The sequence below is a fragment of the Prinia subflava genome, chromosome 17 (genome assembly GCF_021018805.1).
Source record: "Prinia subflava isolate CZ2003 ecotype Zambia chromosome 17, Cam_Psub_1.2, whole genome shotgun sequence".
Lineage (NCBI taxonomy): Eukaryota > Metazoa > Chordata > Aves > Passeriformes > Cisticolidae > Prinia > Prinia subflava.
The window spans coordinates 11,329,254-11,390,786 of record NC_086263.1 but is presented as its reverse complement, the minus strand read 5'-3'; the positions used below and the strand labels follow the sequence as shown (position 1 = coordinate 11,390,786).

At 49.9% G+C, this 61,533-nt stretch overlaps 1 protein-coding gene across 3 annotated transcripts; it reads left to right on the top strand.

Annotated features, from left to right (window-relative positions):
- The first annotated feature begins 5,763 nt into the window (after positions 1–5,763).
- On the top strand, positions 5,764–30,221 carry MICALL2 (MICAL like 2). 3 transcript variants are annotated; one of them, XM_063414403.1, is made up of 17 exons: positions 5,764–6,152; positions 12,694–12,742; positions 16,220–16,361; positions 18,795–18,964; positions 19,588–19,709; positions 20,066–20,737; positions 20,948–21,117; positions 21,983–22,058; positions 22,200–22,315; positions 22,860–23,009; positions 25,715–25,770; positions 26,232–26,355; positions 26,806–26,896; positions 27,259–27,332; positions 27,616–27,730; positions 28,608–28,654; positions 28,746–30,221. In XM_063414403.1, exons 1-17 carry the CDS (start codon positions 6,010–6,012, stop codon positions 28,829–28,831), a joined length of 2,403 nt encoding a protein of 800 aa, XP_063270473.1. In that variant the 5' UTR covers positions 5,764–6,009; the 3' UTR covers positions 28,832–30,221. The 3 variants fall into 3 exon arrangements, with proteins under 3 accessions (XP_063270473.1, XP_063270474.1, XP_063270475.1); XM_063414404.1 differs by having other exon boundaries at positions 5,766–6,152; positions 18,795–18,955; XM_063414405.1 differs by lacking the exon at positions 5,764–6,152 and adding an exon at positions 12,048–12,398.
- Positions 30,222–61,533: the final 31,312 nt, after the last annotated feature.

Here is a 61,533-nt window from a genome sequence, read left to right as displayed (position 1 = left end):
AACTGGGATTTCATGGCTAAAGGCTGGTGTTGTTCCAGCCATGAGAGAGGAGAAAGGGTAAAGAGAAGCCTCACCTTGCAAGCAGCAGCAGGCAAGAAGCCTTGTGCAAAATAAAAAAGGAGAGGAAAGCTCTGTCTCTATTGGCTCGTGTCTGTGAGTGGAGTCTATTCCCAGGACTGCTCCCTGGGGCCCTGCCATCGCTCCCTCCAGCCAACCTCATCTGTGACCTCCATCAGTGGCAAATGCAATCCTGGCCCTGCCTGCCCTCAATTAACTTCCTTCTGGCCATACCACAGCTCAGGACAGTACAGTTCACACTTAACTCGAGGACTTGTTTGCTAAAAGCTAAAAATGGTAAGACTTTTGTTAACTTTAGGAGTGTCAAAGCCAGCCCCATGCCAGCTAAGTAGCCTGGTTTCTACAGGGGTAGCATTTGCCTGAGGTGGACTGTTCCCTGTGTTGCCTGTCCTTGTATTGAGATAATTTGCCCCTAAAGTAGCAGAATATAGAGCTTGAAATTTCCCATCATTTTAAAATCAGAAGGCCTCTATAATGACATATCTATCTGTCCTGTGCTGCTGGTGGTATTTTGGTATCAGCCTGTTTGCAGGAACACCATCTCTAGCACAAGAAGATACTGGCAAAAAATGTCAAGACCCCCAGCAACAATTAAAAAATTAATTAAGCTACAGTAGCCCAGTCATTGCTGGGTAATTATTAAGCTGTAAGAATCACTAATTGTCTTATTAGCATTAAGCAATTATGCAAATAATGGAAAACATACCATAAGAGTAATAAAATCACCTCTCTCTCTCTCTCTTTTTTTTTTAACCAATAATGATATTCAAAATCCAAAGTGATGCATACGGTTTTGTATCCCAAAACACATCTACCATGTTCTCTTGTGCTGCATGTTCTGCACCCACCAAGGCACCAACACAGGGACACAGGGTGCCAGTGGCTGTGGAGGACAGAGAGTGGCCACGCTGCAATGCCAGGACTGGAGAATCTCAATTTTATACTGTCACAGATGTTCCAGGAGAGTCCCTGTTCTCCCCCTAATAAAGCACACAGTGCTTGAGGTTTGGTCTGAGTGAAACCAAAGTAATTTGTAGTTTTTCTGTCAGTTCACTGCGAAAGTGGAAAGTTCTGGCCTTTAGAGTTACTCTGTCTCAAGGATTTTATTGCTATTAAGTTTGTAACCTGAGGTGAGAGCTGGCTTCTATTCCAGGTGAGGTTGCAGCTGGATTTCAGGGTTCAGAAATAAGCTAAGTGATGAGCAAGTGTTTCTTGTTTTCCTTGGGACAACAACAAGACCTCACTTACCCTCATTACCAGAAAAGGAAACTTCACTTACTTGTGTCTGCAATGGGCCTGGAAAACACAAAGTGCTTTTTTGCTTCAGCATGTTCACACTGTTAATCACTAACAATTTTTATTGGTTTTATAGGCTTTAAACTGCTGTACTGATAAGACACAGCACTCTGAAGTGCCCAAGCCAGTTCCTGCTCCAGGGTGTGTCCTTGATAAACCTGGGGTCACTTCACTCAGTTGCATGATCCAAACAGGTTCTGGTCTGCAAAATGCACCTTTGCTTTTGCTTTCTGATAAGAATGGGGATGTTTGCAGCTCCTGGAGGACCAGAGGGAGTGCTCTGCCATGGCAGTGCAAAGGCTGGGGATCACCATCATCTGTTTTCCCACTTTGGAAGACAAGGGGAGATCACCTCATGAAATAAATACCACCCCCAACCCTCTTGGAGAGCTCCTTTCAGCTCCCTGGGACTGGTGACCCACCAAGCTGCTGTTTATGCCCTTTTCATTCTTCCTATCACCTGGTGTGTAGGATTGTGAGCAGGTTGTGAGCAATCTCTTATCTTTGTTGCCTGGAAATAACTTTCTGAAATCACCCTTTAGCCTGTACCTCATTTCACTGTATTGGGGGACAGAAAAGCTAGCAGGACATCTGGCTGTCAGGTAGGAGGGACAAGAGAGAGAGATTTCTTTCTGTTTTGATGTGGTATCTTATTATACCTAGGTGATAGGATACTCTTTGTTCTGATGCTCACTGGTTTTGATCCTCTGAGATTTTAGGATAATGAGTTTACCATTTATGAGCTTCTCAGGGGGATGTGCTGCAGAGAGATTCACCAAAGTGCCTTTTCCTATAACTTCACGTTTCTCTTTTGCCTTCTTGGAAGAATGGAAGTAGTGGAAATTCTTGTTCAGACTTGAATTTCATAATAACTTTTTTCTGCTACTTTTGCAGGTCAAACTAGTCAGACTCTGAGGGGAGGCAGGTATCATGTGCAAACATTTCTGCGTGAGTAGCTGTGAAATTGTTGGGGCTTTCTTTTCCCTGTTTGGGGCCTTTCCATCTCTGTGGAGTCAGCCTGGCTGCCTTCTGGGAAGAGAGCTGATGAGGCATGTTACTGATGAGACAAATGCGTTTTCCTTCTTGTTTTAAATCCCTCAATTTAATTCAAGCCATTGGCACGGGGATGTATGAGAGCTCTTGGCTACGACACACACTTCCTATTGTTGGGAGTGAACAGCCCTGCACACAGCCTGCAGCAAAATTATGAAGTAGCTCAATTTGATCAGCTGATTTCTCACAATAGTTAAAAGATGTGATTTTTTTCTATGATGTTGTGCTCTCTTATTAGAAAAAAAAAATGCATCACTTGATTCTCAGCTTCACAAGGCCCCACATTTCCTTGTATGCCCCACATACAAGGAATTGGCCCTTCCTCCCCTGGGGTCTTCAAGCTGACAAATGTTGCTTGGGTTTTTTTGGGCTTCAGAGTGACCTAGTCAGATATTTAAGGTTTTCTCTACTAATAGTTAAATCCATTGGTTGCTGCATGTGGGAACCAGGATAAATTTAAGAGGTGATGGCAGAATAATCCCCACTGGTCATAGTCATAGCAACTGTCAGGAAGCACTCAGCATTTCTTTGGTGCAGTCTGGTATGTAAGAAGAGAACTGAAAAAGAACGAGGAAGAGAAAGAAGAGTGTCTATAAGTAGAGAAGAATAAATCAGTCCATGTCTGTGGATTGCTGCTCCAACAAGCTTCCAAACACACCTTGGGAAGGGAGCTGGGGGAGCAGGCAGTGTGCTGCAGGACACACTTTGCTCCATGAGCCAGCTGTGCATCACAGGTGGGAAACCTCACCCAGAAGCTCTGGGAAAAGCTCAGTGAGCAAGGGCAAGGTCTGAAAAACAGAATAAGGACCTATAAGTCTCCCTCTAAGGAAAAGATGTAGAAAGGAGAGGTACAATCCAGAGTAAGGATTTGTAAACATCATCCCCTGAGGAACGTGCTGTGGGTAATAGGCAGCTCTGCCCCCTTCCTGCCCCATTCCTCTCTCAGTGTGTGTTAGTTTACCTGTTGGTGCATTAAAGGCTCATCATAGCTGCAAACTCCCACAGAGCTCTCCTTAATTCACCAGCTAACATTGCACAAGTCTCTGGTGCCTGTACATTGGAAAGCCATTATTGGGCCAGCAGTAGTACTCTTACTATATTAGCAAACTCCCTCAGCAATGTCATTTTAATCACCTTAGTGGATAACGTGGACCTGATTCTTCTGGTGGACCCGATTCTTCTCCAGACTACCCCTCTTGGGATGCACAGCTTGGAGCCAGCAACTAATAATTTCTTCTGGTGTCTGCAAGCTTGGATTTGTGTTATGACTGTCCCGGTGAAAAACAGCACAGTGCAGGGAGGGACGAGGTGAAACGTGGTGGCCTGTGATGCACAGGAAATCACAGCTGCTCTGAGCCCAGCCTGGCTTTCCACTCCGTGGGTCTGTGTCCCCTGCCACCCAGCCCCAGCTGCCCCTTCCCAAAGCACGACGTAATGAGAATGGACTAACTGCATTGACTCATTAAGCTGGGTTTGTTAGAAGACAGATTGTCATGTTAAACAAATATATTTTTAAAAAACTAAGTCTCATTCCCTGGGCCGTGCCCCATCTGGGCCATTAAATCTGAAAGGGGTAAGTGCAGCTGTGTCAAAGCTGCACTCAGGAGCTGATTTTCACTGTTTGTATGACTGGCAACTGGCATCCACTCCATTTCCAAACCTCATTTCCTTCTCCTCGTTTCCCAGTGCTGCACTGTGTGGATTGGAAGCACAGCAGGGGATGCACACTGCTAAACAGAAACTCCACAGACACATTTCCTAAACCCAGTGCTTCGTCTTTGTTTCTCACCAAGGCCTAACATACCTGAGGATGGGAAGGACTGCTCATTGTTAGCCAGGCTTTTTATAAATCACACAATTTTATCAAAAGTGTTGTGAAAATGTAGGACAGCTCATCTTTCAGGGCTCCAGCAAGCATCTTTGAGGGAAGTGAGGGGTAAAAACCCAACTTTGAGTTAATCCTGCATTTCTTTTGATCGGTCCCTTGGTAGTCTGATTAATTTTGAGTGCAGATGTTTCTGCTTTCCATCACAGAATACACTCAGGACCTGGGAGCAGCCTCACAGTGCCGTATTTCCTCCTCACCACACCACTCCTGTTACGGTTGTGCAGCAACATATGCTAAGGCCTTATTACAAGGGATTCCTATAAATGGCATAAAGGATTAATAATGTATTTATAACACAACTTTGTTTTAGTATAAAGTGATCTATAAATTTGTAATAAATGTTTTATAATGTTTTTGTAGCCTGTTATAAATGATAAATGGGAGACTATAGATGCCACATCAAATATTCATGCTGCATTGTGTGCATTATTATGCCATTACTGTTCAGGAAACCATTAATAATAAAGTGAATGGAGATGTAAAAGTTGCTGACATGCCCAGCAAGCCATTTATAATGAAATGTATAATCCTTACCATAAAGTAAATACATTGGCCAGTGATTGTTGATGAAATGGAAACACTCTGAATTATTTGTGAGGTATTTATATATTAATGTATATTATCCATATCATGTCACAGAAATGCCGTTAATATATTATATGTATTATTGATTATTTTTACCTAATTTATAGGCAGCTGTTTAAGCGTTACCTTGTCTCTTCTCGTGTTTTGCCAGCTGTATGAGGTCTGGTGAGTTATTTTACGGGATGCGTGTGCTGCGGGGCAGCTGCTGCGAGCTGGCCACCACAGCGCTGGAGCGAGCCCAGCGGGGCAGGGCTGCGGCAGGGGCGGGGAGGAACCCGCGGGTCTGTTCCAGCCTGGACCATTCCTCGATTTCATCACACTGCCATGCCCGATGCGCTGCCCCAGCAGGGACAGAGCCCTGCTCCCGGCCGGCCTCCCTCCCTCGCCATCAGCGGGACCTCTGGGCAGGTTCTGAGCAGGTTCTGGGCAGGTTCTGGGCAGGTTCTGAGCAGGTTCTGGGAAGGTTCTGGGCAGGTTCTGGGCAGGCTCTGAGCAGGCTCTGAGCAGGTTCTGGGCAGGTTCTGGGCAGCCCAGCTTCGCCCCTCTCCTCCTCCTCCCCGTTCCGTGCCCGGCGGTCTCGCTAGGGCGGACAGCGGCTCTGGCGGCTCCGGCCCCGCTCACACCCGCTGTTACTCGGCGATGCTGGGGATGTATCCTGAGCCCACCCAGCTCAGGATTATCTAGCGGGCAGCAACATTCAGCTGATTTATGGTGCTTTTTAACTTTTTCTCCTCCAAATGGGGAGAACACATCCCTCCCAGTGACTAAATCCACGCCTCCCCTGGTGGCCGCCCCTTCGGGCAGGGCGTTTTGACGTTTTTGTGTGGGAGCACAGGAGATTTCCCTTGCCCTTGGCAGCAGCGGGACGTGCGCGCTGCCGCGGCTGCCCGGGGTGCCGTCCCCGAGGCGAGGCGGCCCCGCAGCCCCGCGTTCTCCGCCGCTTCTCCGCCCCTGGCCCGCCTCTTTCCCCGCCTACCGCCGCCGGTCCGGCCGCCACCCGCCGGCTGCTCGGCCCGGGCTGGGCACGGCGCGGCTCGGAGGGTCCCCGGCCCTGCCCGGCCCTGCCCGGCCCGGCCCCGGGCGCGGCGCACACCGGCCCCCCGTGGGCCATGGCGGCCATCCAGAACCTGCAGCTGTGGTGCCGGCAGCAGTGCGAGGGCTACCGCGATGTCAGCATCACCAACATGACCACCTCGTTCCGCGACGGCCTCGCCTTCTGCGCCATCCTGCACCGACACCGCCCCGACCTCATGTGAGTACCGTGCCGGGCATCCAGGGCCGCGCCGGGGCTGCGGGCTCGGCGGGGCTGGGAGCCCCCGCTCGATGGGCTGTGACCGTCCCTCTGTCCATTGAGCTATGGATGGGTTGTGGTCATCCCACTGTCCATCGAGCTGTGGATGGGTTGTGGTCATCCCACTGTCCATCGCACTACGGACCCCGTGTCCTCCATCCCCACAGAACCCTTTTGCTGGGCTGTGGCCACCCCACTGTCCATCGAGCTATGGATGGGTTATGGTCATCTGACTGTCCATCGAGCTGTGGATGGGCTGTGGTCATCCCACTGTCCACTGAGCTGTGGATGGGCTGTGGCCACCCTGCTGTCCATCGAGCTGCGGACCCCGTGTCCTCCATCCCCACAGAATCCTCACTGGGCTGTGGCCACCCCGCTGTCCAAAGAGCTATGGATGGGTTGTGGTCATCCCGCTGTCCATCGAGCTGTGGATGGGTTGTGGTCATCCCGCTGTCCACTGAGCTGTGGATGGGCTGTGGCCACCCTGCTGTCCATCGAGCTGCAAACCCCAGGTTCTCCATCCACCCAAGAACCTCTCCAGGTTTTGGCCATCCCGCCATCCATCAAGTTGTGGATGGGCTGTGGCCATCCTGCCGTCCATCGAGCTGTGAGCCCTGGTGTTCCACCTTCCCTGGGCTCTTGCCCTCCCTGTGGGCACATCACCAGCAGCATTCTGCTCACACCCACGCTGAGAATCTCCAAGAGAAAAGCTCCGTTCTCCCAGCCTACGCGCTGTTTTTTTCCGTACATTTTTCCTTTTTCCCTTTTCTTCCCTCAGTAGCTGGATTATAAATTTTCTAAATGTGTCCTTTCCATTGCAAAACAAGTTCAGGCACCGATCTTTGGGGCAGCATTTCCTTCTTTGCTGTTGTGTTTGCTCTGGCTGGGCTCTCCTTGCTTAGCCCAACAGCAGCACAGCACTCCCAAGACATGAGGCAAGGGCTAGTTAAACAAAATGCAATAAAAGGGCAGGGCCCCACAGCCACTGGATTCCTGCACATCCTTGTTTTTCCCATCTGGAGCTCTGTCTGTGGGAGGTTAAGTGCTTTCCACACCCTGCTGGTGCCACTGCTGGTGCCCTGTGGGTTTTGAGCTGTCCCTGCTCAAATGTTAACATCTGGGAGGGTGAATGGCCAAAGGGAGTCATAGATCCTGCTTCATAGTTGGGGTTTTTGAGTTTGATTTTTTTTTCTTCTGGGCTCTTTGGGATGGGAGGATTGAGGGGGAACGGTGAAGGCAAGGGAGCACTGGAAAGAGTGCCCAGGAGTATTGATTTAAGCATTAGGTCTCTTCTGGTCAGATGTGCCCAGCTAGGTGAGGAACAGATTGGGTGTTTTGTCCTGCAGTTTTCCTCCTGTCCTATGTATTCTCCATTCTTCTTGATGATCCCAGGACAGCCTGCCACATGGGTTTGTGTGCAGACATCCCTCTTGCAGGTGTCTTGCTTCTGGTTGAAACCAAGAGATCTCTTTGTTGTCTTGAAACTTGACAGAAACTGCAGCAGGCTTGGGCAGGGGAGGTTACTTCAGGAGCTCCAGGCACACTTTGTTGTCCCAGTGCTTGGGCAGTCACTGTGGTGTTGCCATGTATGACTTCCTGACGTATGTTGTCATGTCCATGTGACTCCAGATATTTCCTTTCCTTCCTTTGATTCACAGTCCCAAAAATACAAAACGCCGGGGCAGAAAGGTTGAGGTGTTCTCCTGGAGGGGCTGTGACTGCTTCCTGCAGCTGGCCCATCCGGAGCACGCCTGCACACAGGGGCTCAGCGATGTGAGAGCTGGAATAATCCTGTTGCCCAGTTTAGTGAGTTGTTTATAATCCTTGAACTGTGTAAAAAGGGTTGTGGATGGACATCTCTTAAATAAATTTTCCTCTGCTGAAGAGGGAAGATATTCCTTGAGGCATTTCTCGCTTCCCATTCATTTTCTTTTATGGTGGACATTCTGCCTGATTTTATTTGGGACATCACAGAAGCTTTTTCTGACTCGGACCAGCTCAGCAAGGGCTGCCTGAAGGTTAAAGTAAGAGAAGCCTTTATTTGTGACCTCCTTCATCAGTGTCAGTGCTGTAATACAGGAAAACACCACGTGTACCATGGGCTGGGCAAAGTCCTGCTGGAAGGAAGTGGTGCTTTCAGGTGCTTGGTGGCCAGGGCTGCCACGTGCCATGTGACAGATCCTGGAGCAGAATACTTGTGCAGATTCTCCATGCATCCCTGAAAGCTCCTCTGAGAGTTCTTAGTGCAGGGTACATGGTGAAATGCAGCTGGGTGCATGTGTGACTGTGACTTCTGCTTCCCAGGGGTCCATGCTGGGCTCCTGTCCTTGCTTCTGCCACAGATCCTAGTTAAAGATCAAGGACATCAGACTGAAAGTAAAACTAGAAAAGGGTACGTGGTGTTTGGAGCAGTTGGTGTGTTTGTAGCAGCTCTGCTGCACAGATCACTTGCAGAACATGATTCAGTCACAGCATCAGTTTTGCAAGTGTGTTTTCTGCTTTGGTTTACACAAATGACATTCTTGGGCTCCGTTCAGGGGATTTCTGCTGCAGGAGCCTGAAAAATTACCAGGAAAACTTCAAGCTCAAACCATGAACATAAACATGGGCTTCTCCTGTGAAGTATATGGCTCAGAGGTCAGGCTGGTGTGGGTCTCTCCTTCCTTCCTGTTTTCTTGCTGGAAAACATATGGAAAATATGATAACTTCTCTCAAACATAGCCCATGTTGGTTTGTATATTACCAGTGAACAGGGCAAGCTGTGTAAAATTAGAAATGCATTTCCCACTCACTTCCCACTCATGCAAGAGTGCTCAAGGGGAGTGGAGATCCATGCTGAATTACCATGGAAATCCACTTCTTTTTTGTCCCTGATGAAGAGTGCTTCAGAGTCAGTCCCAGCTGGGCACACACGCTGTGTCAGGCAGGCTCCAGCCCATTTTCTGGGATGGTTGTAGAGCCTGGGGACATCTCTTGTCAGAGGAACATGAAGCCTCATGGCAGCAGGGTAGGAGGCAGAGGTCAGCAGCTGCCACATGTGGTGGTGAAGGTTGTGCAAGCTTCAGTCACGATTCTAGTGGCCTTGTCGTGATAAATGAGTTAGAAGAGGCAGGGGAGCTGTGCACGCTCACTCAGATATTAATGCCAGATATCAAGGAAAGGTTTCGATTAAGATCCTTCTCTTCATCCAGGATCTTGCTCTTTCCCAGACTGCAAGCTGGTGTTCTGGGAATGGGCTGGTGGTGAAATCCCCCTTGGCAGCTGAGCAGCAGCAGTGTTCTTTCCTCCAGCAGCATTTCCAGGTCATTGTCAGCCCAGCAGGGCAGGATGAGGTCACGCTGGCCCTGCTGGGGATGGGTTTTCTGCAGACTCTCTCCTCAGCAGAAGGCTGTGGTGAGGCAGAGCTGCCTGCTTGGCTTGGTGGGTCTGTGGTTTTGTGACAGGCGTAGGCAGGGGGAGGATGGCTCGGGGTTCATTTTGGCAGCACTCTGTCACTTGCCAGCCAGAGCATGGCAGTGTGGAGCAGGCACTCCTGAGGGGAGCATGAACACACGGGGGACATCTCCTGCCCAGAGTTCCCAGCCTTGTCCCACCTCCCTGGCTTTGCATCTCCAGAAACAGCACAGCTGAAAGGTCCTGTTTCCAGCAGTACATTCTAGTTTTGAGCCCCCTGTCCAAGGACTGTGAGCTGGCAAAGGGTGCCTCACTTTTTACAGTGATCCTTTTGACTGCACATCTTACTGTCTGTAGAGAAAACAGCACAAAAGTGCCCAAAAGCAGAAACTTTTTTGGTGCCATCAAGGCTCTGGGATTTTTTTTCGCTCAGTCTGCTCCAAGGTCAAGTTTCCAATCAAGTTAGTGCTTGCAGCAGCAGAGATTGCTCCTATGGAAGCACATGTGTTTGCAGAGGACTGTGGCATGTGTGTGAGTGCTGGGTCTGTGCAGCTGGAGCAGGGGGTGGTCACGGAGAATTGTGGGCATGAAAAATGCTCAGCCACTTATTTTCTAAGGGAAGGGGTTTTTTTGGAGCTAAAAACTTCTCTGCTGTTCTTATACTAGTGAATTCCACTCTAATTTGTTTGCAGCACTGGAGGCCTCTCTTGGGTCACATTTATATTTCTCACATTTTCCAATTAATTCACTTGCCTGTGTTTTCTCAGTGGAGAACTCCTACTTCCCTGTTTGTATTACCTTTGCTGTCTTAGGATAACATTGGTCCAGAGAGCTTTGATATTCCAAGATAGGAGATGCACCAGCAAGATCAATTTCCAAAAGAAATATTAGATGTAACCAGTTCACCTGACTAGCCAGGGAAAGAATGATGCTGAGAGGTCAGGAGACTCTTGAAATGACCAAATAACCTGGTTGTTTGCACTTTCTTTTGAGGAACAGAAGGGGATTTGAGACATTCACCATCAAAAGACTGGGGTTTTTAGGTCTCTGCTGCATGTCAGAGAGTGCACACACCACCACAGCAAACAGCACTGAGTGTGGCTGAAGGCCACTGACCAACAATAAATAGTAAATCCAGTGTCTTACATGTCAGAATGGAAGAATGGAAGCTGGAGCTTCTCTTTTTTCTTGCAATGTTTTGCAGATTTCTGTGCTACAGAGACTATTTGGGAGCAGAACTGGGAGTGAGGCAAAGAGCTGAAATCCCCTCCTTCAGCTGGCTCTTAAAAAAATCCAATTTTCTGGCCTGACTTAAACCAAGGATGGTTGTATCTATTGTTTCACTGAGACTTTTTTGGCACATGATTATTTTTGTTGCTCTTTTTAATCTATTGTCTCAGGGAAGGGAAATCTTTGGGCAGGAGCAGTGCTTGAAGAAAAACCTCTGCAATTCCCTTTGATTTTTGCACAGGAAAGAGTCTATGGTTTAGAGGTGGGATGTGCCTTGTCTTTACGTGCTCTTTGGGGGAGTTTAACCTCAGGGTCTTATCTGTCATTCTTTCCCTCCTTATCCCACATAGCAATACCAGATGTGGGAAGCAGGGAGGAGGCATAGGCTGTGGCATGATGAGCAAGCCTGTTTAAGGTGCCTCTCTTATTTATGATGTAATGCTCCACTTTCTGTGCTGAGTAGATAAAGGACCTGGCCTGCTCCTTGCTGTTACAAGCAGTGGAAAAAATTCCCCTGCTGCGATACAGATCATGTGTTTCTCTCATGAATAGGTCACTGCGAGCCAGCTTTGCCCTGGCTCTCAAAGTTACCCTGGCTCATCCCAGAGGAGAGGGACGGGCTAAGCAGGTGGGTCCACACCAGCTGTAAAGGTGCTACATAGAAACAATGCAAAGTCGGTGCTGTTTTCTGTTTATCGGTGAGAATTCCCTCTCAGGTATCAGCCTCTCGCTCAGCTCTGTGCCAGCAGACACAAGGATTGTAAGGTGAAACAGGGTTATCAGAAAGGAGCTGACCCTGCCAACTTGCCTGGGCAGGAGGAAGCAGTGTTGGAGAGCAAGGCTGCCAGCCAGCAGCCAGTTTTGTATTCCCTGTTTAGCAAGTGCCAGTCAGTTTGAAACAAAGCTGAGGATGGCTGTTTCCAGCAAGGGACACGCTGCTGTGGGTGAGGAGCACGCTGTGTTGTGACTCTATTTCCAGCAGCACAAACTCTCCCCTGTGCTTTCAGCCCTGTCCCAGCACATCCCACGTTCCTGAATTCCCAGCACAGTGCAGAGAGTGGCATCTGGGTTGGACCAGGGGGAGGGAAAGCAAATCTGGGGAGAGGTGAAGAGGGAAGTGATGTCTAAGGGCAGCAGAAAGGAGTTGTTGACTTTGGCTTGGATTTGTTAACAGTAATTGTCACTTCCTTCTCAGCTACTAGTTATGATCACAAATCAAAAGTTACAGCCCTAGGGAAAGCAGAGGAAGATTTCTACTGGCAACTTTGGTGTTATCAGATGCAGTATGGTGTGGGCAGAGGTTTTCCCAGGCAGATCCCTAGTGCTGGGTTTGTGGAGTTCTGCCAGAGGAAAAAAGAAGATTTGAAGCCAGAACTCATGTGCTGCTGGACCCAGGAGCTTCTGAGATCAGAGGATATGGGTGTGTTGGAGAAGCATGTGATACGTGCAGTGCGTGAGGGATCCATGAGAGACCTCCTTGGAGCTGAGCTCTTTCTGTGTGGAGACAACTTCCAAGACAGGAGAAGAACATGGATATGACTGGAAAGTACTTTTGGGGAGAGAATGTTAATACCAGGCCAGCAGGTATTTTTTAGATGGGAGAGAAGCAAGGCTTTTCTGAGGGCCAAGAAACCACTCTATGAATTAGAGGTTGCTCCTGGCTGTCTCAGCAGAACCCCTCAATCTGCCTGGGATGTTTTTGCAGCAACATGTGCTGTGACTCTCGGGTGAGGTCTGCCTCATTGCCCTCTCTGGAGTGTCCAAGGGTGAGATGGGCTCTGTCCCCTGAGCCAGTGAGGCTCCGAAAGGTTTGAGAGCTGGAAGTGGAGCAGCTCACTCCACATCACCAACCCGAGATTTTTCTCTTTCTGTATTTCAGAAACTTCGACTCCCTCAGAAAAGAAAATGTGTACGAGAACAACAAGTTGGTAAGTGACTTTTAATGTTTACTTTTGGGCTAGTCCATGACCTGGCACTTTGCTCATGTGATTTAGCAGCAGAAACCCTGCAGGCACAGTGTGCCCATTGTGCTGTGTTCCAATCCTTTGCCTTATTCTGCACCTTCCAGCCTTCTCGTTTGAACAGCAATGTCCAGCCTGGCTGGCTGCTTGAAAGCACCTTCAAATGTTCACACCTCTTAGCTGGGCACAGAGTGATGCCTGTTCCCAGTGTGTCCTGTGGCAGCAGGAGCTCAGACAGAGGTGCTAGAACTCAAAACAGGGACACGTTGACTATGTGATGCTGCTGAGGGATAGAGCAGGAGCTGGGAAGAAGCTGGTATGAGAAGGGAAGCACAAGGAGTATCCTCCTACTTCTGTTCCTTCCTGATGCTGAGGATCAAGGTGGATACATCCTAAAATCTGATGCTGCCTGGACACTTTACTCCAGCCTGGTATTGGAGTTTCTCATGTTCTTTCCACAAAGAAAATAGAAGTCAGGCAGGCCAACCCCCTCCTACACTGGATTCTAGCATGGTCTTAGTGATCCAAGGAAGGATTTTCCTCTCCCTCTCTCTATCACAAAAGGAGAGGCAGTGAATTATTACACTTCTCTTCCTTTGGCATTGCTCCACAGTTTCATGGCTGCTTGACAGGAGCTGGGGATATGAACGAACCATGGCAGCTTACCCTTGTCTGGGCTGGAGGAGTGACACAGTGAGCTGGCTGAAGTGCTCCTTGCCTCTGGAAGAGCTAAACTTGTCCCCCCATGGCTCCTTGGCCTCTGCTCCCCTTGGTCCCTGCCCGTGTCCGCAGCTCCCATAACACCCTCTGTCCCCATGCTGGCCTGCAGCCTGTGAGCTGTTAGTGACACTCTGGGGTTCAGCCTGTGTGTTCCTCTCCTCAAGGGGAGATTCACACCATGTGTTTTGCCCTGGAGGTTTGGTGTTTGGCAGGAGTTGGGCCTCTTCGCCATGGGAGCGTATCTTGGCTGAAGTGCTGAGGATCCCTGAGTGTTGCTCCTTGTCCAGCTGGGCTGATGGTGTCTGCTCGTGTCTGGGAAATGAGCTCTGTGAGCTGCCTCCGCTGCTTTGTTAATGAAAAGCTTCTTTGTGCTTCTCATAAAGAGTTGCTCCCCTCCTTTGTTGCAGTCTGTGTGTGCCCTCCTCCCCCTTTCTGAGTTTCTTTTATGTCCTTTGTTTTGCTCTCTCTTCCTTACTCCACCTGCTGTGGGATGACTTGTCTGTGTTGTCCTTTCACTGCTGGTGTCCTGCTGCCTTGGCTGTGCTGTCTGTGGGATTGACCCTCCACCTCTCTGTGCTCCTGGGCTGGCCTCTCCCTTGGGCTGCTCTCCATCCTAGCTCCTACACTCCCTTGCTCTGGCTGTCCTTGGAATACAAGTGGACCTGATTTCTCCCAGCATTATTCCTCTGCTTTTATTCCAAACCCATCTTGGTTTGGAATACTTACTCGTCAGAGGCTTCTTTTCAGGGGCTGTATTGTGCATGCAGAACAGCCTTGTTTGAACTGCAGTTTGTCATATAAGGTCATCCGTCCAGGAGGAATGTGTCACTTCTCAAGTTCCACAAGACCAACCCCAAACCCTAGAAAAATTTCAGTTGCTGGCATGTTTTTGCTAGATATTTCAAAAATACATAAAGAGGAGGAAGGTTTCTAGAGGCCTTGGATGGTGGTGTGGTATAGCAGGGAGAGCCTGTGCCAGAGGGAACCTGTGCCAGTCCAGCTCAGGTGGCCTCGAGCATATCACTTTCCCATTTTGCATGGGCATGGCAGCAGTGGCACTTTCTTCCCCTGGAAAGCACTTGGAGCTGCACTGATGAAAAACATGATCCAAACCAACATGTTGTTCCTTTAAAATCCAGCCTGGCAGGCAGGTGGAGGAGAAGGGTGACTGGGTCCTGTTAGGTGGTGACAGTTCCCAGGAACACGAGGATGCTGCAGGCACAGGGGATACCACATCCTAGTGCTGCTCTCTGCTATTGCTCACCTGGCTGTGGCCAAACCAGGTGGGTGCACAGATCATCCTCCTCTCTGTGGTCCAGGCAGCCCCTCACACGTGTTCTGTGCCCTTTGCCCTGGTGTCACCCGTGGCACAGTGTGGCAGGAGGTGGCATGACCTGTGTTCCCACTAAACCTCACACCAGGAGTGTCCAGCAAGAAAACTCCCCTGGTCAGACCAGTTGTGCAGCCAGTGCAGTGGGGAACACTCCAAAGAATGAATTAAGTACCAGCTTACAGGACAGGAAAGTGCCAGGCTGGGCTGGCAGCTGGGGTGACACAGCCGGTGGTAACTGGCTGAAAGCATTTTTAATGTCAGCTCTGTTACATTTTTACTGGGATAGCCAATGGAAAGAAATGGTAATTATCTTGCTGAAAAATAGTGGCTGTTTGTTTCTTCTTGCTGGCTTGTACGCCAACACTGTGTGTGTCCGTGCCAGAGGTCAGATGCAGAGGGGTTTAATATATTCAAGGGGTTTTTTTAACCCTTTCACTGTGGACTTTAACAGTAGCCTTCCTTCTGCCTTTGGTCCTGCAAGTGCTGTTTTCCTTTGCTGTATTGGTATTTCAAAAGGGATGATCCAAAGGGGGAGAAAATGGATTTTTTTCCTATAAATTGGGAAGGAACAAGGCTTGAAAAGGTCCTTAGTAAAAGCCCTAAACTGAGCTGAGCAAGGGAGAAGTTTGGATGTTGCAATTTTTTTTGTATTATATTAAAGGCTTTTGTTCAGAGGCAAGAGAAAAGAGCTTTTGCCTCCTTTACCTGCAGTTTGAAAGCAGAGGACACCACAAAGAGGAATATTTACCCCAAATACATGTTAGGCAGCATGGAAACAGTTAAACTATAAAGGAGCTATCAGGAATTCTTCTGCATTACACCTCTTTTCCCCCTTTCTGCTCTGGGAGAGCAGGGTCCCTCCTGCAGCCCAAGATTTCCCATTTTCAGATGGAGAAGAGCAGGCAGTAGGAGGCAGGAAGCTTTAACATTTGCACAGCACTCAGAGATGAGAGCTGCCTGCGAGCACCTACCAGCCCAGCGTTAATTGGGGAGTGCTCCAGGTTGGGCTGGGAGCCTGCAAACAGCTCTGCCAGCCTGGACTGACACATCCCCTTCTGCCAGGCCTGCCTCTCTGCAGCTGTGCACTCACACACACAGGCAGGCTGGAGGAAGAGCAAGGCAAGCCCAGGTGAGTTACTGAGCAGTGAGCTATGGCCAGCTTGCCAGGCCAGATTTTTGGCTCCTTGCCTGGATTTCTCAAGGCAGTGGCTGGAAGCCATGACTCCGTTGGTTCCTACGATGTAGGAGTTAAACTGGTGCAGCTGTTCCCCAGCAGAGTTAGTATTTGAGTGGGGCTGTTTGCAGTGCACTTTCTTACTTATGATGAGGAGCAGCTCTGCTGCCTGGCAGGGACAAGACCTCTCTATTTTATTTTTTTTCCCCTTCTCCAGGCATTTCGAGTGGCAGAGGAGGAGCTGGGGATCCCAGCCTTGCTGGATGCAGAGGATATGGTTGCTCTGAAGGTACCAGACAGGCTGAGCATCCTCACCTATGTTTCCCAGTATTATAACTACTTCCATGGACGGTCTCCTAGTAAGTACCATATTCCCTGGAGGGGTGGGAAGGATCAGGGCTTCATTTCATGCTTTGCCTTGCCTCCTAACAAGCTTGAAAAAGCAAAATAGACTGCACAGAGGCCTTTTAGGTACCAGAACTATTTCACTGGGAGGATCTGAACTCTTTGCACACCAGCCTACAGTTGCACCAGTGCTTTTGGAAGGGTACAAGGCCATGTCTTGCCTTGGAAACTACTGCCTTAAAATCTAAAATGCAGTCTAAAATTTCTTATGGTCCAGCCAGAGAGGAGCACTGAAGGTTCCTCTCTGTGGTCCCCACATCAGTTTTCCATTCTGGACCACCTCCAGTTTTTGCCACACCTGAGGGCTGGTGAGAACATGGAATAGAACAAGGCTGAGCTTGTCTGTGAGGCTGTGCCAAAGTGACAGCATCAGTGGTGGGGCTTGTACAGCACAGCAGCACTGACAGGAGGAAGGAGAAAAAAATTATCACCCTAAATGACATAATTGTGATAGAAATTCTGTCAAACGTAAAACAGGCCACAGAGCTGCCAAGGCATTATATTCATGTACTGGAGAGTTTAGCTGGGCTCACAGGAGCATTATTGTAGTCTTGGTTTATATTTGGCTTTAAGCTCACACAAAATGAAGTAATATGATAAACCAATTTTACAGGTTCCTCCAGAGGAAACTTTAGAAAGTGGGACATGAATGACTTAACTGGTTAAGGTGAATCTAAATGGAGAGATATGTATTGAAAATGTCATACACTTTGAAAAGAAAGCACAGTTCACTCAGAGCTGCCTTTAATGTTTAAACTCTTCCTACTTCTCCACCTCTTTACACATTTAAACATGCTTTTTCTCTCCCTCCACAACTTCTTCCCTTGCCCTCTTCATTTTTAATTTCTTGTCTTAAAACGGTTCTGATTGAAATCAAACAAATTCCATCGTGTTTTTGTCAAGGGGTGAGAAACTGGGTCAGGCTGGGGTCTTTGCCCCCTCCCCTCTGCATCTTGCCTACCACGTCATCAAGCACAGCACATTTTTATACTCTCTAGTGTCCCACAAAACACTTTGGTTGCATTCCTGTTGCTGGGGTGAATGTGAATGTCTGAAAATGAGCCCAGCCTGGAATGTGCCCTCTGACACCAAGCAGAATCATGGAATCACACTCGTGCCCTTCAGATGGCTTCCAGCAGGACCATGAAATAAGCAGGACACAGGAGGACAGAGAGGGGCATTTTCAGGCAATATTTTAGTGAGATCATGCTTTTATGGACGAGCAGAGTTGAAGCCACCCATCTTTGTGCTGGGCTTTGGGAATGGCACAAGTGGGAAGTGAGGGGGCAGTCTGAGCCTGAACTGTTTACTGGGCCAGCTGTCCCCTGGTCCCTGCACCAGGAGCCCTGGGTGTTTATTTGGAGAGTTGGTCTTCTTGAGGGCAGACTGATGGGAACTGGGCTCCCTCTCTGCTCCCTGCCCTTTCTGTGTTTACTGAGCAGGGTATAATCTCTTTTCAGACGAGTGGCCATTTAAGTGTCACTTGGAAAGTGAAGCTGTGACTCAAATATCCCACAAGGAGCACAGAGACATCTCATTCAGAATAGGAAGTGGTGCAAGATTAACATTCCTGTGAGACACTTGGGGTTTGTGTCTGTAAAAACTTTGCACAAAGCCTTATTTCCCAGGAAAGTTTCCCTGTACTTCTCAGGGCACAGGGCACCATTCCCTGCTTGACTGAACTGTGTTGGAGGTTCTCTTTTCTCCACTTGTAGTGAATTTTGAGGGGTTCTGTTTCATCTGCAAAGAAAAGAGAATTGGGAATTTTCAGGCTGTTTGTGACAAGTCTTGGTTTCCATGTCAGCACCTCTATGGCACCTCCAAGTCCTTGCAGAATTACCCATTTTTAGTGGTCATTTCCACATTCAACGAGGCTGTTTGCTCTGTGGGAGTCCCAGCTGGGATGTGGGGTGGACACTTGCAGCAGGGGATGTTCAGGCTGTGTGGGAAGTCTGGAGCACAGCAACTCAAATGAAGCAAACCCTCTGTGCTTCAGCTCCTCAGCCATAACACCTCTGCCTGTTCCAGCAGGGCCTGTTTCAGTCAGGATCAGTTCCAGTCAAACCCTGGGCTGGAATTGAAAATCCAAAGTCTTGTTCTCACCATCGATGGATGACGATTTTCATTTCTTCACTTTTGCATTTCCCCTCATGAAATTCCCTGAGAAGAGAAAAATCAGCAGTGTCAGAATGTTGTTACAATTCACTTTTTGCCTCTTGCTCCTCAGTCCAGTACAGAACTGCTCATGAAGGAAATCTGTGTCTTCTTGTGTGCTTTCCATGTTACCCACCAGGCACCTCTGGATATTCTTACTTTGTAAATTATTCCTAAACCTGTGAGTTTTCCTTATGTTTCCTTAAAAAAATTCCCTTTTTCCATTCTCCCAGTTGGAGGCATGGCTGGAATCAAACGTCCTTCCTCTGAATCTCCAGAGCAGCATCCTGGGAAGAAAACTGCTCCAGAGCCTCCTAAGCCAGTGCCACCAAAACTGCCTCCTGCCCACCCACCAGCCAGAGCTAAGCCAAAGGAAACCTCCCCAGTGACCACGGTAGGAAATGTGGGTTTGGGTGTTCTTTATTTCTTAAATCTGGTCAGGGAGATAGAGAGTACTGGGCTAGTTCAAGGCTCCTGGTGGTCAGGACTTAGTCTCTAAATTTTCTGTTCACTTTGAGTGATTTGATCCAGAGGTTTGATTCTGGCACAGATTGAGGTGGGAGTCACTGGAAGATCATCAGTCTGCCTGGATACATCATGAACAGGATGTGGGTGTCTTAGGATGTGGATATGCTGTTCCTAGATATTGGGGATGGAGATTTTTACAGGATGTAGTATTATTTTTGCTAGAAAACATTGAGCCAATTATTGGATACAGTTTCAAAGCAGAGTAGGAGTGAATACAGGGTAGAAGCCCTTTCCCAGCTAATTTAAATCAGAGACCTTTACCTGTAGGCAGACAGGGCACCCTGGCCCTCTGGTTTTGTGGGAACTTATTCCCCATATTCTGTCCCTCTGAGGGCTGTTCCACTTCTGTGGCTTCTCTGACAAAGGGATTAGAGGGAGATTTCCTGGGTGTCACTTCTCTGTCCTGGCTGTGCATGCCAAACATTCGCCTTCTTGGGAGATTTGTAGCTGTGTCCAGGGTCATGCTCTTGTCTGCTCACCCACTGTTTTCTCCCACAGAAAAGGGTCCTGGCAGAGAGTGGGAATGTCCCCAGCAGCTGCTGTGGGGTCTGTGGGAAGCACGTGCACCTGGTGCAGCGCTACTTGGTGGATGGGAAGCTCTATCACAGGAACTGCTTCAGGTACAGCAGCTCTTAAAGCAGGGGCACAGCCCTGGGGGTCACAGAGGGCCAGCCTGGTTCCTTTGGGACTGGGGAGAGTGATCTGGCACATTTTTTTCAGAGTGGAGGCAACCTGGGCTTGCTCTTGACCTGTGTGTAAGGGAAACTGTCTCCACAGGTCTGTTTTCATTACAGCTTTCCTGCTTTAGGCTGTGCTATCAACAGCTCTTGTTCTGGTGCCTGAGGAATGTGTACACAGGGTCTGCACACTGCCAGTGTGGTGCCTTCACCCTCCTGTGGATGGTGGAGTCGTGCCTGCACTCCCTGTGTGTCTCCCAGCACTCTGGAGGATGTTTCCTGAGATTCTGTATCCACAGGTGCAGGCAGTGTTGGAACTTGCTCCTTCCTGGAGGCTACAAAGCTGGGCCTGAGCCCGGGACGTTCATCTGTACCAGCCACCAGCAGCCAGACAACGTCCAGATCTCTGGTCTCCACAGTACTGGGAAAAAACCTGACAGTACCCCAGCCCCTGCTGCTGCCAGGGCGTTTCAGAAAGCAGCAGAACCCAAGAAACCAGAGCAGGTGTTGAAGAAACCCAGCCAGGAAGGCCTCACTAATTCAACCAAGCCATCTGTTTCATCTTCTGGAAGCTCTGGCTTCAAAAGTGTAAATACTCCATGGTCCTCCTCAGCTGTAAATAAATCAGATGACTGCAAAGGTGCCTTGTTGGGGAATAAAACAGATCCCCATGAAGGGCCCCCATCAAAGCCTCCTTGGACATCCTCCACAACAAAAACACAGCAAGCCCGAGAAAATTTTTTTCGATCGTTGGAGTCCTCCAGCAATAAATCTTCTGACACTCAAAAACAAGTCCAGTCTCCTCCTGGGCCTGATAAAACTGCCCCTGCCAGAACCACTGCTGAGGTCAGTCGAGTGACTGCTGAGAAGGATCAGGCACGTAACCATATTATACAGGCTCTGTCTGCATCAAGCACTTCTCCAAACAGGCCAGGAGGACTCAGTTCCACCAGCTCCTCGGCACCTGGCAGGTAAGCACTATTTCCCTTTCCCTTTTTACTGCCAAAATGTTATTTGGGATAATTTGGAGAAGCCCCTGCATCTTTCCTTGCTTTGTCCTGACTGCTCTTGTGGCTCAGTTTTAAAGGTCTGCAGAGGGACACATACGAATCATTGGAACAGAGGCAAATAAAAAGGTTCATCCTTTCAAAAAGACTCACTAAGTCGTTCTTTTTTTGCAGTGGCAAGTTTTCTCCTACCAGTTCTCAGAGTCCAGCTCCAAAAACACAGTCCAGCAAAACAGGGTACACAGCACCAAAGCAGGAGAAGGTTACAGCCCCTGTGCCCAAGAGCCAGGCTGCCAGCAAACCTGTTGACTCTTTGCACAAGCCAGAGTCAAAAGGCATCAAAGGTGAGGATGAATGATTCTGCCTGGACACAGCACTCCAACTTTTTGCCTTTTGACCAGTACAACACAGTCCATGGCTCCTGTCCTTTGTGTGTGTACCACCACGTAAGGGTGTTCTGAGCTGTGGGGCTCAACACACCTCCATTCATCCCTTGCAATTGCTCTCTCTAGCATGGTGAGTTCCACTATTCTGAGGATCTCCAGGTATTTGAAGTTGTACTTGCTGTCATGAAACACTGGGATCAGGGTGGTTTTCAAAGGCTTAGGTTTTTCCAGATGGGAGACTTTGCCAGAACTTTGGGATGATTTTTTGATTGCAGTTGCAGGTCACCCAGCCTCCTTGTCTGTTTTGAGCCAAGCTTCCATCATGGTGACTTAGCAGTGGGCCAGGGGATGATATTCTGGGGGTTCCCAGTGTCTCAGGCTCTTTCAGGTGGCTGGAATTTTTTTAGGCCAGAAGAAGTGTCTGTTTGCAGTTTGCTGTTACTTTGTGGGGGCTTTTTGTCTCTCCTTCTTCCTGACCCAGCCTTTGGTCTCTGAGATCTGTCCTGTTTCTGTTGTATTGCTGTTGAATGTGCCTGTTCATGTACTCTGTGGCTGAGTTTCTGTAACTGTGTAGGTTTTAAAAGTATTTGATCTGAAAGGGACAAAATACCACTGAGATTACTTACTACCTTTTGTATCTGAATCTGTTCATGTTAAACTTGTTGAGCTGGTGCTGGTTTGCTACAATAACATCATAGTACCTGCCCCAGTGCATGGCTTATCTCCTAGGATTCTCCTGAGACTCAGATCTGGCTTGTTTCTTTTTATTGGATGTTTTTGTTCTGGTTTATTTTTATTTACCTTGCTATGTTCTTTTCTTCAGGAAGCACAAATATTGCTGACAACAAATCTGAGAGCCCAGAGGGGTGGAGATCTCGATTGAAGCCTGTAGCCAACAAGTGAGTGTCTTTGGAGCTGGTGGGTTTCCATGACAGGTGTGACCATCCCAGATGGAGATCCACACCACGATGTCCAGAACTTTTCCTGTGGACCATTCTGCAAGAGGGATTGGTTCCTACCATTGTCTTTTTTCTGTGCAGGGACCAAGATGGCTCTAAGAAACCTACTGATAACTCCCAGGTGGGAACAGGGAGCCCAGCACACAAGGAGACAAAGCCAAGCCCATCAGTTGTCCCACCAGCAAAGCAGGACTCTGGTATGAAGGATAAAATCTTTGCCTTTATTTTGTTTATCTGGAAGGGGACAGGCATTGGTACTGCAAGGCCCATGTGAGGAATGTGTTAGTGGAGACTGTGCCTTGCATTCAGGGATCTTTGCTCTCTACACCTGCTTTATCCTTGTGGTGCCTTTATTTTGTGCCTTTGATGGGTGGCCTCCCATCCTTCCCCAAGGAGAGGGACTCAGTCTCCACAGGGTTCCCTTCCTCTGCAAGACAGCCAGCAAGATTTCACTTACCCTCTCTTGCATGGCTGTGTAATGTTGAGAAATCTTAGTGATGGTTCCCAACTGTTAATTCTCCTCCCAAATGTTTATTCTCCTCTTACCCTGGCCTTGTAATGAGTGGCTTTTTCCCTGTTTACTTTGGGCTTATGCCCTTCATTATCATCAAGAGAGGAGGACTAGGACTAGAAATGGAGTTTGGTAGTGGTGAGTGCCAGAGACATTGGGCAATAAAGGGATTTTTATGAGATGAGGGTTGAAATTTCTTACCCCAAATCTGTCTGTGCTTCTTAATCTAGCTTCATCTGGTGGATTCACAAAGAAGTTGTTGATTCCCAGCTCAGATCTTATCAGAAGCTGTCAGAATTCAAAGCAAGACTGGAAAGATCCTGGAGGGTCTGCCAAGAAGGAAGAAGATGGCAACCAGTTGAAAACAAGCACTGCTACATGTAAGATCTCTTCTGCCTCCTAAAGTCACTCTCTCCTCTGCACTGTCAGGGAACAGCCTCAGTGGTCAGTATGGGATATGTGTCCCAGAGTTTTCTGTGGCTAACCCTGTCATGGGGGCAGTATCTGTGTAATTAATTTTTTATTAGCCAGCTTGGCCTAAGCAGGAAGCAGCAAGGCCAGAGAATTCAGTGGGAAAGGAAGAAATTGAAATAGGAATTTTTCAAGGTCACTGGCCTGTCATTCTTTAGACTTAGTGCTATGAAGAGGACCATCTCCTAATTTGGGGAAGTGGCATCTAGTCGATGTCTCTGTTCCTCTTCAGTTGAGTGGCTTTAGAAAATAAAAGGAATGCAGAGATCTGTCACCCAGAGATTCCAGCTGGGGGGACCCACAGGAGCAGGAGCTGAGGCTGCTGTTTCTTTGATTTTCAAAGATGTCCTGACCAGTTTGACCTTACTTTTAATCCAGTTTCTTACTCCTGTTTGTTCAGCCACAGCTTTACTGTGCACCTCTCCCCCCACGCCCAGTTATCCTTGCTCTGACATATCCCACCGCAATGCTAAGGAAATTTTCTGGAACTAACCTGATGTTTGCTGCTGTCCTGTTTGCTCAGCTTCTTTGTCTCCCCTTCCCTTACCCCATCTTGCTGTGTCTTACCTGTCTGGAGGAGAAGATTCTCACAGCAGGGCTCAGTCCTGCCTCTGATGTTTGTCTTGGAGCAAGCAGGATGGGTCCTGATGGCTCAATTGCCTCGTGCTTTATTTTTTGTCAGCTGATTCCAGCATTGCCCTTAGCCAGCACCTTTGGCAGCTACCAAACATTCAATCTCCAGTTGTTTAGTCTTTTTTTAAAGTTTGGTGTGCCTCCTTTGCCAGCATTTCCCCAAAACTTTCCACCTCCTCTTTCCTCAGACTCAGCCACAGGGTTCAGCATTAGTCTCTCCCAGGAAGTGAGCTGTTAAGATAAGGGAGGGTTTATATCTGTCTTTCTAAAGGTTAATGAGTGCCATGGGGGAGGGCCATTGGGAAATTTTCCTGGCAGTCTCCCCCCACTTTTCCCCACCTGAAAGGCTGGTTCCTGCTGCTGTCACCGGGCAGGCTGTGGGTTAGGGACAGAGCTGTTGCTCCTCTCTGTAGATTGAAGATTTTTACCTCAGCACTCACAGAGAGCTGTGAACAGTCAGCTGCTGTTCCTGCCCTCAGTCCTGGGGTTGAGCTGTGGATGGTGAGCATTTCTATAGATCATTCATTTTCTTTGGTGGTAGATGGTGTTTTCTGTTGGAAAAGGAGGCTCCAGGGTTTTCCTGCCAACTGTCCTACTTCCAGCTTGCTGGCAAGCAGCCAACCCATTCTGTGTCTGTCAAGCCAGAACCTGAGGGTATCAGGGGATATCAGATCCTGAGCTGGGCACAGGGTGTCATTTTACAGCCTCTTCCCCTCCAGTGACCGTGGCCTTCTCCCCTTCAGTGGTGCAGCTTTCTGCCTTGGTTGGAGGTGCTGCAGAGGCCACTTGGAAGGAGCCTTGGGAAACAGGACTGAGCTGGGAGAGGGAGGTGTTGTTTAGGCAGATAACTGGAGGCAGGACAAGTCCCTCTTTAAGAGGGACTTTAAAAATCTTCAAGACAAGTGTGAGTTGCAGGCAGTGCACAGGCAGCAAACCAGCAGCATCCAGAGGGAAGAGATCCCTGCTGGAAGCCAGCAGTGCAGGAACAGCACAGCCACATCCAGCATCCTCTCCTTTTGCACTCTTCCTAGAAAGCACAATAGAGCAAGGGCTGGGCAACTGGAGAGCTGTCCTTGAGCTCTTCCTCAGTCTCCAGAGGCTCCCTGAGTCTGTCTGTCCTGTCTTTCTCCTTGTGTGTGCTGAGCCTGCACCGCTGCTGCCTTTGTTACAGCCCTGCTCGTTTGATAGTAGAGTTTTCCTTCCTTATCACATCATCCACTCACGCCTCTGTTCTCTCTCTGTGGTAATTATCCAGCCCAGCCCCTCGGGTATCCAAATACCTCACACTCTTCTGTAGTTATCCTTGCAGCACAGTTGGGCAGAGGAAGCTGAGGCACAGTGGAACAAATACACGTTGCTTAAGGATTGATTTTAATAGGTGTCCAGGGCCTAAATAATGCTGTGTAGTGGGGCCTTAGGGACTTCTCACCTAGGAAGTGTTTTGTGGGAGGAATTGAACCTTAGTTTCCTGAGATCTACACTGAGGTCCCCTAGACCATCTTTGTTTCATCAGTATTTACTGATACTCCTTTGTAAAAAAGCACTAGAGGGACATTTTTAGTATGTCTTGGTGTTTCCTGTGACAGTAACTCAGTCCTTCTGTGCTATCCTTTGGAAGCTTAACAAGGAATGGGTTTTGCCACTACAAATATCTTTGGGTTTTAACAAGATAGTGAATGAACGTGGAAATCAGTATTCTTGGGTGGAAGTTCCAAAGTCACACGTGAATTAGGTGACTGTCTATACCCTGGGGTTGAAAGCAGCAACCTGTGACCTGAGTGACAAGTCACAAAGAGTAAATCAGGCTGTGAGGATATGTCTCTTATTTTGGTCAGGCATGTGGATGCATGTGTACCACCTGTGATCTCTGTTGGGTAGCTGGGACCTGTTGTGCTCTGGTGGTGTAGGCACTGTCCCACACCATAAAATTATTTAAAGGTTGTTGTGACATTCTCTCTTTGATTTTTTTTCTCCCTTCTAGTTAAACCCCCTGTTCCAAAAAGCACAGGCAAGCTTCAAGTGGTGTCCCCGACCAAGGTATGGCTGGAAACCTGGTGTAAGGGGAGCAGGCTGGGGTTGTTGAATATCCCTCTGAAGTGTTTGTCCAGATATATCTAAGTTAGTCTTATTGGGAGGGTTTATTTGGATACCCAGGGAAAGGGTGAAAGACCCTGGGGCAGAGACAAGGTGGAGAAGCTGCTGGTTATCTTCCATGCAGGGAGACAATCAGAGCTGGAATGAGAGCTAAACAAAACTGTGGTAGACATTGCATTCCCCAGAGAAGGGAGAGTGTCTGCAGACTGACAAGTGTGGCTGGAGTTACCACTGACAGCAGTTGTGTCACAGCCTTGCAGTGGCCATTGCCACAGCTCTGCACCTCTGCTGGCCTGGCCCTCCCAGGCTGTGGCTCTTTATGCCCTTGCCCATCTCTGTTGTGACCTCAGCAGGCAGTCTGAGGGTTGCTGAGCTGTATTTGGTCCTCCTTTTTTTCTTCCTAGCTGCACCCAGACTACCTCCCTGAGGAGAAAATCCAGGAGAAGGTTCGTGACATCGAGAAGCAGCTGGACGAGCTGGAATTGAAAGGAGTGGACCTGGAGAAGCAGCTGCGTGCCTGCGAGGGAGGTAAAGGAGACCTGGTGCCAGCTCTGCTGTGGTGGGAGCTGTGGGGATCATGTCCAACCCCTGGGCACTCCTGCCTCCATTTTTAGGAGCTCAGGCCACATGTGAGACAGCAGGTTCCCAGAGGTAGCTGGTATACAAAGATAAAGCCTGGGGAATTTTGCACCTTCTCTGGCTGTTTTGTAACATAATTTTTGAACAAGGTCTTGTGTTAATTTGGCTGTGGATCAGAGAGTTTTGGGAGACCTGTAGCAGAGTATCCATAAGCAGCTTCCTTGAATCCACAGGGAGTGACCTGCATCCCTTGCACCCAGGAGCTCCAAAGATCACCTATTTTCACTTGAGGTTGCCTGGGGCTCACATAGGTCATCCTGTGCTCTCCCTCAAGAGATTGTGTGTTTGAGCCAGAGGGGCTGAACTGATGCAGCTTCTTGCCCTTTGTCTCCTCTGCAGATGAGTCTGAGGATGCCCTTATGGTGGATTGGTTCAAGCTGATCCACGAGAAGCAGCTGCTGCTCAGACAGGAGTCAGAGCTGATGTACAAGTGAGTACAGCCAGGAATTCACCTGTCTGCTTGTGCCCTTCCTGTGAGCAGTGAGGGAGAGGCAGTATGACAGCCCCCAAAAATGGTGTGCCAGTTGATGGGATGGGAGGGGTCGAGAGTGTCTCTGGGAGAACTGCCAGCATCATGATGTATTAGCTGGTGGGCCTTTGAGCACCCAGGGTCTGTGAAGAGCTTATGAGGAGGGAAACTTCAGAAATGTGATGGAGGAAGATTTCCCCTAACCCACCAGCCCCTGCACAGGTGGTGGGCAGCACAGAGATGAGGCTTTGGCATGACAGGAGAAGGATCCAACCCTGGGGCATGGCAGGGCAGTAAATCATCACTTCTGTCATTCCTCCCAGGATGAAGCAGCAGAACCTGGAGGAGCAGCAGTGGAATATTGAGATGGAGCTGCGAAGCCTCATGAGCAAACCAGGTAAGGACTGGCCACACTGGCAGTGCTGCACTTTGTGTAGCAGCCCTGGGATGTCCTTCAGATCTGAGGGCACTGCCAGAGATTGTGGGTGCACTGTGGATGTCCCCCATCAGTGCAGACTCCCTGTGACATCCAACCCACCTCTGCTTTGTGAGGGGATGCAGGATGTGCCCCTGAGTGTGGGGACAGTAAAATCAGCCTTGCTGGAGCAGGGTGGAGGCAGGAGCCACAGTGGGGAGGTGCTGCCTGTAGCTGTGAGATGGGCTTCCCTTGTCTTGTGCAGAGGAACTGAAGACACCCAGGGAGAAGGAGAAAGAGAAGGAGCTGCTGGAGTCATACCTCAACACAGTCAATGATCGGAATAGCATTGTGGATTGCCTGGATGAGGACAGACTCAGGTGAGGCTGCTCAAATGGTGGGAAATGAGCCAACACTGCTGTATTTCCTCTGCTGCCCAGGCTGTAGGGGTGGATGAGTGGCTGTAGTGCAGATTTCTGCTCCATGAGAGGTGGGTGGTCATCTCCCATCAACCATCTTGTCCTAAATGCTGCTGTCTTTGCATCTTTGGCAGCTGTTGGAAAGAGATCAGGAACCCAGCCCTGTTCTCTCTCAAGCTAAAGCTGCTGTGAGAACAGGGCTGTGAAAGTGTGGAATGTGGGGGAAGAGAGGGAGAGGCTGGAGACAGTATGGGAGATGCAGGAGGAATCTGGGAACATGAAGTCAGGAATGTGCTCGTCTGCTGCAGAAAGTGAAAGAACAACTGTAGCCAAGAACTGGATCCTTCCCAAAGGAAGAGTGCTGTGTCAAGTAGCTGGATTTGTGCCTCCTGATGCTGAGAACAGCCTGCATTTCTTGACCTCAGAGCACGAGCTTCTGCTTGTGGATTCTGGTGGTGCCCAGGACCAGGTGGTGATGGCAGTGTGCTTGTCCCTGATGGCAGTGAGCACCTCTGTAGCTCCTGGGCTACTGTGTCTCAACTTCATTCATCTCCTCGGGTGTGGTGGTGTCTTGGCACTCAATGAACTCGGATGATTCATACCCAGCTGGGAGAAGGTCTGGAAATCCCCACACAGGCCCTTGCTTTGAAGGGAACCAGATGGAATTTGCTCTTGTCTATGACTCTAGATGTTGGGCTTTTTTCCTGTAGCCTTCTCAGGGTATGCTGTGGAGGTTGGTCATTTCTTACTGGGGAATAAGAGCAGTATTTGCATGAACTTTGGTATCTATGAGCTTGTCATGAACACAGTTTTCTAATACCATGTTTTTCCATTACAGAGAGAAAGAGGAAGACCAGATGTTGGCAGACATGATACAGAGGTTGGGTAAGGGCCCTTTCTCTTCTTACAGAGCAGCACTGGGGCCTACTGGGGCTGTGGCTCTCAACCTGCTCTGTGTCTGCTCCCTCTCCTGCAGATGGATCTCTTGAGAGCCAGGAGCCAGAGAGGAAGAAGAACAAGTTCCGCTTGTCCAAAATATGGAAGCAGAAAAAACAAGAGTGAAGCTCAGGAGCTTTGATGTTCCTTTTCCCAGAGGCCCTGAGAGACCCATCAAAAGTGTGGTCCTTCCTGAGTGCTGCCTTCCTGGAGCTCCTGGACTGTGAGAGGCTCCTCTGCTCCCTGACGTGGAGACTGCAGGTTTGCTGACCAAAGGGACAGTGTGAATCCTCTCCTGCCCTGGTATGGGATGCTTTTCCCAGCACATGGACTTCCAAGACTGTTTTCTGTCTTTGGCTCTGGGTCAGAGCTGGTTCAGCCTTGTTGGCAGCTCAGGAGGGCAGAGCTCAGTTTGTCCATTCAGTACAGTCCTGAGTGCAGGAGCATGGCCCTGCATGGCACCTCACAGTGTCCCATACCTGTCCCCAGGGCTGCACCCAGGACACTGCATGGGGCTGTGGAAGGGCCTTTGTCCCTCCTTTCCTCCCTCCCTGCTTGTGCTGTGGCTCTTGGGCCGGGATCAGACATGCAGAGAGGGAGATGCTGCAGGGCAAGAGGGACTGATGGTTTCCCTCTCACCACACCAGTGCAAACTGGAGGCTCCATGTCTGGGGGGAGCAGAGAGCAGAACCACCTCTGTGTCTGCAGTGTGGGATGTTCTCGACCCACAGCAGTTTCAGCAATAGTGATTTGTTTCCAGACCTCTTTTGGAAGTTGCTGTAGGCTGATTTTTCAAAGCCATGAGGGGCTGCTCACTGCTTCATTCCCTCTGTGGGGGAGATTTGTGGCCTCCTTATTTCTCTGACTGCTCAATGAAGCAGCGTTCTCATTGTGACCTATCCTGATGAAAAAGAACAGAACTATTATTTTACTAACCTGGTGCTAATTGGGAGCACAAGGGAATTCATGGGTTTGCCTCACCCCTGAGTCTTCTGCATGGAACCAGTATTTCAGTTCCTGAGCTCCATCCCTGGGCAGCCAATGCTCTCCAGGGATGTTGTGGGTCACCTTGGTGAGACCAGGAGTGTAGGAGCAGGTTCTGGGAGCTTTTCCAACTCTTCCCTCAGCCAGACACCTGCCCTGGCTGCACCCTCTCTTCCCAGTCAGCCTGGGAGCAGGGATGGAGACAGCCATGGAAAGATCAGATTAATTCACGTTGCCTCCGGTCTGTGTGGACCTCCTCCCTCCCCGCCAGGTGCTCGGGGTTTCTGCGGGTCCTGTTGCCCATCCGGAGCAGGGATTTTTCTGGAGGAGGTTCTCTCTCTGCCGGTGCAGAGCAGAGGCGATGCGTCCCTTTCCCACGAGGTGGCAGTGGGACTCTCCGGCCCGGGCAGGGATGTGCTCGGGATGGGACCCAGTGCCCGAGGGGCTTCCTGGAGCCCATAGGGGGCACCGTGTGTGTGCCAGTGGTGGGACACCCTGTACCTGCACTTGCTTTTGCCCAATAAAGAATTACTGGAGCAAATCTCAGCATCTCGGTGTGATTTGGGGATGCTGGGGATGTGGCTGTCCCAGTTACTGTGAGCACTGAGAGTCCCTCTCTGGAGCTTGGTGTGTAAACACAGGGGAGGGAGGAGGGCTCCTCTTCCAGACCTGGGCACTAGCAGCAAATCCCCAGAACTAAACCTGCCTTTGTGGGCTGCCAGCTGAGAGGAAAGAGCTGAAACCATCACTGCTGAAGGAGAGAAATACCTTTCCTGATGAGCTATCCCAGGCTGTCATTATTGCTGGGCTTTCATCTTTTCAGGCTCCGAGTCTCCAGCCTCAAGAAGTTTAGTCTGCATGGATTTGGAGAATGGTGGCAGCATCATCCAAACTCAAGCAATCCTTCCCTCTCCAGCCTCACCCACCTTGAAAACAGGCAGGAAATGGACCTCTGCAGAAATGTGATAACAAAGTGCTTAAACAACAACCCCAGGACCCTGTGATGGCAGTGGCTGGACCTGCTGTAGGGTTTGCTTTTGTGAGGCCAGGCTGCTGCCAGGCAGCAGGCAGGGTCTGCTAGCTACATGCTTCAAGAACAGGTTTTGAAGGGAAAACTGCTCCTTCTCCCATCTGGAGTCTGTTTGAGGTGGTAGCCGTGGTCTAGGGCATATGAGGTTCACCTGGAGAGGATGTGTGGGTTTAGGTTTAAGGGATTTCTAGGCAGAGAAGTAGTGAGAGTGGGAAGGGAAACAGAACCAAGCCTGCCTCACCATGCTGCTGGTATGGGGCTGATTGCAAGACTAACCTCAGTTATTTCTACACCAAAGATGGGGGGTAAATACTTCCAAACACATCCTGTTCAGAGTCCCAAACTCTTGTCTGCATCGATGGAATGCTGTCTGGCTGTGGCCAGGGAATACCAAAACCAAGCTCTGTACAGCCTGTCCCAGGGCTCCTGCACCTGGAGAATGACCCAGCTTGTTCCTCCTTCCTCTGCCTCGAATTTGGGACTCATAGGATTTGCAATTCCACCATTCTCCTAATCCAATGCTTGAAACGAGCCCTAGAAGAACTAAGCTGTTGGCGAAGCTGGAGAAAGGGAATGGCTTTTCTCCAGCTGGCTGCTTTCAGCTGAGCTGATTCCCCTGCCTGACCCCTGTTTGCTCTCCTGGCACAAGCAGCTTTGCTCGCCCCATGGAAGTGCTCCAGAAGGCAAAGCAAGAGGATTTGGCCTTCGGACTGAGCAGGAAGGGAGGTGTTGGGAAACCAGCTCTCGACTGCCTCTCCTCAGTGGTCACTCCTGAGTAATTAGACAGTCCAGGCACTCTCCTATAACCGAATGGGAATCAAATTCCTCTCCCTTCTCCATGAGAAAGGGCTGTTTGTGCTCTGCTCCAGCCCCACCAGACGCCAAGCCCCGAGGTCAGGCTGGCAGGGGGTTGACAGATACATTGCTGTGTGCATGTGGGTGTCTGCATTTCGGGGATGACTGAGAGCTTAATTACTCTTCTAAGTCAGCTGCTCCACTTCTAAAATGGTTTTAAGGGGGCTGAGCTTCCTGCTCATTTCCTGATGGCCTCCAGTCGGGTTTGTGGCCTCACCAGCTCCTGGATACCTGGAGTGCCTCCACTGCTTTCTTTGTAGCTGAAGAGAAGTGTGGGGGCAGCACAGGGCCTGGGGGCTGCACCCCTGAGCCTCTGCCATTTAGGAGGCTCTTGGGGATCCTTCTGCAGGTTTGGGGTAATGGGGAAGCTGCTGCTGGCTCTGTCACTTCCAGACTTGCAGATGAAGCTGTGATTAGGCTCTGTGTGTGTGTGTGTGAGTGTGTCTCTCTCTTCTGCTGTTTTCTTTAATTACAATCTCCGAGGTAATTTCTGACGCATCATTAACAGTTCTGAGTAAACAAGGGGAATTCTCCAAATTATTTGCCATGAGCACAAAGGGAAATCGACTTTCATCGTCTCTCTCTTCATCCAAGTAAGAAGCTGATCTGCAGTGAGCATGGGGAAGAAGAGAGTGTTGTGGCTGCCCTCTGATGCTTTGAGTCTATTTGAGACAGAGCAGCAACACATCCAACTTTTCCAGCTGACTGAGGCCAATTCTGCCCATGGCTTTTTGTCCCCACTGCTGAGCAAAGTGGCTGGAACTTGTCACCATTGCAGCTGTACATGCAAAGTGCTTCCTGCCTGTGAGAGCTTTGGGTGCTGCCTTTGAGTATTCACCTCTTGTTTCCAGCTGGATGAATTGGAGCATGAGCTGCTCAGGAGATGGGACAGTCCAGAAGCATCCTCGAGGCTTTGTCTCAGTGTGGAAGGTAACACCCTGCTCGTGGCTGTTGGGTTGCAGGGTACCTGAGACCAGCGTGGATTTAACGAGGGAAAGGAGTACTGATAGGGAGAGAGTGCAGGGTTGGGAAGGGAAGGAAGGAGAACTGACACAGAAGAATTTGGAGCCCAGGAAACCAGCTCTGGTCCAAAGCAAGAACTCCAGGGATGCTGGTGTGCCCTGTGAGAGCCACAAACACACCTGGCAGCGGGAGGAGGTGGCTGGAGAGTTCTGATCTGGGAGTCCATGGGAGAGCCTTCCAACCCAGGGGAGGGCTCAAGGGAAAGGGGCCTCATTCAAGGGGTGGCCCATGGAGCTCAGAGCAGGCAGTGCCTCTGTTGGAGCATCCCTACCCCTGCCCTGCCCTGCCAGCCCCTTCACCCACGCTCCAGCACGGTGCCAAAGCATCTGTGGCAGCAGCCGAGGGAGCGAAGATTATTTATATTCATGCTGCAGCTCTGCCAGCCGTGACTCTGTTATCTGCCATGCATGAATATTATTTGAATACGGAGTTTGTCGTGACTATTCTTCCGCGTGAAACGAGGGATTTGCTGTGGGATGGGAGCCCTCCCTCTGGCTGTCAGTCAGGAGGGGTTTCCTTTTCCTGTCTCGTTGGAAGCCTCGTCCCCAACAAGGTGAGACAGTGGACACTTTTTCTCTTGTTAATATCCATGTCTAATCTCCTCTCAGAGGGGCCCTTTGTCCTAGACTGTAGCCAAGATGAGTAATTCAGGGATAGATGAGACGCTATAATTGGTTTGTGACAAATTAAAACATTTTTCCTTCGGAGCTGAGAGCAGGACTGTGGTCTGGAGCTGTCAAGCGTCACAGGGGAGGGCGATTTTCGGAGTAAGCGCATTGCAAATTGGCTCCAGATATGCCTTGGAGTCTGAAATTAAACTCCAGCTGGTGACTCTTCTCAGTTGGGGTTTTATTTTCAGGGGGACAAAGGGAACATGTGTGTGGAGGGACGGCCTGATCGATACAGAGAACGTGACTGCTTTTTACATGGCGCCGTGAGCTGGGAACCAGAATGAGCCATGGTGGGGATGCTGGGGAGCACCCAGAGGTGTGGTGGGACTGAGCAGGGCAAGCACCAGGGCTCACCTGTCTGTGTTTCCTTTGCACTTCTCTCAGGGGTTCATCCATCACACCCCAGAAAAGAAGAACCGTGATGGAAAGCTGCAGATCACACCATCTCCTCTCTTGGTCACAAGTGGGTGCCAGCTGCAGAACCTCTTTGAGATGCAGGTCGTTGGCCTGTAATAATTGTTTTACTGAGCCACAAAGAGTCCCTCACCTCCTTCCACAGAGCAGGGGACCAGCTAAAATTCAGGAACACAGAGATAATCAGGACAGGCAGCTTGATGAAATACTTGGTTTGACCTAAGATGTTTATGAGCTGGTCTAGGGCAAAGGAGTGGAGGTGGGAGGAAAAGAACATCCTGATGCAACTGCTCAGCACACAGCTGCAGCAGCAGCATCTCCACCTTGAGTGAAGATGGGTGGAGAATGAAGGAATACTTGGAAAGGACATGGATCTGTAAAGGAGGTTTAAAAGACACAAGAGGAATCACCACGTGGGCTGGTTTGTGAGTAAATGATGGTGGGGAAGAAAGCCTTGAGATCTTGCATCTGATACAGAGAAAAAGGAGGCCCAAGGAAGGGGTGCTGTGAGTTTTCCAGGAATGCTGTGTCTCAAAGTGAAGGAAACAGTCTGGAAGAGACAGTTGTAGTTATGAAAACAGGGTAAGTGCAAAGGCTGTCAGCAAAGAGTTGGAAGAGTTCAGACCCTGGAGGTGCTGGGAGAAGAGAGGAGGAGATCTGGGCATCTCTTAGATATGAGGAGTAAAACGAGCAGGCCACGGTGGCAGGGTGATGGTGATGGGGAGTTGGGGGGCTTGGAAGGAAAGATCAGAGGATCTGGTTTAGCAATGGAAAGTGCAGAGATGCAGCAAATCCTGAAAGGCAGGATCAGATGGTGAGCTGTGACTGGTGTCACTGGCATTAAGACGTTAGCTAATCCGGTTTAAGGGGATAAGCCCAAGAAAAACTGTGGAGACCTAAATTGGAGCTTGTCACTCTCCTGTGGAAAGCAGAAGTGTGGAGGAGGAGGAGGATTTGCTGAAAGAGCCCCTGGATGGTTGGTCAGAAACAGAGGGAGCAAGGCTGTGAAGATGAAGGGTCAGGAGGTATCAGGTGGGAAGGAACAGGAAGGACAGGAGTCACCGAAAGTAGAGAAACCCAGGAGCCTCCTGGTGTGCACAGTGTCTCTGTTAATAACTGACCCATAGCCCATCCTAATGGTGAAGCTGGCAAGGTAGCAGGGAATCTACAGAAACCCAGTGAATTTGGTCTGGGAAGCTTAAACGATGCATATCAAAGCCAGGATGTAAATTGCGTAAGTGTGATGTAGGTCTGGCACTAAAGTGATAAGAGTCATATCAAGGGAATAACTTAATTAACTGGTCTTGATCAAAGAACTATATGAATTCAATAGCCCAGTTTTCAGCGCTAAATGATGAAGTTTAGAAAAACCACACTTGACACAATTATCAATTTTCCTGTCCGAGGAGCTTTGAAGTGCCATTAAGAAGGGACAGTCTGTTGTTCTGTTTAGGACAACTTTCTCCTTCCCTCCAGTGATCAGGAGGCAGAGGGGCTCTCTCTCCTTTTCAAGTGCTCATTTGAAATGGTCTGAAGCATAATAAACACTGGATGTCAAGGGGAATGGTACTGTGGATTTCACAAATTAATTGTTTCAGATGATGTAAATCAGGAACAAAGAGCTGCCCTTTCCCTGCCATCCAGGAAAACAAAAACAAAAACAAAGACAAATCCACCAAACCAACCACAAAAACTGTTTATTTCCCTACAGCTTTCATTTTGCTCAGATTTTTGGATGGGAAGTGGTCCCATTTAACTTCCATCAGTCCTGGACCATCCAGTCCCTCTGACAGACCATGCTGTTCAAACAAGACAGTGGGTATGAGCAAGGAATGAGGCAGCCTGTAGAAAGGCTTCTGGAAGTCTTTGAAATACCGAATGCCATGTCTGTCAGACTCACCCTTCTGCTTAGGTGTAGTGCAGGAGTTGGGTCTTTTCTCTGCTGTTACCTTGGCAGACCTCAGCCAGGGATTCCAGAGAGGCATCTACATATTTGGATGTGCCTCCTGGAAAAGGATGTCTAAGCCTTGTCAGTGACAGTGATGGGAGTAAAGCCCTGCTGCTTTCAGCTACTCCTGCCTGTGAACAGGCTTCCCTGCCCTTCTCCATTCTCTGGCCACTGTGTCCTTTCCACTGCTATGTCATTCCCAAGGCAGGGAAAACTGGGAATGTGTCTTGTCTGTCCAGTGCAGTGTGAGGCTGCTGTGAAAAGCTGAGAAGCCTCAGAAAGTCCCTTGGGAAATCGAGGATTAATTCAATTTCTTTACCACTCCAGGACTTCCCTCTGCAGAACACAGATGGACTCTGAAATGAGGTGGTTCCTCCTCCTGGGCAGAGAGAGGGAATGATTTCCAATGCAAGCCCAAGTTCCTCTTGCTTGGGTCTTCCCCAGAATAAGACGAGCGATGGCAGTGGGATGATTCCCTCTCCGAGCCACACCGCTGGTTTTTCTCCAGGAGGTGGAAGGAAGCTGGGTGCTGGTAGCCAGGAGGCAAAGCTGCAGCTGGCCACGCCGGCTCCGAACAGCGAGGGCAATTAGAGATCAGAAGAGCTGGGGTGGCTTCGTCACATTTCCCTGCTGCTGTTCTGGAGGTGATAATATAATTCATATCAGAAGAGTTAGTGGGCTGAAAATGAATTGGAGAAATCAATCCAGAGGGTATAAATGAATTAGCATGTAAATGAGGACACTTGCTCTACATAGTTTAATATTGCCTGCAGCTGTAAATAATTCCAGGGATGGAATCAAAAGCCGCAAACAACTTCATTTTTGTGCTCCTCCCCCGTCCGGGAGCACCTGCAGCTACGACCGACCCACCCTTGCAGAATCATCACATTGCAAGGGAGTTAAAGGAGATTAGATTTATAAACTCTTTTTTTTTTTCCCTCCCCTGATTGGCTGTTATTTACAAGACTGCTGCTCCCGGTTCTGTGCATCAAGCCCCTGTTTGTGCATGCACATGGCAGTGTAAGTGCTGGGCAGGGGGAGGTGGGGAAGCAGCCGGAGGTGAGACCTCGTGCAGAGCATCACGAGCTGTCCTGGTCACCCTGTGTGGGCTGCTGTGAGTGTGAAATAGCAATTTCTCACCAAACAGCTGCACTGGGAAAGCTCTCGATTGGGGTGGGGGCCTTAACCCTCCTGGGGTGCCGGAGGGTGGGAGAGGTGGGTGCTTGGAGAGCAGGAGCTGGCTGGGGTAGCACCTTGGTGCTTGGAGCTGTTTGGAGAGAAGGCATTTCCAAGGGATGGGGCAGCATTTGCACAGGGGGATTGCACACTTATGTGCAGTGTGGAAAGCTGGGAGAGCTGCAGAGCCAGGTCACCAGAGTGGGGAAGGTGTTGGGGAGCCCCTTTGTGAGAGATGACGAAACGAGCCCTGCTGATTTGGCCTAATGAAAGCAAGGCTGAGAGATGTGATTGCACAGGCAGATAAACACAAGAGAGGGAGAGGAGCTGGTTAAGCTGAAGGCCAACGTTGATACCAGAACGTGCAGATACAAACTAGTCATGAATAAATTTCATAGGGAAATGAGATGGAAGTGTCTAAGCACCCGAGCAGAGACTATGGACGAGCACTGGAGAGTCCACACAACCAGGCTGCTCTTGCACTGGCGTTTGACTGTAAAATAGGATTATAGGGGCAGATCCCTCGAGATCAGGCAACTATGTTTTGTGATCTGGGAAGTTCTGCCTGTTGCCAAAAGCCCCTTTATTATTCTGGCAGTGGAAGGATGCAGATCTGAGGAAGGGCATATGTCTCGTTGAGTGACTCCAAGAGCAATTGTTGAGAGCTTTTGGAGTGGTGCTGATGACAGGAGGTTAAAGATGATCCTCAACAGTCTTTTATCAGTACTTCCCTCTTGTTTTTTGACACTGACAGATCACTGAGTTCCCTCTTTCATCAGGTTGGAGTTTCAGGTTCTGCACTAACTAGATCTCCCAGGTGGACTGGAAACACTGATTAAGATGGATAGAGTGAAAGCAAGTCCATTAAATTGTTAATAAAGAATATTACACACATACCTTAATCTGCAGCTAGCCTGACACTTTATAAAAGTACATTAGGATATAATCCAATTGAAGCCACAATATCGAGAACATCTTATCTCATCACAAATTGAAATTATATCATATTCCTCATTTCTTAAATTAAAAAGCTAAAACCTTTTAGTTTGCTCTCATATGCTTGTGTAAAACTTAATCAGTGGTTTTAACAACATTATTTTTCAATATGGGCCATTTCTGCTCTCATTTATTTACAAGAGAGAACTTCCTGGTAGAAGAAGTGATTCAATTTGCGGGAGGATACATCAAGCACTTAAGGATTTTGTAGGGATTGATTGATTATTTATCGTGTTATCTTGCCTGGAGACGTCTGATATGCCTGTGCTTTTGCTATCTCTCATTCCCCCTAATGCTCTCCCTTTGCTCTCTCGCTCCCCTCGCTGCTCGGGGCGCTCTGCCCGTGTCTGCATGAGCACGTCAGAGGGGAAGGGGCTCAGGGGAGGCAAGGCTGAGGTTGTCTCTGCTGGGATGAAGGCTCTGGACTGGGCAGATGGGGGAGATTCATTTCACTGGGAGATAGCACAGAGGTGAGAGAGGTGGAAAGGTGGTTTGGAGCTCTGCCGGGTTTGAATCGCAGCTGCATTTCTCTGAGTGTGGAAACGTGTTCTTCCTTGCAGGGGAAGGAGCTGGGACACAGAGAGGCTGGGTGGTTTGCTGGAAGTGCCCACAGGAGCAGAAAACAGCCCTGAAGGGCCATCAGCTCTAGCTGGTCACCTGGAGCCACACCTCCCAGGGTAGCCGTAATTCAGTTTATAATACCCTTCATAACCTTCAGGTTGCCCAGGGAAGCACTGGATGATGTCCTGGCTCGTCCATGGGACAATGCTTCCCCCTCAGCTGAGCTGTCCCACTGATGCTGTGGCTTCTCCAGGGACCTTTGCAAAAACATCCTGACACTTGTGAGGAATCTGGTGACCTGATACAGCCAGGACTGGGGTGCAGAGAGGAAGGGGCCACCTCTTCATGCTTAAAGTAAACCACAGCAATGGCTGACTATCTCCCTCTGCTTCACTGGGGCAGAGGGGCTCATTAGCAATGACAATTAGCATGTCCTTCATGGAGGTGTCAACCCAAGGCCTAAGGGGTGACATGCAAGGCCCCCATTTGAGGGAGGATGACCCTCAGGAGCCCTTCAAGAGGGCTGTGGCTTGAGTTTTGTCTTGAACATTGGCCATTCTTTGGCACTGGAACATGACTTGGGAGAAGGAGGGATGTTAGTGGGAGCTCCTGGCCTCCCATCCCTGGCAGGGCATTGGATATAGCATAAAGAAAACTTCTTTGATTTTATGCAAGAAAACAAGGACACTAGAAGCCCCAACCAAACCCTCAAGCGTTTGGACTGTGGTTGTCTGTATGGCAGGGGAGGCATGGGGAACAAGGACATTTGAGGTTTATTCTTTTCACTGCTGTAGATTTTGGCAAATCGTTCTCCCTGCCATCGTTTTCCCTGAGCAGTTTGAGATCAGCTGGGTTTATTCTTTTATGAGTATTGGAGTGCAGGAATTGCTGTCTTCTGGTGAAAATAAATACAAAAATCCTGAAGCACGACTCCAAAGAGAGATGAGCCTGCAAAAAAAAGCACCACGCTGGAAAGGGAGTATGTTTGGTTTGTCTTATTTTTCTTTTGCTTTCTGGGATTTTAGGATTCCTGTTGCAGGGATTGCACCAAGATGACAAACTAGAGAGTTTTCAAAATGGAAACACAATCCCCTGACTCCAGGAGCTCAGACTTAAATATCAACAAATAACTCAGGATGCAGTGTGAGTGCTGATGGAGCAGCTGACTCGGCGAGCATGGAGGGGAGCAGCTCCAGAGCCCCACAGAGCCCCACAGCCCTGATTTGCTGAACCCAGTGGAATGAATTCCTGCATTGGATGATCCATGTGCACGGGCCTCTGTGGGATCACGGCCAACATTTGCAAAGTGCTGTGAGATGCTTGGATGAAAGAGACCACAGAAGCGCAAAGTATTACTTTTTCATGATTGCTGCAATTGCTATCCTTGGGGCTGTCCAAATATTGTTGTTCCAAGTGAAAATATAAAATCCTTTTGGCACGTTTCTGTTTTGTGTTGTGATAAATAGAAATGCAGGAGGGGAAAAAAAATCTCCTGTAAGAGTGAGAGAAGGAAAAGCAGCCCCTGTGCAATTTGTTACACATCTCATATGTCTCTGACTGCTAGCTGTAGAGATATTTAGAGGGAGTATTTAGCCAACCCAGTGCACAGCCTCTGGAGTCCCGGCTTCTGCTTTGGTCCATGCTTGGTTGAACCTTTACAGCAGCTTTATGGTTTTTCTGCACAGCATTTCAGGAGAGGCTTTGACTCTGAGGATGCCAACTGCACCGAGTGAAGCTAAGATGATTAATCAAATTATTTGAAGGGCGTTCGCCAGAACTAGGCAGTGACCAGTCTCTGTCCTAATCTCTGGATTGAGATGTCAAGCCGGCCTCCAGCTTGGAGCACTGAGCTCGCCAGGAGGCAGAGGGTGGAAAGAAATCTCCGACAGCAAACAGCCTGGCAGGGCTGCCCATGGTGGGGAGGGAAACTGGCCATCAGGGGCCGTGGGCTGGTGCAGCCCAGTGGGCTGGGGGAGGCTGGGGGGCTTTGCACGTCAGGAAGGCTGGACAAAGCTTCTCTAGCTGTCATGGAGCAGGAATGAGGGGATGGTTGTGCCTCATCCTCCCACCAGGCTGCAGGGAAGAAGGGGAGATGGTTGGGGTGTGCAGAGCTCCTGCACCTCCTCACCCACAGCATGAGGGCTTCTCTGCTCCCATGTCAGTTCAGGTGGTGGCCGAGCAGGATGGAGGAACAAGTGGCCTGGTGTGGAAGAGATACAGGCACTGACGAAATAATTTTGAACTTGGTGCCCGTGTCAGGTGCCATGGGGAGCTGGGGCTTTTTTGGAGTCCTGAAGGGAGTGGTTCAGGGTGGGTGGTGTGGGACGAGGCTGGCAGAGGGCTCCAGGAGGTGAGAAACACAGTGGGAAGTGGGGACTTTGGCTCGGTGATGCGCTTTTCTCTTCAGGGACCAGCTGGGTTTTTCGCTCACCTGCTCTTCTATTCAGTAAGTGTTTGGTTATATTCACAGTTAAAGAGGAAGCCACAGCACCTGAGAAGGAGAAGGCACATGCTGCAGCAGCACAGCCCAGGGGAAAGCCACTCACACGGGGACGAGGGACCCTCCTCTGCCCTCCCTCCCCTCCTGCTCTGGGGATTGCAGGCAGATGGGCTTTCCCCGGTGCCAGGACGAGCACTTGGCACTGTGCACAGGGAATTGCAGGTCTCGCTCTCCTCTCCAGCTGGCTGTGTGGGCAGGGTCTCTGCTTCTCCGTGAGCCCCAAACCGTGCCGGGATCCCCTTTGCTGCATGAGCCGACAGCACCCGAGGCGCTTCACGGACCGCTGCCCTGAGCATCCTCCTTCTCCGCCCTCCCCAGCACGCCGGAGGCTGATTTCCCGCTCTCCATTCAACTCTTCCCATGCTAAAAACCCTCTTCGCATCTCTCCACGTCTCTTCCAGCCCCAAACCAGGGCGCTCTCAGCGCTGGGGCCGCGCCTTTGCCGGACCCCGCTGGGCATCGGGGCGGCTCCGGCCACCGCTCCCGGCCAGCCCCGAGGGCCGGGCTGCCCTCAGCCTTCCCCGGGCTGCCCTCAGCCTTCCCCGGGCACCCCTGCCCAGGGCACCCCTGCCCAGGGCACCCCCGTCACGTGTGGCCATCAGCTGATGGCGAGGATGACTCAGCCGGCAGCTGTCGGGCCCCTAAAATAATGACAAAAACAATTAGCAGTCCAAGCAGTAGCCTCTCCTTAATTATCTCCTCCGAGTTTAATTAACTAGCTAAATTATCAGCAGTAATGTAGGCATTAATTATGTCAAATTACAGTGTAAAAATCACAAAGTGTGGAAAATGTCAATTCAGCTGCGCTCACCTGCCGGGCTGAGACAGCGCCGGTGACAGAGGCTCAGCCTGGCACAGGGGAAGGGCTGCTCGCCCTCCCCGGGGGACCAGGACACTGCCACGGCATCCTCGGCGACACCGGGGGGACACCAGCACCGAGAGGGTGGCACAGTTTTGGTTGGGGGCTGGAGTGGGGAGGGGGGAGCATTTTGGCTCTGGCAGAGGGAGGGGAAGGAGTGTGGCTCCCCAAACCAGATGGCTTGGATGCTGAATTATTAAATTATGAATATTAATACAAATCAGACACGGAAGAGGTAATAATTTTGCTGCCCTACAGAAATAATTAACATAATTTTGATAAATTACATGATAAGAGAATCTCAAAATTGAGGTAGATTTATCTTAATTAATATCTTGGACTTGCTCCGAAAGGTAAATTGTTCCACTGGGGACTGGGGAAGGGTGAAGAAGGGGCCCCTGGCTCTGTGAGCTGGACCTTTCCTGGGGTGAGCATGGTGGGGAGGACAGGGCACTCCCCCAGGCTGCACCCCAGCCCTGGCTCAGAGGGTGCAATATCAGGGTTATTCCCAATCCCACGGGGACACTGAGTGACTTATTTCAGATTGCATGGGTTGATCAGAGAGCAGAAGTCTGAACTGGTGTCTCCAAGCTCCCGTGGACCCAGAGCCACCCTCCCCTGGGCTCTGCCAGGCATTTTTGCACAGTACTGGGCAGGCACTGAGGTCTGGGGCTGCAGGATTAATGGCTTGCCCAAATCTGCTGCCCACGTGTCCTTTGGCTTTGCTTCAGGTGCCCCTGCTTGGGCACACGTGCATTGCAATCCATGTGCTGCTCAATCCATCCACCCTCATGCACACTCTGGGCAGCTACAGTGGGTACAGGAGTTGCTTTTTGCTGGTGAACCACCACAAGCTGAGCCAGTGTTGGTGGGGACATGCCACGTTGGGAGTTAGCCTGGGAGGGAATGGGACGTTCAGTTTTTGAATGATTTGCTTCACCATCACTCTCTGTGGTGTTGCCACGGTGCTGTGTGGTTTTCCTTTGGCCTGCATGACTCCAGGTAAGTCCATGTCCCTTTCCAAGTGTGTGTGTGATGATGGTCAGTGCCCTTCCCTTTGACCAGCTGGGGTTTTCCCCAGGTCTTTGTCTTGATGCTGCTGCTCATCAGCTCTGCCTGCAAAAGTGTAAATCTGCCCAGAAAAGGATGTACAGACAGGGTGTGCAAAGTTGATTTAAATGGCACAAAATGTAGTACTTAAATCTCAGAGTCATCCAGGAGGGTGTGACCTTCCAGCAGGGACTTGACCCCAGAACATCCCCAGGCACAGGCAGTGCTGGTACAGATGTGTGCATGGAGATCATCCGTAGCTTGTGGCATCAAAGCTGCAACTCGAATTACAGGGCTAATTGCAAAATTAAAGTCAATTATTCTTTACTATGACATTTTTGTAATGTCAGATCAGGCAATGTAGGAGAAGATGTTATCTGTACAAGTATATTGTCCATTTTAAATGTCCAGAGTTGTGGCCCCACCAGTTCTTCCTGTAGCTTGGTTATGTTTCAAGTCTGTATCTGCTGAAAGGGCTTACAGCTTGGTTACTTGATATATTTCTGACATGGGTGAGCAGGAGGAGAGCGAGGAGCAGCCAGGAGAGGCTGTTCTCAGGAGGTTTCAGTCTTGGTCTTGAGCTCGAGAGGTTTTTAGATTCACATCCATGCGTTTGCCAGCTTAATTGGCAAAAGCTTTAATTTTTCAGAAGGGTTAGAAATCTTGTTGATCTGTTCCCACTGGCAGGATTTAAAGCCTCAAACACTTTACTTTTTCAAAGAGCTGTACAAATGTTAACTAATACAGCCTCAGTTAAGCATAGTCTCTAGATGGGGAAACAGAGTCACACACTGCACGAGTGCCTTAGCCTGGGTGGGGAGTTGCTGGATCCTTGTCCCGTGCTTCATCCAGAAGGAACTGCCATCTCTTCCAAGCCTTCTCCACTCTGCCTGATCCCCTTGCCTCGCTGCTGTAAAACCAAGCTGTATTTAATTGTTTTTGGCTGTGCAGAAAATAACAAAAAGGGAAAACCCAAAGCCACTGATGGCCACGATGCCAAGGCACAGGCTGGAAGCAGAGACTTCTCACCATGTGGCAGCATTGATGCAAGCAGGTGAGACCAGGGATGGTGCCCAGAATGATAAGGGATATTCCTGGGGCACAGTGAGCACTAGGAACCAGTATTGGGAATATAATTCATGGAAAATGCACAACAGGAGATCTTTTGCCTTACTGGAGACTTTCAACTATGGACTGACAGTCATTGCTGTTATGGAGCGTGTGGTCAGCACCCCACACGGTCACTCTGACACCCCTGCTGCTCCCCACCCAACTTGTGGGGCAGCAGAAGAGGGGGGTTTCCTTGGGATCCCCTCTTGTGCAGACCCCATCCGACAGTCCCTGTGGCTGGAGCTGTCTCTAACCCCAGCAGCAAAGAGGGATGTGAAGCCAGGAGTCTGCAGAGTGCTGGAAATCCTGTCCAAACAAGGGCATCCTGCTGAGGGACACTGAACGTGGCTCTGTCCCACCCATGCCCTCGGTGGGCGCTGCTGGGGCTGGAGCAGGGTCAGTGAGCTGGCTGGGCAGCCCTGCCTCCCACACAGGACTGGCACCCAGCTGCAGCACAGGGCACCTTTGGGCTCCTGCTTTCACCCACCTGAGTATTTTCCTGGCAGAGCAGGTGGAGCCCGGGGCTCTGGTGTTGCAGGAGTGCCCCGTGTGCATCCCCAGGGGAGATGCTGGGCCGTGAGGCTCACGCTGTGTGCAGATATATGCACACACACACACACAGATGATGGCCTGGCACAAACACCCACTGCATCCAGAGATTCAATTTGAGCCCAGCCTTAACCCCTTCACTGCTGCAGGAGGCAGATCCTGGGGCTCGATGCTGTCAGGAATGGGGGATGCACCTGGGGTACTTAAAGCCATTGAGATGGAGAGAATGTGGCTGGTTCTGGTTCTTGGGGGGACCGGGTTGTTCAGCTGTGTCCAAAGTAGGGGATGGAGAAAGGAAATTGAAGCCCAGTGTAATGTAAGGCACAAAGGAGGGATTTTAGGAGGTCTGGGTGCAAAGAGGGTTGGTCGGAGAGTGGGGCTGGAAGAACAGCCCCTTTCAGGCACCAACCCTGAGCTGGAGGAGGGTATGGAAGAGGGGGGAAACTGAGGCAGGGAAATAGGTGGACACGTATGGAGAGGGGCAGTTGTTGGTGTGACCACCCTGCTTCTGCTTGACAAGGCCTTTTGTATGGGGAGAAGAAATCCAGACTGAGACAGCAGGAGAGTGCAGGAGCCATCCCTACACATGCACATATGGGTGCAAGCAAGGTGTTCCCACCTGGGAGAACACATCTGTGATGCAGAGCTGATGGAAACCTCATCATTCCCCTCCTCTTGCAAACTCCCTTCTGCTGTGGCTGGATGGGGGCAGACTGGCACTGCTTCTGCCTTTTGTGGTTGCTGTTTCCACTTTGTTTCAGGTTTCTCCTCTGTTGGGACTTTGGGCCTTCCTGTTCCCCAGTAATTATATAATTACTTCACAACATGCTGCAGGAATAGTCAGGGAGACGGCTACAGCTAGCACAACAATGGTGACAAGTAAAACATTAATTTCTGGAGTTCTTTTAATTAATTCATCAGGAATCGTGCTGTGCGGGATGATTACGTTAAAGTGTTTAATTACAAATTTATATGTAATGATGCACTTTAATTACTTTGGACTGGTACAATATTATTGGGCCCTTTTCCCAAGATTCCTGGCACTGGGTTTGGGCTGCACATAAGCAGTGCCATGGATGCTTGTGCCTCTAAATTATTTACATGGCATGGGAGAAATCCGGTCCTGATTGATGAGAGCAAATTTTTCCCTTAGCTGAACGGGAGCGAGGGCCTTGGGGAATCCGGAGGAGGAAGGTCAGTGTGGCGTGTGTGTGTCACGCAGAACATCAGGGCATTTTTTGTTGGAAGAATCGAGGTTAATCTGGTGGAAACTGAAGTGATAGAGAGCCAGGCATGATAAATATTTATCAAAGGGACCAGTGTCAGGATTCTGGTTCACCGATGCAGATATGTCCTGGATGGAGCTCACAAAGCAGCACGAGATGCTGCTGCAGGCAGCCCTTGCCAAGCACGTCGGGTGGTTTCTCCAGCTCCCCTCCTTTTGCTGGTCCCCCTTGCCTTTGTCTTGCCTGTCTTTGTGTGCGTGTGTGTGTGTGTGCATGCACACTCATTTTCTTTCCCTTTAGGCTCCCATTTTCCCCTCATCCCGTCTCTATTTGCCTCTGTGCACGGGGAGCATCTGTCATTCTTCTTTCTCCTTTGTCAGCATCCTCCCAGGCTAGACAGACCCCAGGGATGGCCACGCTGTTAGAGAGGCCTGGGAGCTAAAGGGCTTCAAGTAAGTTTAGGGTCAGCCTGTCTTTAAGCTGCTCTACATGCACAATGTTGTGTAGCACATATATAAATATAGATTATTTAGGATAGGTAGATATAGCTGTACAACAAAAAGTAGTCTGCAGGGCAGGCAGTGCCTTGCTGTTTAGAGTTCACAGCTTCTGGAACACAAAGATCTGGCAAAACTTGAGTTTTGTTTGCATTCGGGGATCAGGATCTGGCAAGGAAGAAATCCTTCCTTCTCAAGAGCAAGGGAAAGAGAGGTCAGCTTTGGGTTTGTAGTGGTGGGTCCTGGCAGGTGACGTTTGGTGTGGTATCACTGACACTTGTCTTGCAGGGTGTTTGTGTCAGTGTGATTGCAACCAGAATTTGCTGGCAAATAGCAGCAAATGGACCCTGTGAGATGCTCTGCTCCGTGGCAGCCGTGACTTTGCATGCTTATTTTCTGTGCAGTTGCACAGATGATGCACAGCTTTGCCCAGGACCGCGGGGTCCCGGTGCCCAAGCCACTTAGCTGTGTTCTCTGGCTTTGAACACACACAAAAGAAGTCACTTGCAGGTGCTGATGTCACACTGCCACTTTCTGTAGGTGCAAGTTGCTTTTAGGGATGTGCCAGTTTCTGGTGCAACCGGCTAGGAAGAGGTGAGAATTTCTGTGTGAGCTGGGAGAGGTGCCTGGACAGAGGTGGGTGAGGATTGCCTTCAATGCCAGCACCCACTGCCTGCTCTCCAGAGCACCCAAGGGCTGCTTTGCTGCAGTGAGGCCATCCACGAGGGTGAGCAGGTTGGAAAGAATCCCCTCAGGAGCCAAAATGCACATGGCCCTGCTGGCTCACAACTGCTGCTGCTATAGCTGAGGAGGTGGAGGAAAACCCTTTTTCCCAGGGGAAGACAGGATGTTTGCAAGCACAGCTCATTCCAGAAAGTTTTGTCTCCTGCATTTCACCCCCTAAGATGGTCAGGCTCTGTAGAGGCTCTTGCAGCTTGTGGGAATGGCCCCTCACTGCACACGGAAGGGAGGGAAGCACTTCTCCCTCAGCCTTCTTGCAAATGTGTTTGTAAGTTGTGACCACATTTTGGCAGAGAGCTGGGAGCACTGCGAGTGAGAGCAGAAGCATCTCTCACCACAGCTCAGGTATTTCCAGGCCAGAGCTGGCCCCAGAGTTCAGCATTGCACATGTGAGGCCGTGCCACCCCTCTCCTGCCAGTCCTCAGTGGGATTTGGGAGTGATGGCAGGAGCAGGGCTTTCCTGGAGGGTGGGAGGGATTCAGGAGGTTGTGATCAAGGTGCAGGCAAAATGTGTGAGCATCATGGAAAGCAAACCAAATGCACTTAGGTTTATCCTAAAGTCCTTGAGTGGGACATATCCTGCACAGATTTGTAGTGGCCACGGACTCTGCCCTCATGGACTTTGTTAGAATGACAGGCAGGCTTCGGGTGTTTTGTTGCATTGTTTTTTGGGTTTTTTTTTTTTTTGGTTTGGTTTGGTTGTTTTGGGTTTTGTTTGTTTGTTTTGGTTTTTTTCCTGGGGGTTGTTGGTTTTGTTTGTTTGTCGGGTTTTGGGGTTTTTTATGTTTTTTTAAAATTCCCTTTGAGTTGTTGTTTGTTTGTTTGTGTTTGTTTGTGTTTTTCTGTTTTTTTTGGTTTTTTTTTTTTTTTTTTTTTTTTTTTAATTCTCTTTGACCTTACTCCAAACACCCAGGAATGGTTTTGCTGCTGGTATTTACTCAGGGAGGAGGAGATGGGGTCCTGTACACCTATCCCAGGTGAGCTGTGCCGGTCAGGGGCACAGGGCAGCGCTCCAGGGCAGCCCCACCAGGCACAGAGATTCATTTTGCCGTAAACAATTCCCACTCGTGGCTCTTGTCCCGCCGCACCGAGCAGGTTCGGGTGCTGGAAGCAGAGACTGCAGCTCCCTGTGATGTGCAGGAGCCCCAGGGAGGTCTCCCTGCCACCGCTCCCCATTCCCTGATGCTGGAGGGACCTGCCCGCTCCCGTGGGGACAGGAGATGATGCTGAGCTGCCGTAACTCCCCTGGGGCTGCCAAAGGCTCCCTTCTCCCGGTGCCAGCGGGCAGGAGCCCCCTGAGCGCCCCTGGGGCTGCCAAAGGCTCCCTTCTCCCGGTGCCCCCTGAACGCTCCTGGGGCTGCCAAAGGCTCCCTTCTCCCGGTGCCCCCTGAGCGCCCCTGGGGCTGCCAAAGGCTCCCTTCTCCCGGTGCCCCCTGAGCGCCCGGCCGCTCCCGGGCTCGCTGTCCCCAGGGCGCGGCGGCCCCGAGGCCGTGCCCGGCGCTGCTGGCACCGGGCCGGCGCTGCCGGGGAAGGGTCCCCGGGCCTGCCAAGGCCAGATGGTGTTTGCGAGCGGCGCCAGGTCCCAGCTGAGCGCTGCCCGGCGAGACGCGCGGGAGCTGCCGCCGCAGCCGGCGCTGCCAAAGCCGCGGCATATGCTGCGCTGTGCCCGACACCTGCCCGCGGGCACCGCCCCGAGCCGGCAGGAGAGGCGGCAGCCCCATCTGGAAGGAGCTGAGCGGGTAAAGAAGGGCCTAGAACCCCCCAGAGTGGGAAGAATGAATAAAGCGGTGGTGCGAGAGGAGATGCGGCTGTCCCCGGTGGGGTGGTGGGGAGCGGCGGGACAGGGCAGAGCAGCACCCGGGACGTGTCCCCTTCCACCCTGACCCATCCCCAGCAGGATCCCCGTGTCCCCTTCCACCCTGACCCCCTCCCCAGCAGGATCCCCGTGTCCCCTTCCACCCTGACCCATCCCCAGCAGGATCCCCGTGTCCCCTTCCACCCTGACCCATCCCCAGCAGGATCCCCGTGTCCCCTTCCACCCTGACCCATCCCCAGCAGGATCCCCGTGTCCCCTTCCACCCTGACCCATCCCCAGCAGGATCCCCGTGTCCCCTTCCACCCTGACCCCCTCCCCAGCAGGATCCCCGTGTCCCCTTCCACCCTGACCCCCTCCCCAGCAGGATCCCCGTGTCCCCTTCCACCCTGACCCCATCCCCAGCAGGATCCCCCCTCCCTTTGAGCAGGGCCGTCTGCTTGGCCGTGTCCCCACCAGCCCCAGCAAAAGGTTCTGGGAAACTGCTAGGGGATATTTAACTTCTTCTTCTCAGGGGCAAACCCCAAATGCCTGTGAGCACAATTGATGGGAGAATATACTTTGTGCCTGTTTTGAATTTACTTTGGTAAACTGTACTCACTCGGGGCTCGGTCTATAATTTATTGAAAAGAACCAGACTGGAAACCAGCTTCATACTGTGAGTAATTTCTAGCATCGTGTAATCTATCACCACGAGACAGGGCACTTTGTTTCTATGAAAAATTATTTTTATACTTGGCTTAGTAGCAACAACAATTATTATTATTAATATTAATAACTACTTGTGTAAGGCTTTTCATGCGTGGTTTAGGAAATGGTTTTGCAAATGGGTCAGTAGGTGTTGGCTGTACCTCATGGGAAGGGAAACTGAGGCACAGATTTGGCCACTGCCTCACTCAGGCTCACCCTGGTGAGGGTGAGCAGCATCCTCACTCCTAAAATGCAGCTTGGACCACTGGGTGCTGCTGCCCTTTGTGCATTTCAAAAATATTTGAGGGTTTAGTGATGAAGGAGATGAGGAATTTTTTTTTTTTAAATTTAGGTCTACTTAGGTTCAAATAATTATTAAGCATAGTCCAGAAAGAAATAACCCCTGCCACATGCTGGTGGCTGCAGCTTATCCCCTGGGAGAGTGCAGAAACAAGCACAACATCTCAGCTCGGAAATAGTGACTCAAATGTTCCCTCCACTTAGTACTAATGGAGAAAATCTTAGAAGATTTCCCTCGGGCTGGCTCCCTGAAGGGAGGGGACCACTGAAGGCCCAGCACTGTTGTCCTGAGCACAGGGACATTTCCCTGGATGTGGCACTCAGGACCCTTCCTCACCGCAGTGGTGCCAGGGCTGAGATCTGCAGGATGCCCTTCCTTCTCTCCGTGCTGCCAAGCTCTCCAGCCTGGCTTGTTAAATAACACGGTGACACACTGCAGGGATATCCCCAGCCTCTCCAGAGTGGAAAAATGCCATTTCTGTGTAGAGAGCAGCAAAGAGCTGCTGCTGCACTGGGCACTGGGGATGGAAGAGAGCCCCCAGCTCGGCTCCAGGGGTGCACAGATGTGGATGGGGACACTTCAGCTTCCCCCTCTCTTGTCCTCTCAGCTGCTTAGGCCACTTCCAAAGTAAACCTGGCTGGACAGGAATGAACTTAGAGAGTGAAACTTCTCCAGGTGGCAATTGCATTCTTCTGTGGAAATGGTGTAAACTTTCTATCCACACATCATTCAAGACACTGTTTTATCAGTAACGAGAGAGCTCTCAGCTGAGCTTTATCCCTGTCTCTTTCCACATCTTGCTTTGTACCAAGAATAATCATATTTAACATTTATGGAATACTTTACATCTTCAAATTCCATTTGCAGATATTAACTAAGGAAGGCCAGGGTTGCTCCTGTGAGGTGGAGGGGTATGGCAGTGTTATCTTCTGCATTCTCAGGTGGAAAAGGAGAGGAGGCTGGGCAGGATCAGCACTGGATCCTGAACTTCCTTCCTGGCCCCAGGCAGGACCCCTCAGTGCCTCTTTGGGGACACCATCTCTGGGTTTACTTACAAAATTGTCTCTTCTAGCAAGAAAAGGGGGTAAAAAATATTAGAAAAAAAATCCTTTCTTAACCCCCATTAGGAATTTCAGTTTTTCTTTTGGCATTTTTTCCTTTATTTCTTTAATACAATGAAAAATGTTTGGAGCAGAGACATGTTCCTTAATCCTGTACAGTGGTAATATAATCTTCATTTGTTCAGAGTCATTCAACCTGAATCATCCCTGAGCACTGAAGCTGGTGTGAGAGCAATACACGGTGACAAATCCACCCACCAACTCAGTGAAAGTGCTCCCATATAAAACACAGAAAGCCAGCCCAGGGACAGGGGGACAACACTCATCCCCACACCCAGGAGCATGTTGGACTGAAGCCTTTTCAGGAAGTGGCCATTTCTGTTTGCTGTGCCAAATCCAAATCTTTAGGATTTACCATGCAGGTTCATGAGCCCCAGACCCAGACTGCCTGTGCTGTCCCTCTGTCCACGATTTCTGGACATCAGCACTTCCAGCAGGCATCCCTGATAAATTCCCCATTTCCCCTGGAAAAGAACTCTAAGAAGTTGTGCTGGAGGAGCTGTGGTGGTGGTTAATTTTCCGGGATCCCAGTGGGACTGAGCTGTCAGAGCCCCAGGAGGGCAGTGCCACAGCCCTCACACACAATGCCAGGCATCAGATGGAAAAGCAAAGTGTTCCCACTGCCAGACCCACCATCCCTGCCTGCAGAAGGTAGTGAGAAGGGCAGGCAGCAGCCTGGGGAAAGCCAGGGTGCACATAACTTTCCTCCCCCCCCCCTTTTTTTTCTCCGATTTCCCAGGACTTTCAGGGGTGCTGATCCATTGCAGGGTGAGGAAGCCAACAGATGGCACTGTGCTGTTTCTGGAGGAGCCCAGCCTTTCTGGAGGCCAGAGATGGGATGCCTGAATGCTGGAAAAGCCTTGCACTTCAGGGAAGTTTCTCCCCAAGAAGAAGCACAGGCAAAGTCTCACCCCACGGCCCTTCATCTGCCCGTGGCCCTGTGCACTGTGCAAAGCAGGTACATTTGTACACAGCCATGGGATGTTATCTATTAACAGGAAAAAGGAGGCAAAACCCTCCAGCAAACTAGATCAGTGTTAGGAAAGTTCAGATTCTCATCAGGGAACATTTTTCTCCCTGCAGCCTCTGTGGCAGGCTCAGGCAGAGCGGACTCCTCAGGGCTGTGCCAGTGCCCAGCTAAGGAAATCCATTGTGGGGAGCTGATGATTTTGGGAGGAGGTGCAGGGCTCCCCAAGAGTGTGGCTGGCTCAGCTGGTGGCCCTCATCAGGAGGATGACTTCAGCCCTGGGGACTCTGCCTGTCCAGCACGAGCAGAACAGAGGTGAGGGACGGTGAGGTTGGTTCCTGGTAATAAACCCCTGCCTGTTTTTCCATCAAACCTCCCCTGTGCAAGAGTGCTCTTTATTTCACACATCCTGAGGTTTGTGCTTGCTGCTCCAGGAGCAGAGACACGTTCATGGCTCCAGCCACAGCTCTGCCCTTGTGGCAGCACAGGGCAGGTGGTTTAGGGTGAGTTATTCCCACCACTCAAAATGTGCCTTCGTTCCAGGCTGACTCTCTAACTTATTTCCAGGCCAGTATTGTGGGGTCCTGCAGAGCCATTCCCCAGTGTTCCCAGTCCTACCTGGTGGGTGTCACTGATATCACTGATATCCTGGTCTTCCCTGATTTCAGCTCCCTAAAGAGGTCTAAGCAATGAGATTAGGCCCTGTATTGATAGTGTATCCTCCACTGAACCTCACATATGTGTGATGGGGATGGGGAAGCCTGGCCCCAAACCCAGCACTGGGAGCTGCCCTTACCTGGGAGCTACATCTGAGCAGGTATCAAGGTGGGGTGAGCTGAGAATGGGCCAATTTTCCCAATTTTCCTTGCCTTAAGCCACCAGATCTGTCCCAGCAAGCGGGGCCAGCACTGAGTGTAACCACAGTTCCTCACAAGCCGAGCTGCCTCTCTGCCTCTCATTACTGCAATTTGCTGTTCTCTTTTTCCCTCCCTCCCTCTTTTAAAACCCCTCTCCAGGTCCAATCCAGCAGAGGTAAGCAGTGTCTGCTGCCAGCATCCCCCAGAGCCACTGTGCCCCTCTGAGGACGTGCTTGGCATCACTGCTGCACCTGCACTGCCCCACAGGCCTGACCCCTCTGCTCTTCAGTGCCACCTTTCAAATCACTCCAGTCAAATCAGGGTAAGTAGTTCTATCAGGCTGACCCCTGCCTTGTCAATCTTTGCATCATTCAAAGGCAATTTAGCCTATTCATTCATAACGAGAGGCTATTGATTGAATAATCTCTGTTATTAGTGTATGGGTAGAACTTGTCCTTTGTTGCATTTTAATATTGGGTGTGTTGGTAGCTTAAACCTACCTCTGTTGTGCTCTGCTGTAACTGCCACTGCAATTACAGTAAAGAGCACGAGCAGATACTTGATTAAGCCTTGCAGAGATTATTACAAAGCAAGGCCTCGTTCTGAATGCACATATTTCAGAAGAGACAGCATAAAGAAGCATGCACGTGTGAATTCCTAGAATCCGCAAGCACAATTTATCCTTGCAGGTCAATAGCTCATATTGTCTGCTCTGCCAAATTGTTCAAACATATACAATGCTCCCAAAACATTGCTTAATTAGATTCTAGAGAACATTGACACACAAACAAAAGATATTAATATCAAGGATTTCAGCATCAAATGTAGTTTACACAGATCAAAGAACATTTTCGGTGCAAAGGGGTTATGAATGTGACAGGTTGTTACTCCACAAGTGCAGAATATGACAAGAGGGGGAAGCAGTGATCAGAGAGCAGAGCACAAAGAGGAACAAGTACAGACTCGTGAGGGACATGGGCAAGATAAAGCTGCAGAAACAGAGGAAAAAGGAAGATTACTGGAGAGGCAGGGAAAACATCTTACAGGAAACAGTGCCCTAAAATGGATATGGAGCTTTTGGAGGGTGTAGAGTTGTGAATTGCTGGGGTAGAATGAGATTTGTCCCATAAGGATGACATCTTAAGGTCAAGATCCAAAGCTTAAAAATGTTTGGAAGCAAAATCTTCCTTGAAATTAATGGATAAGGTCTGAAAGGAGACTTGGTCCTTGGCTGGGAGCCTTTTGTGGCTTAGTTGTTTGATCTGTGTTGCTTGAAATGGGGATGAAGCAGTGAAGGGGTAAAGGAAGAGGATGTGGAGATGACGAAGAGAAGGGTCAGGTCAGAGTCAGAGGTGGGCTATCAAATGAGCAGTCCTAGCCAGGCCTTGGATCTTGGGGGCAATGAGATAGGAAAGGGTACAAAAATAATTAACAATTGTTGTCCTGAGTTTCACAAACGCTGCTGAGAACAAGTGAGATATCTGCATATGCCCAGTGTGGGGGAGACTGATGGTTTGCTTGGGAGGTGGATGTCCTGATGCCATCACTGTGGAACAGCTACAGAGCCTGAGAGTGTCTTGCTGGAGCTTCAGAGATCCTGGGATAAGCAGGACTGCCCCAAATCTGCAGCCTGGGCTGGGGAAATATTCAGCCTGGTCTACAGGTCTGAATCCAGCTCACCCACAGCACCTGGAACAGAAAATTACCCCCTGGTGGCTACCTGGAACAGAGGCAAGGAGCTGGAAAGAAAATATTGGAAATGGATATAAGGGTAGGCACAAAGTAGCGTGCCAGAAAAACAAGCAAACAGCTAAAAGAGCAAGCCAAGGGGAAGTCAATAAAATTGACTTAAAATACATATGAATGAAAAAAATTAATAAGCCAAAGCTGTATTTAATGTCAATATTGTTGTAGTAGTCTGAGAAATCATGAATAAATAAAAGCAGATGGTGGATTGATCATCCAACACCAAGAAAGGCACTTGTGAAGAATATGAGTCTGTCTGCCTTTCTTCTTAAGGCAGGCAGACTCATGTGTGTGTGTCTCGTTTGCTGTAATGGGAGTCATGTTTGCAAACTCCTGTGTATTAGGAAACAGGTAAACCTCAGTGGTTAAGGCTTGTTTTGACACAATTATTTCCTTTTTCTCCTGGAAAGTATTAACTTCTGCTTTGAAAGAGTTCCACATGCATATTACACTGTATATCACAGCAACCTGCCAAATCCACTGTAAATTATTCAAAAATAGGCTGACAAATCAAGGACTAGCATTTTAAAGTGAGGGTAATTTGCAGCATTATTGAAGAGCTCCTTCTCCCTTCAACTTTTCCCAATGAGCACTAAAAGCAAACTGTCCCTGCTGGTTCTGACAAGGGAAGGATTGCCCTTATTTCAAATTCTGGCTGAAAGGCTGGGACCTGCACCTCATTCCTCAGAGATGCTGGGGGCTCTCACAGCCAAAAGCTCAGCTCCCTGCCCAGCTTTTCATCTATTGATTTTTTTCTCATGGTTAGTGCATTGCAATATCCTATTTTAAAAAATTGGGAAGAGGGGAAACTGCATCACATTGAGCTCCTGGCACAGAGGATTTGCTCTTAGGCCCTACTGCAGAAGATTGTTTAAGCATGCACTTTCTGAAAAATCTTATTTTTATTAGGCTCTTTCATTAGAAAGGTCCTTAGTTACACTGCAGATGCAGAGATCTAGGAATTCATCTGTCTCTATCCCTACTCCTCAATGCCATGGCATGTAGCCCTCAGAGACTGAAATAACATCTTTAATGTCCCTTTGAAAATTATTTGTCCAAAAATGTAACTCCTACATGAGAGTGAGAAAGAAGTGGCCAGGCACAAAATACTCACTATGCTCAACAATGCAGATTTTTATTCCAACTTTATTCCTACTCATCAGCAGGGAACACAGCAACTTTTTAGTTTTCCTCAGAGATCTGAACTTACGGCTGTGCCCAAGGGTGGAGTGGATGGCTCATCCCAGCATTGCCTTGGAGGGGAGGTGGATGTGAAGGCAGAGACATGAGGAGAGCAGTGTCCCTGTTTCGTGGTGGCTCAGCTCATGGTCACCTTGGCCCCCTGAGCAGGAGTGGTGTGAGCTGGAGGGGTCCCTGCACAGCTCAGGAGCAGGGCAGCTTCAAGCACAGCCCTGCTGTGTGTTTGTACCATGGACTGACCACGTTTCTCTGTTCCTTAAACAAGTCCTGTTTAGAAAACCTCTGCTGTAGCTTTTGAGATGGGTTGTTTTTCATTTTGATCCCTTTCTGAAGCCATGGAGCTGCCAGGAAGACTTTGTTTACTAAAAGTGAGTTGACGTGGAGCCTCTGTGCATGGGATGGCCATTCCATACCTCAGGAGATGCTGAGCTGCCTGCTGAATATGGTCTGATCCTGTCAGGTCCCCACGATGGTGCAGAGGAAGCCCAAAGGCTCTTTGTTTATCTTTGCCACAATTTACGTCTTGTTTCAAACCTGGTTTTGTAGCCTGGGTGTTCTTCTTATTTGCACTGTGCCCATTACTGCTAGATGAAATTTATGGCTTGTGCTCTTCAAGTGTTTGACAGTTCTGGTTTATCTGCCCCAGGAGCTTTGTCTTTCCCCTGGAAATGATTAGGTGGTTGTGAATTGACTTGAGGAGCTATCAGGAGGAATAGGCAAGAGGAACAGCAGCAGCCTGTAGGAAACTCAGGAGACCTTTATCAATAGGTATTTCAGAAAGGCATTAGGGGGGCTGTTGCTCCAAATTATTCTCTGATTCTATGAATGAAAATACTGCTAAGTGTTGGCTGCTCATGGATGTGAGCACCCTGAGCACCAGCAGCGTGGGGACAGGAGACCCTTGTGTTGAATTCCCAGGTAAGGAGATCCACTTTTCCAGAAAGAAAAGATGGACCAGGCCCTTGTGACAAATTGCAAACACACAAGGCAGGTAGGGGATGGTGCTGACTGCCAGGCAGAGGTGGAAAAGGCTGAAGGGAGATTTGGCTTAGATTTAGAAAATCCTGAAGACAGTGGATAATCTGGACACAGAACGGTCATTCACCAAATCCTGTAAATACAAGAACAAGAGGCACTCAATTGAAAACAGCAAGAGATTAGGTTTGAGATAGATAAAAGAGCTCTTCTGGACACGGCAGGTAGTGAACTTTGGGAACTTACTGCCACAGGAGAAAAAGGGGATTAGACAAACTTATGGAAACAGCTTTATAAGTAGCAGCTAAAATCCCTGGCCAGGGATGCACCCTCCAGCATCTCTGCCAAGGCAGCTGAGGGAGCACAAGGGCAGCACACTGCTCTGAAACACCACCTCCTGCTGTGCCCAGCAGAGACAGTGTGCCAGGCTGGACATCCCTCTGGATGGAGCCAGCCAGGGCATCCCATCCATGGAGCTCTCTGGCACGAGCACTTCTGCTGCAGTGCACACACGGGGCTGGCACGCTCGCCATGGCAGGCGTGCAAAGGCCACCACCCTGCAGCTTCTCCTGCACCAAGGGGTGAGTGGCACAGCTGCTGGGGTGGTGCTTGCCCCCCATGCTCCAGGCAGGGGCTCTGCTGCTTCCCTGCTTCCCATCCTTGCCGTGGCAGCTGCCCAGAGAGTACCTCGCTGCTGCAGCAGAAGACACATGGATCAATTAACTCAGTTGCTGGGTTTCGCTTTTGAATCAATTAAGTGGAACTGAAATTAACTAAAAATATCCTTTGCTTATTAACAGACTGAACTAATTGCAATAAAAGGTGGAGGAAAAAAAAAAGGGGGGGAAACAGAGATGTTGTTTGTCACAGTGAATCTCAGCCCTCATCTTGACTGCAAATATTCCTCATTTACTGGGTGGACTGATTCCACAACCTCCAAATTGGTTGTGTCATCCTAGGATGAGGCAGCTGTGTTTCCCACTATCTCCAGCACGTCCCAGCTCTGCAGGGCTGGGTTGAGCCCTGTCCAAGACCCACTCTTGTATCCACCAAGTCTCCTGCCCTGGCTGCTCCGCGGGGCCTGGCAGCATGCAGCCCTCTTTGTCTCACCTTCCCTCCCTTTGTTTCTGCCTTCCATTCTTTGTTTGTCTGATTTTTCCTTTTTTTTTGTAGTTTGCATCCATCATTTCTCTGTTGGCCTTGCCATTCTCTTTCTCTCTTCATGCATGCCTCCAGGGATGTCCATCCATTCCCCCAGCCCTTCCTTTCTCCCCATTTCCACCATCCTCTTCCCCTTCCCCCTGTCGGTAGCGCTATCCCGCTCCTTCCCTCTGTCTTCCCAGCTGCAATTAGAGCTAATCAGATACCTGAGCAACTCTGCAGAGCTATTAGTGGCTCCTCTCTCACCCCAGGGGGAGGTGAGCAGAGCTGGACAATTAAGCTTTTCCATGCAGCCCCCAGTTTGATAAACACAACACCCAAGGTGGGGCTATGGGCACATCTCTGCCGCTGGCCCAGCGGACACCCCTGGCCACCCTGGCCACCCTGGTGGGACCCAGCTCGGAGGGTGCCCCTGAGGAGCCCACCTGGCCACCCTCCTGCTGTCCCTGTGCGTGCCCTCTGTCCGGATCACCCCTCTGAGGAGCCTGGGGGGTGCTTTTGGTGGGGGCAGACCTCTGTGGCAGGGCCGACGTGCAGGGGTTGTTGCAGAGAATTTCCCCGCTCACTCGGCAGCCCAGCGCACCCCTCCTGCTGCTGGATCTATGAGCTGTGTGTGTGTTTTGTAATTAAGCAGTTAATTGCACTGGAGTTCTTGATTAGCTTTGGGGGATGGTAATGTTCTAGCAGGATGAGATGTTGTGTACAGTTCAGAATCATTTACAGAAATTGGAGCTAATTTTGCTGTCTGTGCTTATTACTGCATTAATTTAATTTGGGTTGCTTTTAGCTCATTAACACATCTAATTAATTCGTTGACATCACTATTAAGATGTCTCTTTGAAATTGGCGTCTCCAGATAATCAGGATGGAAGAGGCTGACAGATCAGGCGCGAAGCTGACTGGGAAAATGGGGAAGCAAAAAAAAAAAGGGACGACTAATGAATTTTCCATCAGAATCGCACGGTTTGTCAGAGTGGGTATCAGAGAGACAGAGACAGAGCTGGTGAGACAGAGAAAGGGCATGAGAGAGACAGCAGTGGTAAAGAGAGACTTTCTTTCAAAAATATTATATTTGTTAGGAGAGCAAGCAAGATGCATGAGAGGACAATAAATATTCTTTAGTGATTCCACATCAAGGCTGCATATTTCTTAGTTAATTTTCCTCTCTCCCTGGTTTTCCGTTGCGGCCTTTTGGCTGTTTTCATTTTTCTTCTGCACCATAAATGATTTTGTTCTCCCAGTGCTGGGTGCTTTGATGGGGACTGTGTGTTGTCCCTTCTGCCACCACAGGTCCTGCTCTGCCGAGGACAGGGGGAGGCTGCAGGGATGGGAGATCCTCTGTGCCCTCTGCTGCAGGGTTCAGGGAATAGATGGACAATTGCAAGCAATTAAATTACAGTGGTTTAATGAGTTTGCACATAGCAGCAAAGCCTCACTATTTGGTGGTATGCTGGCCTGGCTGCATTTGTGAAATAAAACAGCTTAGCTTAAGCCTGCCCTCAGAGTGGTTGTAGCAGAAATGTCCTGCAGGTTTGGAAGGATGCTTGTGGCTTGCTGGACTGGAAGAAAGTCACATGAAGGCTTTCCCAGGAGCTGCTGGTCCCCTGTGTGGGCAGGAGCCCCAGGGCAGAGGTGGCTGTGGGGCACCCAGGACAGCCCACCTGCCACCCTGGCTCTGAGAGAAGGTAAAAACACCCTTGTGACATTCACAGGTGGCACTGAACTGGGAATCTGGGACACCACTGGAGCCTGAGAAATCAACTGCACATGGGCAAATGTGAGTAAACCCAGCAAGAGGAAGCTGGTAGCAAGGAGGCAAATAACAAATAACACCTTCAGCAAGACCTGGTGCCCTTGTCCAGGGCATCAACTCATGGCCCCTTCTTGAGTGCAGCTGTGAAGATGGTGACGGTGCCCTGAGGCTGGATGGTGGCAGAGCTCAGGGAATGTCACCAGCAGGGCTGGAGTTAGGTGGGCTCAAAAGAGCAGGGAGAGAAGAACCAACACTGATCCCACTCCCTGACACAGATTGATAAGGATAGGCTTAAAATGACCCAGAAGAGGTGCTTTTCTAGCTCCAGGACACTAATTTGGAGGGTTGACATGCAAGGGATGGATTTGTGGGGCACAGCTGGCTAAAGGCACAAAAGGAGGAGGGTGGGTAAAAGATTCATAGAGGCCAGAAATATGAGAGCAAGAATAAAACCAGAAAGGAACAGGGAGGCTTTGGGGTGAGAGGTGAGAACTGGGGAGTGCTGCTATCAGAAATATTTATTCCAAGGTGAGGCAACACTTGAGGAGCAGATGGGGAAACACCAGACATGGACCTTTTCCTTTCTCTTTAAACCCTCTGATGTCCAAGTCTGCAGGGCACTGAGCCAACAGGACATCCCTCAGCACACACCCAAGCTCTCCAGCCCACTGTTCTCATATTATTCCCATTCCCCCCAGATTTGAAGAGCCTGGTGAACATGGTGGAGAGCTGGAAGCCTGAGTGTGGCCACGCTGCCTTAGCAGGAAGCTCTCCCCTCCTCCAGCTCTAGACACATTGTCCCAAAACAACGAGGTCCTGGACACAAGGGGAGGAGGAAGCAGACTCAGATTTGTTCTGAGATGGATTCTGGTTTTCTCCTGCAGATTACCCCCATCCAACTCAGAATTCATGGCCTCTTCCTGTTCCACATTCCTTCTGACAGGTGGGATAGAAACAGTAGAAACAGCCCCAAACCCACTTCACACACGATTTCAGCCTTTTTGGATTCACAGAACCCCCAGGTTTTCACAAGGCATGTGCAGACTTCTCCACATACTTACAATTTGTGCTGATTGTCAGCAAACCAGCTTTCCTTGGTTACCTTCCATAGCTCCTGATGGTTCCCTCTGGCATCTGTGAGCACTGAAAACACCAGCCCAGTTAACCCACCACACTCCCAGCCCCATTCTGCACACACCAGTCAGCATGCTTGTTCCTGGAAGCATTTCCAGTGGAGTTGGTAACATCATCTGGGCTACAAACATAATGTTTCCTCCTCACCATCTCTGTGGCCCTCCCAAGGGAGGTGCAATGTGGATGGAGGCAATAGAAGGAGCATTTTTACTGGGAATAGCTGTGCTGCAGAAAAGCTTTTGTAAAATGGCTTCAAACTAATTGATTTTAAAAGAGAAGAAAATATCAAGTTGCAGCAGAAAGGCTGCTGTGGAGGGAGAGGATGATTTTAAAGGGTCTGTGGATGGCACCTGATTCCATGGGAGGACCTCGAAGGCTCTGAGGTCAGTGTGCTGCCCAGTGTGCTGAACCCAGGCAGAGCAGCCCCTCACTCCAGGGACAGCCCTGTCCTCATCAGATTCATCATCTGTGTGCCCTCTCAGGCTGGAAAAGCCACTTGGAGAAAGCAATTTCTGCCTTATAGCAATTACCACCCTTGCTCAGAGTGAGTGGCTGGGGGACATCACTGGCAGGATGGATGGGCTGGGAGAGGAGGCTCCAGGGTCCCTCCAGGCAGGTTTTAGGTGATGGTGAAGGGTTGCAGAGATGAAATCTCCTTCATTGCTCGCTTTGCTTTGCCAGACCTCACTCTGGAGAAGCTGCTGCTGGTGGATGGAGGTGAAGAGCCAAGACTTACCCATTACAGGGACAAAGGCAGCTGAGCTCTGTGCTGGGCACTGTAGGATGGGTAGAGGGAGGCTGTGCCCTCTGACCAGGGACATCAGCCCAGGAAACACCTGGTATGCAGGCATCTATCTGGTTTCCAAAGGTACCAAACCAGCCTGGGGCAAGTTATTAAATAGAGGAGAATGATTAAGGAG

What these genes read in the sequence shown, in the direction of transcription:
- MICALL2 (XM_063414403.1), top strand. Translation starts at nt 6,010, where the DNA reads ATGGCGGCCATCCAGAACCTGCAGCTGTGGTGCCGGCAGCAGTGCGAG. An exon ending in GAGTCAGAGCTGATGTACAA is followed by an intron (nt 26,897 to 27,258) that starts GTGAGTACAGCC and finishes CATTCCTCCCAG; the next exon opens with GATGAAGCAGCAGAACCTGG. An exon ending in AAGCCTCATGAGCAAACCAG is followed by an intron (nt 27,333 to 27,615) that starts GTAAGGACTGGC and finishes TGTCTTGTGCAG; the next exon opens with AGGAACTGAAGACACCCAGG.